At 40.7% G+C, this 60,948-nt stretch overlaps 3 protein-coding genes across 4 annotated transcripts in view; 1 reads left to right on the top strand and 2 right to left on the bottom strand.

The window, feature by feature from the left end:
* Positions 1 to 11,140: 11,140 nt before the first annotated feature.
* On the top strand, positions 11,141 to 28,360 carry TSPAN13 (tetraspanin 13). The gene is made up of 6 exons (XM_048511589.1): positions 11,141 to 11,374; positions 17,276 to 17,443; positions 22,244 to 22,324; positions 25,037 to 25,150; positions 25,481 to 25,594; positions 27,179 to 28,360. The coding sequence occupies exons 1-6, from the start codon at positions 11,312 to 11,314 to the stop codon at positions 27,251 to 27,253; spliced, it is 615 nt and encodes a 204-aa protein (XP_048367546.1). The 5' UTR covers positions 11,141 to 11,311; the 3' UTR covers positions 27,254 to 28,360.
* Positions 28,361 to 31,643: 3,283 nt separating this feature from the next.
* AGR2 (anterior gradient 2, protein disulphide isomerase family member) lies at positions 31,644 to 40,771 on the bottom strand. The gene is made up of 8 exons (XM_048510414.1): positions 40,633 to 40,771; positions 37,355 to 37,507; positions 36,284 to 36,347; positions 36,017 to 36,069; positions 35,291 to 35,364; positions 34,720 to 34,783; positions 33,454 to 33,537; positions 31,644 to 31,950 (listed from the first exon to the last, which is right to left on the bottom strand). Exons 2-8 carry the CDS (start codon positions 37,497 to 37,499, stop codon positions 31,901 to 31,903), a joined length of 534 nt encoding a protein of 177 aa, XP_048366371.1. The 5' UTR covers positions 37,500 to 37,507; positions 40,633 to 40,771; the 3' UTR covers positions 31,644 to 31,900.
* Positions 40,772 to 59,590: 18,819 nt separating this feature from the next.
* AGR3 (anterior gradient 3, protein disulphide isomerase family member) overlaps positions 59,591 to 60,948 on the bottom strand; it is a 12,181-nt gene continuing 10,823 nt past the window's right edge. For both annotated transcript variants that reach the window (XM_048510289.1, XM_048510288.1), the window contains one exon: positions 59,591 to 60,841. In XM_048510289.1, the coding sequence (XP_048366246.1) occupies positions 60,792 to 60,841 (50 nt within the window). In that variant the 3' untranslated portion in view covers positions 59,591 to 60,791. The remainder of the gene's footprint in view (positions 60,842 to 60,948) is intronic.

The following is a 60,948-nucleotide window of genomic DNA, read 5'->3' as shown; positions in this document are numbered from 1 at the left end:
GCTGCCTACCGAAGCGGCCTTTTCTGTTGCTTTTAAAAGAAATTAGTTCTTGTTGTTTGCCATTTTTTGAAGGTGGTGAGATGCTGTGTGTCCAAATTGCTGGTATTGATGTTAATGGTGCTTTAGTTAAGTTGTATTATCATTTTCATTATGTTATTTTTTTTTCTATGCTGTCTCGAGAGCCATTCTACATGGAGCTGTGACAAAGAAATAAAGCAGCAGTGGATGTGCATGGAATGAACAGTCTTGTCAAAGGCCAGGTTCCTCATGCAATACAACAAGATCCTTTCCATGTTTATTTGGATTTTATTTGTTTTTAATCTAATACAAATTTGCCAAAATTTGCCAAAGTTTTTAATCTAATACAAATTTGCCCAAAAGCAGCTATTTAAACCTTGGATGAAACTAAGGGGGAAAATGAGTTTTAGTTTGGCTTTAATATTCACCTAGCCGGAGGAGTTAGTGTGTAGAAATGCATCCCAAAATGGAAACTTTATCCCTACAATAAAGCTACTTTTGTAACAGTCCTTGAAGGTGCCCTTTGTTGTGATATAGGCATACTGCGCCCCCTGGTGAGTCTAACTGGTTGTAACATTTCTATTTACTGGGCTTGAAAAGGAACTGAAACTAATACTGCTTTTCAGTGTTGGGCTTCTGATGTCAAGTTAAATCAAAGTGAATTATTTTTTGCTTTTCAACATATGTTTGACTCTGGCAGTGTATGGCTGATCTGCCTGCCTTGTTAAGTTGTGTATACCTTTATCTTTCTTTGTGTAGGCATTTATCACTATTGCTATCTCTGATCAAGTCTGTAACATCTGCCAATTGCAACTGGTCATTCCCAAAAACAGAGTGATACAGACAGCAGATATAAAGCCTCACTAAGGGCTCCAGGTCTGGGTCCTGAAGAACACACAGCTGCCTGCTGTTTCCATTCTGGTTTTCTCATTCTGCTCTCTTCTATGTCAGTATGCTTCACAATCCCATAGATCTATCAGTTTATGGGTATACTCCACTGGTACAATCTTTGTCAGGGACAGAGTGGTAGTGCACTTCACCCTGGATAGCTGTGTGCAAATTTGCCACTTTGGAAGGTGAATACTGAATCTTTGTGCTGTGAATGCTCAAAGACTGTACATGAAGTCATCTCTAAAGGCTGAAGAACCAGGTCTGCCATAATGCTTTCAGATTTCTAGTTTGCTAAGGCAGCTCTGGCTAAATATAGAAAAAGGCTGAAATGATGTCTCCCAGAGTAGAATGGCGGCTCCTGGGAGTAGCAGAAGTGTTCTGGGCTTGGAAGAACTCCTCTTAGGCCCATTCAGCAAGTGCCAATAAGTACAGGTGTAGGACAGTAAAAAACTTCACACAGATCCCACCCCTACAACAAGTCTGCCCTGCGTTATTGCACCCAAACCATTTTTTTTTTTTTAGAATCGAACTATTAGCGATCCCTGCAATCCCAGGTTGCATCCACTTGCAAGAGAACAGCTGGACAGGAGGCACTTTATTTACCTCCGTTTTCCTTTTTAAAAATTTTGTGACTTACATCTGCGTAGCTATGCAGGTATAGATGGTTGTATTGTGAGACATCAGCATGGCTGTGTGGTTTCACTTGTGCATGCCTGCATAACTACGCATGGATGAGAAATATTTTTTAAAAAAAGAGAAATGTCTCCTTGTGAAGGTGCAACAGTGTTTTCTGCAATTGCTGCCTGCACGGATGCATGTGAACACAAAAACAGGAAAATGAGTTACTTTATCCCAACTGCAACCTGTTATAGATTTGCTAGGTGGAAGGGGCCTTAGAGTGGAATGATTGTCTCTGGAACCAAATAAACCTGTCTGGGTCTGGAATGATGGTCTCTGGAATCAAACAACCCGCTCTGGGACTGGAAAAATGCCCCGTCCGGAGTGGAGTAGCAGAACAGTTCTAGGACGGGAATGGCAGCCCCTATGACAGCATGCTGCAACAACCATTGGTCAAATGCCTCCCATGGAAATAGAACGAACAAGGCCAACAAAGCCAATATAGAACCAGGGAATCCCAGCAGAATCACAAGCCAATATGGCAAGTCCAATTGAATTAATGTCAAACCAGAGAATCCTGGAAGAATGTAAACAAGTTGAAGCACTCTTGCAAGCTCAACAGAACCAGTACCAATCCACCGAAACCCAGAAGAACCAGGGACAACCAGGCTGACCTGTAAAACACTAACATAGAAACGTGCACTAATAGCAGTTCTCCCTGACATGCAATCTCATTTGCCTGTGCAATAGTCCCCCTAATAGTTCCCCACCACTGTGTAGAAACTCCCAAACAGTGAGGAGGAACTGAGCTGCCTGGGAGAATTCCCCCTGCCAGGCAGCCCCTTATCTGCACAGAACCAATATGGTAGTCGTGTGGCCACACAGCATATAGGGAACATTGCCTGTGACATCAGCCTTATTCCCCCCTCCCTCCTATTGCCTGGGAAATGTTCAAAAGCTTTAAAAAACTGCCTTGGTCAGTTTAAATTACTGCCTCTAGATATACCTGAATATATCCAAATATATTGGATAGATTCAAGACTGGATTTACAAGGTTTGCCTGAGATTTGCCAATGTGTATTTGAATGTGTAGATGCTAAAAAAACAAACCCCAATACCCTGGAGGCTGGAGGCATGGCCAGTGGTGAAGTCGACAGTGGTGAAGCTTCCAAACAGGCTTTGCCTTCTGGAACGCTGGCACCTGGGGCTTGGGCTTGTGCCACCCTTTTGGATGGCATAAGCCCATGGAGTCCAATGGAGGGCTTATTGGTGATAGGGAGGCTATTTCTGTTTTTTTGCCTCCCCAAGAGGGGCGCTGGGGGCTCTGGATTGGGCCACCGGTGAATTATCCAAAAGAAATGGGAAGAGATCTATGAGAATGAATCAGTCCTAAGAGACATGGAGTATAAAGAGCAGCTTGAGGGATCTGAAAGATGAAAAAACAGGGTGGGCAGTAGTAGAAAAACTAGCTTTCTTAAGCCCCTGGGAGCTTATCAGTTCCTGGAGGAAGAGGTTTGGGGAATAAGATTTCCCAAATGCTTCCCCCTCCCATGATCCCTTGCAGCTTGTTGTCCTTTATTTGATCACTATTAAGATGTTCATGCAGATGAAAGTACCTCCATTCAAGACGCTTACAAGGAAGGAGAATCCTTTCAGATCACAGTTACTCTGCCACATCCTGACCAAATTAAAAAAAACCTCAATTATTTGTCAGTGCAAATGACTGAAGTGCAATCATAGAATTGCAAGTGAAAGGCTCCTCCACTTTCCTGTGGAAGACATGGTTCACTCTGTTTAGCCGTTGTCCTATTGCCTGTGACGCTATTGAAAGACAAAGAGGCATAGCAGAAACAATGGTAATACGTGAGACCGACCAAGGTGAAAGGCAACTCTAACGCTCATTCCGCACATGCAGAATAATGCACTTTCAAACTGCTTTCAGTGCTCTTTGAAGCAGTGCGGAATAGCAAAATCCACTTGCAAACAGTTGTGAAAGTGGCTTGAAAACACATTATTTTGCCTGTGCGGAAGGGGCCTAACAAAGCAAGGCAAGAGAGGACAAGGACATAGGCAGTGTAGAATCAGCTCTTAGTCTATCAGAGCCATGCCAAACATAAAATAGTTTACTCCAAATAAAAGTTGATCAGTGGCAAATCAGGGTGCTATCTGAATGGGAGATTTAGCACATTTTAAAAATGTTCATAGCTGTTAAAGATACTCCCAGTTGTAACAGCCTGAAGTTTAGGTGAGTGCTATGTAAGCATAGTGATATTCCATGTGATTTGAATTAGGCAGGTCCATCCTTCTCTGTTGTCAGCCTGTTGCTTATCATCTATCAAGATGTGCTGTTTGCAAATAAAAACCTGGGGTCTTTTAAAAAGGTCATGCATTTAATTGAATTGGGGAGGGGCATTTTTCCACCCATAGCAACCTGTGGTTTTAGAGCTGGGAAATGTGATTCCACTGTAATGGAAACAAGAAAGATCTGTCTGAACATCCTGTAACTTGCATTCTCAGAACAATCAATTGGGAAGGAGACTGCATGGTTTAGAGGTTAATTTTTGGCACTGTTGTGGCATTTATAGAGGGCTGGACTAGGAGATCCAGCTTCAAATCCCTACTCTGCCGTGGAAGCTCACTGGATGACTTGGGCCAATCACACAGCCTAATCTTCCTCACAGAATAAAATTGAGATAATAGCATGATGAAAGCTACTTGGAGTCCCCAGTGAGAAAAAAACAGGGTATAAATGAAAATAATATATAAGTAAAATCACCTTCATTTGCTCCCTCAGTACTGCATCCTTCAAGTCCACAGCCAAGCTCAAGCTGTGACTGAAGGAATACAGTGGAACCTCGGTTTTCATTGCCTTCGGTTTTCATCAATTTCGGTTTTCATCAATTTTTTTAGTGAAAAATGTGTCTCAGTTTTCATTGATTCACCTTGGGTTTCATCGATTTGCAGTAAGGTGCAGGGGTTTGTGGAGAAAAATCACCCAGACAAAGCTGTTGCAGGCCGTGTCTGCAACTTGTTTAATGACAATGTCTTGCCCCATTACAGACAAATCTTAAAGAGGCGTCAGAAACAGACCTCTTTGGACAGCTTTCTGGTGCGACATTGGTCCACTGGCTCTGAAGCTGGTCCTAGTGTTATTGTTTGTTACTGTTTTCAGCATTAAACTCTATGTTTATTCACCAAAAAATGTGTTTTTGGTATGTTCCTTGGAGTGCCTAGAACAGATTAATTGAATTTACATTGATTCCTATGGAAAAGTTTGCCTCGGTTTTCATCGGTTTCGGTTTTCATCGATTCTTTTCAGACGGATTACCAACGAAAACCGAAGTTCTACTGTAAGTTCTTACAAAAACCTTTATTTATCCCAGTATAAATGTTCTCCTTTGTTACTGACTCCAGCGCAAATAGATGCTTTTTTTTTGTTTCCTGGACTCCCAACCAGCTTGGTTCATAGGAAATTTAAACAAAAAAGTGCAGAAAATCCATAAGTAAAACTATAAGTACAATAAAAACAATGAACAAAACCTGAGAAACATAAATGTAATGGTATTTAATGAATTTAGAATGTAGGCATTGCTTGCCCCACTTAAAAGGATGAGAAAAATAGTGTCCATTGATGGAAAACTGCAGCACTTCTTAATAATTAACTGCTGATGAAAAGCAAAAGGATAATGGACAATAGTACTGAAAATGGTAACACTATGACAAAGTCAGCATGCTGCAGTATTTGTTATTTGACAGCTCTACTTTTGTGCTGGCACAACTGGAATGTGATTATGTAAAATACCAGGCTACAAGCAAGGTTTCAAAATTAGCCCAATTACTATTTCTAGCCTGCTATTGCCTGCCTGGGTGACATGTTACTTTCATTGGGTAGATAAAATTCAAGTAACGCTGAGAAGAAAAATAGGACTAAATTATTATTGTAGATGGAAAAATATATACTAAGAATACAATATTTTGTTATAGAAAAGTGATGAAAAATTGTAAAACTAGCAAAAACTGCAGAAGGAATGGACCCCAGCAAAGTAATAAACTTCTTTTCAGGGGGCTAACAGCCACTTCATCTTCTGTTTTTATTAGCAAGGATAATATTAATTTTTTTCGGCACTATTTTGGCATTTATTTTAAAGATAATCTTAATCATATTTATTCAGAATGCAACAGGACAAGTCTCTGTAATGCTATAATGCTTCTTTTTATCTGTTTAGTCATGTCCGACTCTTGGATACTCTGTAAACCAGTCCCCTCCTTGCTTCCCTGTTTGCATTCCATGTTTCGATGATATAACGATCTTTGCAGGTCAGGTAACCTTTTTTGTCACGGACCACATCAGTAATTGGGGTCCCGTAAGGGTTTCCCCCATTCATGTCATCGTTGTCCTGAATACTTTGGGTCCTCCTTCACTCTTCCCAAGGTCCTTTCTTCACGGGCAAGCAAGCGGGGGTGCACCAACATTGTTGCAGTGGGGGTGCACCGACATTAGTGCACCTCCCGGGGCTGTTCACATGCCATTCTGTGAACAGCCCTGGTGACCCAGCAGCCCACAGGGCCACCTTCGCACAGGGCCTGCCACTTTTTTCCTGCTCTTACCTGCCCTCAGTTGCCGTCACTGTAGGCAACACCTCCAGGGACGAAGGCCAGGAGGCATGTCCCCTGGCCTCTCTACAGTGACAGCAGCCGAGAGGAGGTAAGAGCAGGAAAAAAGTGGCGTGGGGAAAACACCGCCTTCTACCCACTACCGTTTGCACAGCAGCAGGTGGAAGACGCTGCTTTAAAAAAACTCGCTCATTTGAAAGCAGCATTTTCACGCTGCTTGAGGGGGCTGAGCATGTGTTGCCACCCACCTGGCACTTTGAGCCAACTATGGGGAGGGTGGGAATGCTATAACACCATACAAAATTAGGCATGCATAATTATGCATAAAATCAGATTTTTGATATTTTTAGTGTTTTTATTTGTTGGCCAGCAGGGGGCACAGTTTTTAGGATAGCAGCACCAAAATTTAAGGTTATTGTCCGGTGACACTCCTGCTGATACCAGCCAAGTTTGCTGAAGTTTGGTTTAGGGGGTCCAAAGTTATGGACCTCCAAAGAAGGTGCCCTGTCCCTCATTGTTTCCAATGGGAGCTAACAGAAGATGGGGCTACCTTTTGAGGGTCCATAACTTTGGACCTCCTGAACCAAACTTCCCTAAAGTTAGATGGTATCATCAGGATAGTCTCCTGCTGATACTAGCCAGGTTTGGTGACGTTTGGTTTAGGGGGTCCAAAGTTATGGATCCCCAAAGAGGGTGCCCCATCTCCCATTGTTTCCAATGGAAGATAATAGTAGATGGGGCTATCCTTTTGAGGGTCCATAACTTTGGACCCCCTGAACCAAACTTCACCAAACCTGGGAGGTACCATCAGGAGAGTCTTCTAAAGATACCCTGAAATTTTGATGCTGCTATTCTAAAATATGCACCCCCTGCAGTCCAAAGACTGAAAAAACACCAAAAATACAAAAAACACCAACGAACATGGGGCGGGAAAGCTCTGATTTTGCACCGGGCTCCATTTCCCGTAGCTACGCCTTTGAGGTCTACTCAGAATCCCACTAAAGTCTACTTACTCTCAGGAAAGAACCCATACAATAGCACTATAAATATTGGTAAGTATAAAAACAATATGGTTAACACAAACATTAAATTAGTATTAGTTTAAAAAGTAACACGATGTAGAAGAAAAATCTTCAAAAATAAAAGTACAGCAATTGTGTTCTTTGTATCCAGTTCCCTTATTGCCACCTTTCTCTCTACAATATCTTTCAGCCTGTTTGTTTTAAACTGTCTGTACTAAACATGACTTCTACATGATGCCCGTCAAGTTAGGTGCCAGTTCGCTCTTCAAAAACAAATATTGCTACGTGTTATTTACCATTTAACCTAAGCAAACTGGCACATCATTGTACCTCGAGCTACTGAAGTTATATTGAGTGTTTGCAGGACTCAGCCCAGAGATCATAAATAAAGTTAAGCACTTTGTAAAACTGGAGCCTGAAGAATGTATTGTTGCAAATATGATCTGGACAGGACTAGATTTTCCTTTGCCTACTTTTACTGGTGGGACTGAATAGTACTTCTACAACTCTGAGTTATATTGTAGCTAATGGTGACCCAGCAACAGATTACACTTGGGGTTCAGGTTACTATGGGAACAACATCCCAGCTATGTAGCATTTTCAATTTCAAGTACGTAAAACAGAGTACACTCTGTCCAACTATATACAAATGTACACCAATCAAGCATCAGTTTCTTATCAGTTCATCAATGCACATGGGGCTGAGTCAGCCTTTTTCAAGATTTTGCCCATCAGGCTTTGACAGCTCCTGACAGAGTAGTGTGTTCAGTTCTGGTCGCCACATCTCAAAAAGGATATTGAAGAAACAGAAAAAGTGCAGAGAAGGGCAATGAGGATGATTGAGGGATTGGAGCACCTTCCTTATGAGGAGAGGCTGCAGCATTTGGGACTCTTTAGTTTGGAGAGAAGACGTCTGAGGGGGGATATGATTGAAGTCTATAAAATTATGCATGGGGTAGAAAATGTTGACAGAGAGAAATTTTTCTCTCTTTCTCACAATACTAAAACCAAGGGGCATACATTGAAAATGCTGGGGGGAAGAATTAGGACTAATAAAAGGAAACATTTCTTTACGTAACACATGATTGGTATTTGGAATATGCTGCCACAGGAGGTGGTGATGGTCACTAACCTGGATAGATTGAAAAGGGACTTGGACAGATTTATGGAGGAAAAGTCGATCTATGGCTACCAATCTTGATCCTCCTTGATCTGAGATTGCAAATGTCTTAGCAGAGCAGGTGCTCGGGAGCAGCAGCAGCAGCAGGCCATTGCTTTCACATCCTGCATGTGAGCTCCCAAAGGCATCTGGTGGGCCACTGCGAGTAGCAGAGTGCTGGACTAGATGGACTCTGGTCTGATCCAGCAGGCTCTTTGTTATGCTCTTAACAATTTGAAAAAAATTAAGACATGGCAAGAAATGAAAAACGAAGGAAAGAAAATACAATGGATTACTTGTTTTCAGATAGTATCAAGACTCAGAAGAGAACTAAAATACAATGGATTACTTATTTTCACATTGCATCAAGAAAACACAGAAGAGAATTGATAACCAGGAATACTAAGAAATGACAGAATTTGAAATAGAAATAACAACAAAAACAACATATGTTGGGAAGAATATATAAGATATTACTTAAATATGATACTGAAATGGAACAGGTGAAAGAATATATGATAAAACAGATGCACAAATTTAAGGAAAAACTATATTTTCAACAATGAGAACTCCTATGGACAAAATATAGAATTAATAGTTTATCAAACTCTCAGAGAAAATTGGTATAAAATGTTTTACAGATGATATATTACCCCAAGGATATCAGAACTATAAATAAAAACTATAAAGGAATTTGTTGGAAATGTGAAGAAGTAGTAGTTACATTTTATCACAAGTGGTGGTCATGTAAAAAAGTAAAAATGTTTGGAAGAAAATAAATGCAGAAATGCAAAGGATACTCATAATAAAATTTCAAATGGATGCAAAGACTATGCTACTAGGTATCTTTCCAAATAACTTACCAGGGAAATTACAAGAACTATTTCTGTATTTGTTAACTGCAGCTAGAGTAACACTCGCAACCAGATGGAAAACAGAAAATTGCGCTGAATGACAAAGTTGGGGGGAAAAAATGAGAGAATATGCTACAATGGCCAAGTTAACAAATTTGAAAGTAGAAGGGAGAAACAGGAGTTTGTTAAGAAATAGAGCCTATATTTCATGTATTGTGTTGAAATGGTTAAAAAATAAAGTTTAACTTGGATAAATTTTGCTTAAATAGAAGATTTATATTTTTGATGTTTTATAAAAAATTTTTAAAAAATTGATTTTTAAAAGAACGCTTTCTTCCAGCTCAGCTTAGTGTGAGAAATGATCCCTTACCCTGAGAAGACTGATGTGGACACCTGGACACACACCACAGTCTAGAGTACTACAGTGCATGCGTATATTGTTCTCCCTCAAAATCAATTCAGAAATTCCAGCGGGTGCTCAATACCACAGCTGGGCTATTATCAAGAGCAAGATGGAGCATGCATATTATTCCCATTGATTCTACAGTCACATTTTTGCCACCTTGGTGGGGTTTTCAAAGCAAGAGAGGTTCAGTGGTAGTTTGCTATTGCCTGCCTCCATGTCGCAACCCTCCAAATCCTTGCCAGGGTCAGCCCTGGTTAGCTTCTGAGATGTGATCAGGCTAGTAGCCTGAGCTATCCAGTTTGAGGTTACTGGCTGCCTTCTGGGTTCAATTTAAAGAACTGGCTATCAGTTGTAAAGTTCTTCATGGCCTTGGACCTTCATATTTGTGAGACTGTCTCTCCACTTGTGCTCTGCCACAATAACTTTACTCATCCAAGCAGGGTCTTCTGCAGGTGCCACAGTGCAAATGGGCAAAATCAACAATTGCCCACACACACGTCTTCTCTGTTCTGGCACCCACCTTGTGGAATGGCCTGTCTGCAAATGATGAAAACTGAATTATTCAAGAGGGCTCTTCTGTACAGGGCAACTCTGTACAAAAGTTATTTGAATAAATGATTGGAGCTCTAGCCTTTACTACTGTGTATAGTTTGTTGTGAGTTGGATTCTACTGTGTAATTTTGCGTCATTTAACATGCCATGTTAACATTTATGCTTTGATCCAGTTTTGTTTTTAGAGTTATGGTTGGTTCAACAACCCAAATCCTGTTTCACTGTTTAGTGAATGCCCCATGATGTTGACTGTATTGACTTACTGCATAATCTACCTGGAATCAAAGTGAGAAAGGCAGATAGTAAAGGACGTAAATAACTAAACGATGTCACCAAGTGAGGTCCCCTCATATCACCCAGGGGCACAGCTACTTAAACTGTTCCTGGGCGCAGTCCCCCACCCTACCAGGACAGGGGTGTAGTTGAAGCCTGACAAGTAGGGCTGCCCCCATTCGCAATCTCCACGTGGTGATTGTGGGTGGGGCAAGTACTACTCCCCAGTCTTCAACTGCGCCCCTGTCCCGTACTTCTCAGGAAATTCTGGAGCGGGTGTAGTTACCAGGCTGGGGGTTAGGGTGGCGCACCCCAAGGAAGTGGCGTCTTGGGCTTCAGCTTCTCGTGCACCCCCCCCCCCTCTTCTGCATATATGGGAGGGAGCCAAGGTTTGCCGAGTAACGGATCCATTTCAGGGAAGGCAGCCTCTAGTCTAGTTCCATAGAAGAAGACCTCAATGTGGTTACCAGATGCGGTTGGGGAGGCTAGGAGACCGCTTTCCTCGCTCCTCTGCAACCTCAGCTCCTCTAGCTTGAGAAAGGGTTGGTCCTGCGGGCCTCCAGACTGGCCTGCGCCTCGCCTTTCCCTTTCAAGGCAGAGTCCAGGCGACAACGTGGAGGCGCCAGACGCCCCTTCCGCCTGTTCAGCACCACTGGCCCCGCTCGGCCTATTTGCATATTTTTACCTTTGTCTCTCTAGAGCAGCCAATGAGCGGCCGCAGCTGAGCCTGGGCGGGTCTGCGTGAGATCCCTCGAGCCTGTGCACCAGATTGCCGGAGAAAAAGCGCGCCTGTCTCCACTGCGCCCCTTTCACCTGCTCTTGGCCGCCAGAGGCGCGGGGAGCCGAAGCCCGAGGGCGACTGGCTGTGCGGGCAGGAGGCGCTGCTGGAAACGAGCGGGACGCGATGGTGTGCGGCGGCTTCTCCTGCTCCAAGAATTGCCTGTGCGCCCTCAATCTGTTGTATACGGTGAGTAACCAACGCCCGGATGTCGGAGCGGGATTGTGCATCCTGGTCCCCCTCTCCCTTTACAAAAGCCGGCTTGGCTTTTGCCTCCCGTTGGTGGTATTTGGAGCGCGTAAAGGCAGGGCCGAGGCCTGGGGGCGTGCATTGTGGCTGGACTCCTGGACTGGCGGAGTGATCGGGTGGGCTGCGTCATCCCTCTCCTCCACCTGCTGTGCGGGGAAGGGGCTGAGTTGGTGCACCTGCAGGCTTCAGCGGGGAAGCAGGACGGGGTGGGGCAGGAAGCCTGAGAACCTGCTAGAAGGATCGGTGGGGTCCATGTTTCTGGCCGAACAGGCTGCGGGAGGGCAAGCGAGGTGCGCTTGGAGAGCTCCTGGAAAGACTTCGCCTTGGGAAGCGTTGGTCTCTTATGCTGGCCACCCTTTTTTCCTTCTCAACATGGCTGCTTGGGCCGTTACCATCCACGCGGCAGGTAGAAAGGCAGACAGGCTGGCTTTCCTGGGAGGCGCAACGATGAGGAAAGTTTCCCGTGTTGACTTTCTGCCTGTTGTAGGCACCCGCCTTTATTCCGAAAGGAAATATGACCAAACGTCCAGGTTGAAAATATTTACCTGAGAAAACTTCCTTAATCTTAATTATAAGTAAGGTTCTTTATCATGTGGCTGCTTTATCATGTCATGAAGCATGTGTTGAGTACCCTCAAGCCGTTTCCAACTTATAGGGATCCTATAAATTAATGTCTTCCAAAATGCCCCATCATCAAATCATGATAGGGTTTCTTAATTAAAAAAAAAATCAGAAGGATTAAATGAGCTGGTTCACCTTTGTTTTATCTTTTGCCTTTGCTCCAGGAGAAGAGTTATAATGGGGAAAGATAACAGATTGCATTCCATCCCTCAAAGAGGATTGTTAAGGAAGCTTCCCTGCTCTCATGCACACAAAACAGTTTGCTTGTTTGTTTTTACTGGTCAGGTGTAAATCTGTTAAGATACCTGTATTTCCCATTTAGACTGCATAGTGGCCAAAGGATTTGAAAAGTAATGGATATCCAAAGTTCAAGCAAGAAAGCTTGTATGCTGTCTACAGCATTTTTATTTTTAAATATTTGCTTGAAAGGTGAGAAAAAAATGAAATTGGCTGAGTCAGACATTAGCCTGTTGAGGTCAATAGCAGTGATTCTCAAGGGTCTCTCTCCTCAGGTTGTGAGGCCTTTTGCATCACCTGATACTTTTAAATGGCGATGCAAGGACTTGAACCTGGGACTTTCTGTATGCAAAGCAGATACTGCTACTGAGCCACACCTACAAGTGACGCCTTCTTGTATATTTCAAGTTCTGCTCTAGGGATGCTGTAATTTCCATATATATCTTTTGAGTCTGAAATGCTCTACAGATCCCATTCATGCATTCCCTTTGGTCACAGCTTTCTCCTGTTTCACAGGCTATCCTTGTTTATGCCTGGGATGTATATGCCTGGGATATACCTAATGGTGACTTCTTATATGATAGGGAACTTAAAAAAACACTATTTGCATTTGGTTCTGGTGGGTTTTTCGGGCTGGATGGCCGTGGTCTGGTGGATCTTGTTCCTAATATTTTGCCTGCATCTGTGGCTGGCATCTTCAGAGATGTATCACAGAGGGAAGTCACAGACTTCCTGTGATAATTTATCACAGACAGACTGTGATACATCTCTGAAGATGCCAGCCATAGATGCAGGCAAAACGTTAGGAACAAGATCCACCAGACCACAGCCACACAGCCCGGAAAACCCACCAGAACTAGTTGAATCCATCCGTGAAAGCCTTCGACAATACACTAATTGCATTATGCAACACTATAACTTCACCTGTTAACAGATATCCTATGTCAGTGATGGCGAACCTATGGCACGGGTGCCAGAGGTGGCACTCAGAGCCCTCTCTGTGGCCACGCACAAAGTTCATCAGGTGGGGGGGAAATTGGCCACCACCACCCCACATCTAGGCTGGCCTGGGCCGCTGGGCTCGATTATTAGCATTAAACCTAAGACCTGGTTTTGGGGAAGCAGCATAGGTAACCCTGTTAAGCGCTGTTAAACCCCACTGATTTTCATGCAAAGAACTAAAACACGATCCTTTACCTGGGAGTAAGCTCAGTTGCTGGCAATAGGCTTTCTTCTGAGCAAACCCTCCTAGGGTCACCCGTTCGAAGAGTTGCTTCAAAGCAAAGCCAACAACTACCACCAAGCTTACTCCCGAGTAACGCACGCCTCAGAGCCAACCATTTTTCCAAAACTAAAACCTCAGTATTCAGGTTAAATTGCCGTGTTGGCACTTTGCGATAAATAAGTGGGTTTTGGGTTGCAGTTTGGTCTCAAAAAGGTTCGCCATCACTGTCCTAGGTAGTTAAGCTTAACTTGGTTATGCTGTTTGAAAGGAAAATCTGATCAAGTTATCCTGTAATGTATGTTGTGATGCCTGAAGATAATATTACGTGTTTGGTCACAGGTATATGATTTTAACAGTCCTGTTATGTGACACCTTTACATGAGCTAGGAAGTTGCAGTGGAAAACATGTATTTATTCTCATCTGTAGAGTAATTATGCAAGGTATATGCTACACATGTCAGTTTGATCATGTGTCCTTGTTTTCTTGGGCTAGGGACACTGTAGTCACTGTCAATGAGATCAAATAAACTAATAACAAAGAGGTCTGAATAGTGCTGAAAACTGAAAAGCCTTCTAGGCATTTAGAGGTTCTTATTGAAGACCTTGGCCCCTTCCACACATGCAGAATAATGCACTTTCAATCCACGTTCACAATTGTTTTCAAGTGGATTTTACTATTCTGCACAGCTGAAAATGGATTGAAAGTTCATTATTCTGCATGTGCGGAAGGGGCCCTTGGCAGTTAAAATTTGACATTAACATTCTAAACAGTATTTTGATTTACTTACCTAATTTTTATTTCCTTCTTCTAAGGAGTGGCAATTAGTCATCAATCACAAGTAGAAACTTAGGCCTGAGATAACCCACTGACCAGTTTGTATAGGACACAATAGTTTGTTCTCCTTCAAGTAATTTCAGAGAGCAACTTTCAGATCATGTACTATGTCACTGTCACCTTTTAAAAAAGGCTGCTCTAAATATCTGCTTGGTTTGGGTTCCTGAGTTTTCAGCCTTATGTTGCCCAAACAGTGTGAGGGGTAGTCCTTATAGTACGGTGATAGTTCATCAAGGAGTGGGGGGTCTCTGAATTTCATCATCTTCTCCCAGTGAACTTATGCAGTACTGTAACATAATCGTGCAGGCTGCTGCTGTGCGCAGGTAGGTAAAACATGGACATCAATAATGGATAGAGCCAGTAGCTGAAACATAACTGGTTAGTACCTTTGTGTCTTTCTATAGCAAGCAACCTGCTTATCTGGATATTTAGAGAGTAGCAAACTGCAGAACTTGAAGCATACTACAGTAAAGGTATAAGCAACTCTGTTGCATATTAATTTTAACACTCCTCTTGTTGGGCTGCTCAATAAAATCAATTGAATAAATACACCTCAGGAAGGTCAGGTAGTCAGATGGGCTACACTACTTTATACTGAAGGTTGAGGAGCGTGTTTTGGTACATTCCCCCATGGTGAGGACTCCTGGCAGCTAAAAAGCTAGTACAAGAAGCCAAGGTGAGCTAGTACATGTTGTGTGAGTTTTTTTCTTGGTCTGAAGTGTTTTCTCTTTACTGAAGAATAGTCAAACGTAGAATCTACCTCCCTCAGAATCTACCATCTCATTTTTCTTTAGTTCTTCTGCATTTGAGATCCAGGTCTAAGTATATACCTTGACTCCTGTCAAACTGATACTATGATGTAATTAGAGGAATTGATTGCTTATACAAGGAAATTCTTTGCTTTATTTGACCATGTAATATAACCAATGACCAGTTGACAATATTTAACCAGTTAATACATCGGCAGTTCAATCACATTTAAGAATCTTGTAGGACTTGTGATTTACATTAGTGGCCTTCGCAATTTCCATGCACTGAAATTTGTTGTGGACTGGGATGGTCTCACCTCAGAATATTTTCAGAAGACACAGCCGAAGACTATGGCCAAAGAAGCCTATGACCATGCAGGCCCTGTCTGCAAGGATAAGGAGACCTGCTTTATCACTGTGACAGAAGATTTCCCAGCCTTTGAGCAGAGAATTTTCCTTGAGGTGATATTCCATGTTACCTGCATAGAAAGAGAAGCTCCTGTATAAAGGAGCCAATCCAGGCTTTCCTCGCTGCATTTTGTCCAATGTGTCATTATAATCCCTTAGGGCTTTGGGTTCCATTTAATTCACATTTGGTCTGACCTGGCTTATAATTTCTGAGTGGACAAATTGGTCTGCTCATTCACTAAATCTCAACTGCCCCTGACAGGCTCAGCTGGGCTGCCTAAAATCATAATGTCAACATATGGAATCTAGATGAAGATCTCTTCATAGACAGCTTGTTGCCTAAGGAAAGTTGAAACTGTAGATCTAGATTCCATATGCTTTTAAAGTGAGCCCACAGTAGTGGTATTTCTGTGTGGAATTAATTATTAATTTTACATTGCACCTTTCATCTTGGAAATTCAAGGTAATATATATATATAAGGTTCCTTGGAAGATTTTCTATCGAGTTATCAGCCAGTCCCAGACGTCCTTCTTATCAGTAGGGTTGCTGCCTCTGTATCTTCTGGTCCCATTTAAGTATGAACTAGAAGCATTAGGAAAATATTTCTGCTTTTGATAAACTTTTAAGAACAAAAAACTCTTCTACATGAGCTAATTACACTGATATTTACTGTAGATAACTTTGATTGCAGCACAATTTAGTGCAGCAACCAGGCCAGAGAGCTTCCACAAACTAAGGGGTTTTTCTTTTGTTTCTCACATCATTGTTGACCTGATATTTTCCCTTTCATTTGTAGTACAGATGTAGGTGATTTATTGTGCCTGGGAATCTGTCCTGGCTTTTAGATAAACACAGGAAAGTCCTGCCTTTCCTGAACTTTAAACATGATTTCCTAGCATCTTGCTGAGTCATATCTGCCCAGTCCAAAAACCATCTTAGAAAGCAAAGACTAAGTCAGTGTTTTCATACTTGTATTGAAGATCAAATTCATATGATAGGTGCATGGTGATAGTAAAGACTGCCTTCAAATCAGCAGTGTTTGACAAGCAGTTCTTATAAATGGGACATCTTTCTTGACGGGTTGCGTCTGTTCCATCATCAGACGAAGACAGTATATTGGAATGTCAGCAGCCATATGCTTCTGCTGGGTGAGAATTCTCAGGCTGTTTATGCCACTAAAGTTTCCTGCACAGATTTGTGGCTGTGAATTGAAAACACTAATTTACAGTCGCTCATGAGTGCCAGAACTACTAATCTTGACTTGCTAGCTCCTTCTTACTTAAATAAACCCAGATTATTCATGCATCCAGGCTACATGTAAGCCTTGAAAATAATTTGCACATACAGATAGTTACTGAGTTATTTGTAGCAAAAGGGGTGACCCAAAAAAGAACTATAACCCTTTTTCAGCTAACTGTTTACAGTTGCAGTTTTTAATTGCCCCTGCAGCCTGTTGAATAGTTATTTACTTGGAGTAGAAATTTCTAGTGCAAACCCATGTTAAATGAGAAAAACAATTACATAAGAGATTCTACTTTTTCATTTTTATTTATTTATTGATTTGGAACTTATATAAGTAGGATATATTTTCATGCAAATTTCCAAAAAGAAAGAATTGTTGCCCTGTGCATACTTAGAAGTAAATTTCATTGAGTTCTATGAAACTATTCTCAAACAAGAGTGTACAAAATCATAAGTATATACTTGTATTTTTTTAAAAAAATCCTGGTTTTGTCACTGACTTTCTTTTTTGTTTTCCTTCTAGCTAGTCAGCTTGTTGCTGATTGGAATTGCAGCATGGGGCATAGGTTTTGGCCTCATATCCAGTTTCCGGGTTGTCGGAGTAGCAATTGCAGTGGGGATATTTCTGTTCCTGATTGCTCTGGTGGGATTGATTGGAGCTGTGAAGCACCATCAGGTGTTGCTGTTCTTTGTATCCTTTCACTTGGGAATTTTGTCACCCACAACCCCCTGCCCTTATGTTGGGAACTACTTTAAATCCTCGTCTTATCTGTTCCCCTTCACCTGTCTCAGATGCTGTTGGTATTTGTTGAAACAAGCAAAGCTTGTTCCGGTGAGCTCATCTAAAGTACAAGGAACACATTAACCAGCTGGCCCTTGACCCAATTATGACATTGTGTGGTACAGCAAACATTTTTCCGTCTGTTACAGTCACAAGACTCTGGTGGTATAACTGGTTCCCTTGACATTGTATTCCGTTCAAGACGGACCTGCATGATTCTCAAGAAATCTAAGACTGGATTTATAAGGCTTCTAAACACATTGTTTCTTTAAGAACGACTTGAGATGTTCATATTGTTACCTTAAGAAGGACTTGCAATATTGATATTCTTTTGAACCTTTATAGTAATAGAATTGTTGTATAATTGCACTTCAATATATCACGGTAGTTTGTTTCACATGATATATTATAAATAGCGGTTGGTGCAACGTGATTCTTTGTGGTGATTATAGACAGATGTTGCATCGGTTGAATTTCTTCTCCCTTGAAATTGTAACAAATCATGGATATGGAGTGCAGGGGAGTGACTTTATTCTTTAGCTTCTCAGAAATCGTCTGCATAGTTTTTTAATTGGTATTAATATTGAATTTTTAAATCTGATTTAGTTTCAACAAAGTTCTTACATCTCAATCCAGTCTGAAACCTCATCTGGAGACGGCGCCAGTGGATTTTCTCTCCCTGAGGCACTTAGCTCATCAGAGGGGCAAACCAACTGGCGCCCAGCTGCTGTGGTGCCCTGGGACACCCAGCTGTGATGCCTAGCTCCATGTTGGCACTCCCGGACTGCATTGGCATGGCGGGGGCATTCCTGGTGGTGGGGCCGACCTTAATTGGCTTCCGGGTTGTGTAGAGCTGAATATAGGTCAGTGCCAGATGGGAAATGTAGGCCCCATTTCATACTGAACTTTTGTAATTTTGTAATTCTACATACATATGATTTATATATGGATATATGTGGTGTATGCTATACTCACAAGTAATAGAATAAAAGAAATAGAACTGTAGCTGCTACGGAGCTGCTTGAAAATCATGACCTAGGAGGCTCTGGTATAACAACATCAAACATCATGTCAATTTTGTTTGTACCTTCTTGTTTTCCATGAATTGTCACTTAAATTTAGCTAAAGGATGCCCCTTAACTCTCTTGGAGTAGGCCTCCTCAGAATCACAGACCCATGCCAACTGGCCCCACTGATACCCCCCACCTCCCATTCTCGCCTGTTCAGTTTGCACTGCCCCTTTAGATTCCTTGTGCTGGCAGATGTGCCATGAAAATATCAGATATGCCATGAAAATTGGAGATACATCACGAAATCTCTGCTTTCCACCATTGGAGGATTCTTAAGGTTTCGGGCAGTGCTGTCTTCATTTGCCCAACAGCTCTGGATTGAGCAGTTAGTCCAGCCTTTTTTTTTTTTGCGACTTCATATGTGGGAGAGATTTTACTGTGAAGTAACTAATGAACAGTGCAATCCAATGCACAGCTATTTCAGCATAAATTCATAGAAATTAGGGGTTGCAGTGCTAGGCTAGCAGATGTCATCTCTTAGAACTGACTCTATGGAAATAGTTAGGTCAGAGTGTGCGCAAAGGATGTCTTTACAGGCTGCATTTATGAAGACTCATGAAAATTTAATTTTAAGGAGTATTTAGTGGCAGCTAAACTGTTTCAGCAGATGGTGGTGCTTTTAACCTGTATGCTGTTGCTGTGTTAGCTACTTTGAGTCTAAGGAGATGAGGAGAGACACCAATATGTTAGACAAATATGATGGAAATATGTATTGTTGAAGACTTTCATGGCCAGAATCACTGGGGTGTTGTATGGTTTCCGGGCTGTTCTAATAGCATTGATGTTTTGCCTGCATCTGTGGCTGGCAACTTCAGAGGATCATAATGGAAATATTTAGTGAACTAAATGTTATCCAATTGGGCAATGGAGCATTTTATTTATTCTCTTAATTTAGGTGATTTGCATCCTACCTTAATGTTGTTAGAGCACACAAGTTTTAAAAGCCAGGATAACTAAATATAATAAATGCAAACATGCACATTGGAATCTAATGTTTCCTCATTGTGAATGATGTTGTTCACACCTCCTTTGATGTTCTGCTGAATGATCCATTCTGCTGGCATTTTCAGCAGGTATCAACTGCCTGGAAACCCAAATGGCTGCTTCAGTCTCAAATACATGTGCCGTTTGGGGTGGAGTTTTGCTACAGACATTTTAGCTGGGTGAAGCCAGGAAGAAAATGGTTGCAAGAAATTGTAAAACAGAGTAATCTGGCATTTTCTTCCAGGTCAATGGAGAACAATGTGGGCCATTGCTAGGGCAGCTCAACATTATTTCCCCTGTTCCACCACTCCCCAATAACTCTGGGCAACTTTTCAAGAAAATGTTTTCTTGGGGGGGGGGAGGGTTAGTTTTAGCTAGCTCTGAGTAAAAGTTAGCTGTGCTATTATAAGAAACTAAATAGACTTCAGCTTGAGAAGGGGTAGTGGTAGTTATGCCCCTCTCTGTTTTTTTTCACCCATAGGCATTACCCTTGATATAACTGTAAAACTAATCTGAAGTGTTGTTATTCTAAAAATGAAACCTTCATCTGATTGTAAATATTACAATAATACCAGCCAGAACAAGTCTTTATGTAGAAAACCATAGTTTAAGTCTAGTCTTACTAATTATCAATGTAAATTGATTTAAATCAAATCCACCCTGAACTGAAGAGTTAGGCATATATTTATTAACTCTTTAAAATATTTTAAAAATAAGTTGTAAGGATTTGGGATTGAACTAATACAGTGAACATTCTGGAACAGTGAAAATGAAGATTTAATCCTTCCCCACCACAATCTTAGATTTGCTCAGATTACCTTCTCTATTAAGTCACTGAAAGCAGGTAATGTTTATACAGCAAATGCTGGAAGCTTATTAATATTGTCTGGCAAGGCTCTGCTTGATCATGTTTCTCATGGCTCCCATCCTTTAGATCTTGGTATTTTCCTGTATTGAAATAGGAGCTCTCTGAAGCAGGTAAGTTGTTCTCTGAAGTGTAGAACTCAACTAGAACTTGAATGAGGTCTCCTGATGTGCTAACCGCCTCAGACATGACTTCCAAATGATGGTGCTTTACTGTGATTTCATAAATAGACTCTCCAGGGACCTTAAATAGGTTCCCTGTGTGCTGCAGAAGAGAAGCAAAAAAGCAGCCCAGAACACTGTTTCTTCTGCAGCCTGTATTGTATATGGAATGTTTTCTGTGAGACTGTACCTGTACCATTCAGCCAGAAACAAGACCCTTCTGCTGAAGTAAAGATGTTGGCAACAAATATCTCCCTATTTTTGAAAGCTAGTTCCATTTTGTTGGGGGCTATGAGAAGCGCGTCCAGGAATGGAAGCTTAAGAATCTCACGTCAACTTCAGTAATATGAGAAAACAGTCAGGCAAAGGATTCTAACTGAGAAATAAGCATGAAAAGAACTAAAGCATTGAGCTCTAAATAAGGGTAAGTTGGCAGACTTGATCATGCTGCTTAGCATTAAAATTTGCATAACCCCTGATCACCACTAAGGACTGAACATTAAGAAATGGTGTTCAACAATGTATTTGAGGTCAGTGAAAGAGTTTCAGCTGAAGACACAATTAATTTTGCTTTTGCAGTTACAAGCTTAGACTACACCTTTTGTCTATCTGAAAAATCTATCTGAAAAATCTATCACAATGTCATACATACGAAATTCTACAAGCAAACCAGAGCAATTATATTGCCATCATTTAAACTAGGTGTTTGTGAAGTCATCTGAGGAGTGAGGCAGAGGCGTAGCTGGGCCAAACTGTGCTCGGTGCACAGTCTATATTTTCCGCCCACCCACAAAAATTCACCCCAGGCATTTTTTAGCCTGTACTGTGAACAGGCCCTCCCCCTTCCCCCACGGCACCCCCACTTCCCATGCTTACCTTAGTTCCTTTCCTTTTCCTAGAACTTTTTCAGGCTGAAAAAAAGGCCTATTCGCAGTTCAGGCTTAAAAACGGCCTGATGGGAACTATGCTTCCCAAGAGACTTGTGAGCCCCAAGGTCTCCTGGGAACTGTAGTTCCTCAGGCTGTTTTTAGCCTGCACTGTGAACAGGTTTTTTTTTCAGCTTGAAAAAGTTTTAGGAAAAGGAAAGGAACTAAGGTAAGTGTGGGAAGTGGGGGTGCCGGATGAAGGGGGGATTCTGGCTCTATTCACAGTACAGCTAAAAAAAATGCCTGGGGTGAATCAGCCCTTTTGCGCCCAAGCAGGCGTCTTGCTTTGCCCTGTGCAAAGCCGTCCTGGGTCCGTCCCCTTGTAGCTCTGCCACGAGTGAATTGCAACATCCAAATGACATCTCAATCTATTAATGAAATGGGGCACAGCCTGTCAGAGAGCACTTTTGTGTAATGTGAATATTGAGCAAGAATATTGAGATAGGAACACTTCCCTGTGGGTAATAGTCCACAGATTTCTTCCTCTGCCTGCTACCATTAAAGGCATTTTAAAATTGTGCATTTTAAAATAGCTACCTCACCTGGACCTATTCAGTAGATACATGTCTAATTGGAACGAAATCCAAACCAGGATTTGTGGCAAGAATTCTAATTTTTTCCTGTGAATTGGTTTACTTTGGTTTTGTGATATGCATCTTGCTTGTGAAAGTGCAATGTTGATTTCCTTAACAGAGTGATTTCAGTACATGATTATTCTCTTGTTAGTGTTTATTATACAGTTCTCTGTCTCCTGTGCTTGTTTAACATTGAACAAAGACCAGCAGGTAAGAAATGTCTTATAACTTTTTGTCTAAAAGCACCAGTGGTCTCCTTATGGTTAATGTGTCCAGTGCAGGGACATGGATATGTTTGCATAAGTCAGCAAAAAGTGAATTTCATTGGCGCTGGCCAAACCATAGCTCAGAAGCTGTGCGCTGTTCTTCTACACTTAAATTGTTACTGGCAAGCTTACACACCCTACAGCTTATGTGCAACATACCCTTATCACAATACAACAACCTTTATTAGGCATATTTCATACCCTTATCCTAAGACCAGGCTTGGCCGTATCTGATACAGCCATTGCACCCCACCTACTACTGGACATTTGAGTGGAGACAGCCTTCAAGGCTAGGGAATACTTTGTGGTTTCTTCTTCATTCCCCCTTGTTCAGAAGGATAGGGTAACTTAGGAAGGGGCAGGGTTCTTTCTCTTCCAGGTTCGATAGAATCCTGATTAAACTCACGAGAACAAGCTGAGAAGGAGAGAGGAGAGCCCTAAGCAAACAGCGAGGGGTTGTACAGCTTCGTTGGGGATTCACCTCCTTTCATGGCAAATCTGGATTTAATTTTTAATTCTTGACATCCAAGTTAAAAACAGAGCAGCAATTCCTTCAAACGTTTGGCTTTATATTTGAAAAGTGCTTTGTTTACCTTTAATTTAATTGAATGAGCATTCCCACTTAACGCTGTGAAGAGTTAGACTTTCAAACAAGTAATTATGAAACTGGTGTGTTCATTTCTGGCATATATAAATGACCTCAGTAGCCCCAAAGTGGAGTAACTTACTGGCAGCCCCTGAAAAGCTCTTGGTGTTCAAGTACCTCTGCTGCTTTCTCAAGTACTAGCTGCATCAAACTGAGCAAACACTTTTTTAGTTGTAGCTATTCATAAGACAGCAGCAAGAAGAGTATTTTCACCTCTTCTGAATAGACAGTCTAACAGCAGTCATAAATTTATAATGTTGACATCAAACACAGAACATCGACTGCAGCAGAGTTCCCCAACGTGACACCCATAGATACTGTATAACAGGGCTGCCAGGCACCCCCTGTCAACCAGTGGAGGGTGGGAAGAAATTACTGGGAGCAAAGAGAGACCTAAACTGGCATTGCTGGTGAAGCTGCAACACAACCTCTGGTGTAAACTGAAAGTGATGCTGTAATATCAAAAGCCGGGGGGGGGGGGGGGGCCACTGGTAAAATTCTATTGTAGAAGTCATTTTTCCATAGATTATTTGCCCAATTACCAGAGCATCCTTTTGTTGCCAATGATGTAATGACATCACGTTCGGTTCACACTGAAAGTGACATCACTATGTTGCCAGCAACCCAGTCTCAGGTCTTCTTTTGCCACTGGTAAGTCTCTTGCCAGCCAACTTATCAATGCCAGGGGGAGCAGAGGATCCCCTACTCTCGGTGGGGGCCTGGCAACCCTTTTGTGGAACTTACCAGCAATTGTCCTGGCACCTGCTGAGCTTTTTGGAAAGTAGGAGGGGCCATTACAAGGCAGGGCTTGTTATTGGTTGCTCTTATCCAAATGAAAGGGTTTTCTTTGTCTGCAACAGCAGCTGCAGTTACTGAAGAATCATTGGGGTTTGAAAGCAGCCAGGCTTGTAGTCTCTTCTTTAGGCATTCCTGCTATTTATTTCCCATTCGCTTTCTCTGTTCCTTCCCAAGAGCTTCCTTTGTTAAATTTGATTTCCTTTCTGCTATTCTTTTGCAAAATGAGAAAGGGGGGGGGGTATTGTTCTTTGCTCCGCAGTTTGGTGGAGGAGCTCACCACCTCTCTTCAAAATTGCAATGGTTCCCACAGGCTTAAAAAGGTCAGGGACCCCTGAACTAAATCAACTTGCAGCTAATTCTCAAGAATGTTTAATGACTTAGCATATCCTTGCCTTAATATTTTAGATTTCTTTCCTTCTAGTTTCCCATCCGAGCATAGTTTGTCAATATGTAAATGGTAAGCCGCCCAAGGACTGACTGTGAAGATATGAGAATTCTCTAGCCTAATACTTTTACAGTACTTTTATGTGGTGTTGCTTCATATAAACTTACTTCACTGGCAGTAGAAAGCTCTCTGAAAATATCAACCTGTGTATGTCGCAGCAGCAACAAAGAAAAAACACAATGCAGGGAATCATTTGATGGATTGGGAATTAAGTTTAGGTTTCACAATGGTGTTAACATACATTCATGATATGTTTGAAGTAGAAAAGTTTTCTCATTCCACTTGAAAAATAAATGATGAAAAAACAGGAAGATATACAAGGCCCTGTAGAAGGCAATCGTCTTCCTTATGAAAAAGTCTCTTGATGACGGGTTTGTACAGCTAAGTGAAGGGAATTGAGCAGTTCTGCCATTCATTAAGCTACCAGAAATCTTTGTGTTTCTTTTGCATGGGCAGTTCAGAGTAAATAACCCAGGCTTTGCAAATATGTGCATACAAGTCAGGGTGCAAGCGTACCAAGGCATGTGTATCATCACCTCAAGTGATGTAGCCAATTTACCTTAAATGAGCATTAGAGGTTTTTTCCCACACGTGCTATCAAGAAAAAAAAAGCAGGGGATATCTTCACACAAAGTTACAATTCTGTTATAATAAGAACTCCTTTGAGTGCCACCCTTTTAAAATGGGAATCATCTTGCATTCAAGATCCTTTTTCTTTTGGGCAAATGGAAACATTACTAAATCAAGCAATTTTCTTGGTCTTCTAGAGCCAGCTTCTGGAAGTTGGGTGGAACAACACAAACAGTGCAAAGCAGGATATTGAGAGGAATCTAAATTGTTGTGGGTTCCGAAATGTCAATAAAGACGAAGTTTGCTCTGCTGTAAGTAGATACTTTTTTATGCTCCAGATCCTGGTTTAAAAGAACTAGGCAGTGAACTGGTATATCTTTGTAATTACATATTCCTGAATAATAAAAAAAGAAATCACAAAATACTTTGTGTGTTGGATTGCTCTGCATGCATGGAGTTGGCTTTATACTTTTATAACGCAACATAGATGCAACTGTGACTGAATTTTTGGAGTAGGCCTCAGTTTACAGTGGCACCCCGGTATATGGAGAATGAATCATGGAACGCTAAGGTCAGATTTATAGACTTTCTACTTAAACACATTGGAAGCAGATCATGAGTTGAACTTTGCTTTATTGTAGGCTTGTTCTGATGACATATCACATTGTTCACTTTGTGCACCGATAATAGAAGAGTATTCTGGGATGGTCCTGAGATTTGTAGGAGGTATTGGGCTCTTCTTTAGTTTCACTGAGGTAAGTGGGAAAATGTCTTCAAGGTTGAACAAATTGCTTCTCCCAAAAAAGTCCTCAATGCACAATGCCTGCCATAAGCAGAGGAGTATCTAGGTAAAATGGAGCCTGGGGCAAAATCTGGGGAAAATGGAAAATGGGGCAAAAAAAGGCAGCGACCTCCAGAAATTCTCTGGCTGCCTGAAAGCCCTCCATAGGGCTAATTGGACCACCATTTTAAAGTATGTCTAAGGTCTGCACTGGGGGAATTCTCAGCTCCAAAGCCATTGGCAACTGACTAAAGTCAGCCCCTCCCTTGAGAACCCCAGCTCACCCCCTACTCCTTGGATCTATAACTTTAGCTGACCCAGCTCTGCAGGGTGCAGGCTCTTCTGGTTTAGGCACTGCAGAGCTCAGTGACATTTGCCCACCTCTCAGTTTGCCCTCCTCACTGGTGTAGAAGTTTGCCTTCGCCAGTTCCAAGAGTCCATTCACACACACACCCCCCACCCACCCTGGGTTGGGCTGCCCAAAATAGAATAACTTCTTTGGATTTCTAATTAGGTAGTAGGAAAATTCTTTGAACAGAATATTTAGGCATTGAGACTGCTGGGTGACCTTGGCCAGTCAAACATTCTCAGCCTTGATCCTGGCTAGCATTTGAATGCGAGACCTCCAAGGAATAGCAGAATTGTTAGGTGGAGGCAGGCAATTGCAAATCACCTCTGAGTCTCTTTGCTTTGAAGACTCTACAGGGTCTCCATAAGTCAGCTATGACTTGACGGCAAAAAGAGAGAGAGAGAGCAAAATAAGACTCCTTCCAGATTAGACCTGTGATTCAGTATGCAGTTTCATGTATTAGCCAACCAGTTGCCCTGAAGACCAGGAAACTGCATTAGAGATCAAGGCCCAGAGACCTGATGTTGCCTCATATTAATGATAGAGGTTTACTGCCTCTAAATTAGACACTGATCAACCTGTCTTCCATTAGTCACTGATCGACCTGTCTTCCATGATAGGACATATAATGAGCAAGATGTGTTGTATCTTCTAAAGGCTGTTCTATTCTGGTGATGTATTACATGGCAAAAGAAGAACATTTTAAAAAACATTTGACCGAATAGTGGGTAGAAGACAACTATGTATGGACTTATTTTCTAATATTTGGACATAATTTTTAGAATCTATTCTTAGAATTATTAAAATAGTTATCACCATTCATTATATATTTACTATTCTACCACCATTTGTTTTTTATTTTTATAACATTACTGTTACTATCATTTATTGTTACCAATTTTTTATATATTGGTATATATTGGTAACAATATATTAGTATATATTGTTAACAATAAATGATAGTAACAGTAATGTTATAAATGTTATATATATATATATATATATATATATATATATATATATATATATATATATATATATATATATATATATATATATATATATATATATATATTCTTTTATGTGATGAAATTGAGTTATTTTTCAATTTTCAGTGATTTCTTTTAATTAAAATGTTTTTAAAGGTACAATGTTTTTTTATGTATTTTACTGTATGGTTTTCTCTTTTTTTTTCCTTCCCCATTTCAGATCTTGGGGGTCTGGCTGACCTACAGATATAGGAATCAAAAGGATCCTCGTGCAAATCCTAGTGCATTTCTTTGACTTCAGAACCTTCTGGCAGGACTAAATGTCTCTTTTCCTGCATTTTTAAAAAATGAATTATCGAGTGGCTGCTGTTCACATTTCAAGTGCTTTGTGCACTTGAAATAATGACTGTTCACCTAGAAATGCCTCCTATTTTAGTTCTGGTTTTTGATGTTTTCTTCCCCTTAGATTGGCTGGTTTGAAATTCTTGTGCCAGTCATATAACTAAACAGAATTTGGTACTCTAAGAAAATGGAAGAGAGTTGAATAGAACTATTGCAGTCTTATTGTAGTACTTGCGCTGTTTTGACTGTTGGGTGCTGTTGCTCTTGGTGATAAAAGATAAAAAAATCCATTTGATGTATTTCATCCATCAGAAAGATTCCCATCCACACTGTTGCTTTGAATGCGTGGTATTTTGTGATTCAGTTGAAATCTATGGTGAAAGTTATGTTGCTTTTGCTTTCTGCTTCAGGGAAAACCATTGTGTAAATCATTTCACTTACAGAAATTTAACTTCCAGCTGTTTTTATGTGGACACAAGTATGTGGAAATATATTTAAGCAGAGGTTGGTCAGAATTTCCATGTAATCCTAGTAATTTCATTTCACAATTCTGTTGGTAATTCCATTCATGAACTTCTGTTCACAAGCATATTTGTTCACTGTAGTGTTGGAGTTAGCGCTGTATACACATGGACCCAGTGGACTACAGAGAATGCACAGTAGATTTGATATTGAATTAACCTGGATGGTATGTTTAACTGAACAATGGAGATAAACAGAAATAAGAATTTTCATTGTATGCCCAATGTTTTTGTTTGAATGAACTATGTAATTAGAATGTTATAAGGGAGAATGATTTTCAGCTTACTTGTTACTGTAAGAAACTGGTCGTGGTGCCCAGAGGGGTCTTGTATCTATTTTTGCAGTTTGATTTAATTTATTAGTGTAGTGTAGTGAACTATGATACTGACGTTTGTCTTAAGATTTAAACAAATTGTATTAATTCAAGGGTATCTTAATATTTTGGTTATATCTGTGGATTATAATATTGTAAAGTGATCTTTGTAGTGCTTTGATAGTATACTTCAAACACAAAAATAAAAACTTTTGATGAAATGTGTTTAATACTTTGACAGAAATCTTTATGTGGCAGTACATGGATGGATATCTGGACAAGAAGGCCTTTCAAAGCCTTTTCAAGAAGGTGGTCTGAAACTGTTTTTCAGGGTTGTCTAAAGAATTTGAATGAATGATTATTCCTTTATAAAAGAGAATTGCATGTATTAGCATCATAACTACCAAGCAGGAGAAAAATATAAACAAAAATAAAGTGCAGGTTGACAGGCAGGAACAGCTGTGACATTCTTACAGGGACAAGACCCCTGGAAATTTTCATGACAAGATCTTGCACAATATATAGCAAGAGTTAAATGAGCTGGATTACCCACAGGCCAGTGGTGGTCATGGGTAGGGACTCACATCTACAGTCAATGAGAGAGTAACTTTCCTGCTGGTGAGCAAAGAATACAAGGGATCATGGGACCTTCATGCCCAAAAGCTATCTGTGGTGTAGTAAGGTGTAACAGTGGGTGAAACTGAGCAGAAAAGCTGGCTGGATCCAACACACAGTTCTTTTCTTATGACATATCCTAGTTTAAAATGCAGCTCACTATAGATCTGGGAATATTATTGGAAGAAAAGAAGCAATGGAACAATACATTGCCAGGACACAAAAGCAACACAACAGTTCATTATCAAGATAAAAATGAAGCACAGATTAAGAACAAACCAAATCTGTCAAAACATTTCACTCTCATCCAAATGCCCTCTGAAATAAACCATTTTTAACGACTCAAGCGTTCACTAAGGAAAGATGCCTTCCTGTAAGGGTCTGTTACTCCAGTCATCAACAAGACTCAGAAAGGTTTTGAGAGCTTTATTGGAACTGTGTCATCCCAGGGTCAGGTAGCCGAAACTGGGGGGTTTGGTTCCCTGACCCCTGGGAGTTTAGTTCAACCCCTGCTGTTCAACCACCCTCGCATTCCCCTAGTTCAACCACCCTCGCATTCCCCTAGTTCAACCACCCTCGCATTCCCATCATCAGCAAGCAAAAGGACAGTGAGAATAACAGCATTGTTTGGTACAGACAGTTTACTCCTCCAAGAATGCAGGTAAGGAGAAACAGTTAAACTCTATTGAACTAGATACGGCAAGCAAATGAGGGAGGCCCCTGTAGCCTTGAGGGATGATAATGGATGGGCCATCTGCAGCTGGGCTGTGAATGTGCAAACTGCCAGGCCCAGAATGGCGCAGGCCTGACACTTCCACATGTGCTCTGGTCTTACCACAGAAATAGCCCATGGCCTAAATTTTGCCCTAATGGGACAGAGGGTACCACTTGGCGAAGGATGTCTGAAGAACACAGTTGGTAAATTGGAGATTCAAGTTGATCAGAATAGGATATGGATGCCACTTCAGACTTGGGAGTAAGTTTTCAACAAGTAATGAAAATGTTTTTCAAGTATCACAGATATGAAGTAAACCTAGAGAAACCTCAGTTGTTGAACTTAGTGCTGCTGATAATATTAATGGCCACTAGCATACACAACATTAAGAGGGTTTTAGATTCATGGAGGCTTAAAACTAAGAGTGTATGCTTACCTTGAAAGATTCCACTTAAATTGTATACAGCATTAATACTTAAATAGCTGTGGTGCTAATATTTAATAGATGACAGTGCTTTGGTTACTGGTTCTTGGTTTACATGTTCTTATGTAGAATAAAAAGCAGACAACCCAAATATTAAATATTCAACAGATGTGTGTAAATTAAGATTTCCTGTGAGGTAATGGAGACTTTGCTAGGTCTGTAGTTCATGGAAAGCAGGATTGTACTTCATGCAGTTGTTCCAATGTATGCTCCTGCTTGCAATAAAAGCAGCAGGGACCGGAGCGGATGCAGCTACAATAAGGGTGGTTGGAAAAACTGAGAACTCTAGTCTTGTTATTGTTTTAATGAGCTATATTTTCCTGTGGTTTTCACAGTAACTTTTTATGAATTATTGTATTACTGGTTGTTAATATTCATATTCATTCACAGTAATTGTTCTTCAAGCAACCATTTTATCTTAAACCATGAGAAACAGTCACTGAAATAAGACGTTTCCTTGGGATCATCAGCGGGCCTACAGAAAAATGTCTTGTCTCCAATCTTTGTAGTTAGAGGCAGATTGTAGTTAGAGGCAGATTGCTTGTCCCCTCTGATGCCCCCATGCCCTCTATTGTGCCATCACTGCCAATGTAAGATCTTATCTGGCACTGCCGGGTCCCTTCCTGTCCTTGGGATCGGGCACCATCAATAAATTGTTCTCAACCAATGGTGGTTGTGTTAATGCTGCTGTGTTTTTTAAAGGTTTTAATATCACGTGTATATTTTGTTTTATTTATTTATGTATTGTAGCTATGCACTCCTTTTGTTGTATACTGGCTGTTCTCATTCTTGGTTTTCTAGTTTCATTGAAGGAAATCAAATAGAAGAGGAGACCATGGAGTGAGTGTCTCAGGAGATGTACAATTTAGAATGTTTTCCAATAATCAGAGTGACATACATGTCTTGCTACCCAAAAGGACTGAGTTCAATCTTTTCAATGCATTTTTTAAAATATTTTTACTTTCTTTAAAAAGAAACATAAAGAACCAGGGGTTTATTGTGATTTTAAATTTTGTATATGTATGTTAGAAACCCTCAGCCCAGTTGCTGGGATACCGTGTCCTTTGGTTGTGAAAAGCTTTGGGATGCTTTTGTGAGAAAAGTGGGAAAATATGTAGGTAAGTAAGAATGTTCTTTTAAAATAGATCCCTGGTCTCTGCTTCAGATATGACTGATAGACTTACACATAAAGAATGTACTATTGTTTGGTGATTGAGTAAGGATAGGAAAGACCTATGCTCAAATTACCGCTTAGCCATGAAGCTTGATGTGTGGCCTTGGGCCAATCAATCTCTCTTAGTCTACTGTCTATGGTAAGAAAATATCAAAATGCTGCAGACAGGAGAGATTTGTAATTTAACTGTTCAGATCAGCATCTTTAGCTTGTTCTGATCTGGACTGTCAATTTCAGTCTGCCTGTGATGTACAAAAATAGATAGCAAACATCTGTGTTTCCCAGATACTGCTTTTCACTGCTTAGCAATTGCAGATCTGCAATCTTTACATTATTCCCTCCCATCCTTGACTTCTTGGTGCAATTTAGTTTTCTGAAGTTGATTTTCTCTGTTTCTACATGTCATCACCTCATTAACTTATAGCAGCTTTTCCCCCAGGATCTTTTTCTCTGTGCTACTTTTCCCTGGGAAACTCTAGATGTGGTACTGTCCAAAATCACAATACAAGACAGGCTGTGCTTCTGTAAACATCATGAAGTAGATTTATTTTTTAAAATCCTGATTTGCAGAAAAAAGCATACAGTAACCTTCTAAGCTTAGTTTATAAAAGAAATCAATACTTAAAATGCCACATTGTACAAAACCAGTTTTTACAACACCATTGAGCTGTTAGTTATGCATTGCATATCTAAGACCAATGTATATTCTTTAGTCAGAATAAGTTTTATAGGCTGAATTAGAACAGGAAGATGTGCTGGCTGGTCCATTTCCTTCCTTCACAATTCAGTCTTCAGCAGCTTCAGTGCTTTCTGCATGTTTGAGTATACTAGAAATATATATCCAAGAGTTATTTTTTATGCACAGAATTATTAAGAAATAAGTTTTATGAAATTGTTTTGCCTGCCTATATTTTTAATTACGGAAGCTGTATCTCCTTGCATTACTTTTAATCGCAAGTACGCCGACAGAAATAATGCACTCTTCTAATAGTTTGTCATAAAAGCCCAATTCTCATTCAGATTTCTTAGATCTAAGCTGGTATAAGAATACTTTTCTTATTGCTCATTCCAAATTGAAGCTATTTGAACTTGCCCCCCCCCCCCATGAGACATTTTTGGGAATTGGTAATTATGACAATTGGATGCACCCCCACACCAGTTTGGGTTTAATACAAAAATTGCCACAGGAATGTCTGGCAGTGGCTTGGAGACAAGCTACTGATAAATTTCCGCAGGGAAACAATTTTCAAGTGGCAGCCATGTTATGAGAGGCAGATCTAAACCCCAAAGGGGAACTGGTGGGATGCAGTAAGAATGGAGAAAGTCAAGAGATTGTTCCATACAATCATGTATTTCATGGCTTGCTGAAACCCTTACAACAAAAACTTACTAAGCTAAATAGTTACAAGAAAACTGGGGTTCAAATCCCCACTCAGTTGTAATTTCAGCCTGCCTCACAGGGTCAGGATAAAATAGAAACAGTAGAACCAGGTATTCTTGGATGAAGGGTGTGATCAAATGTAACTGATAATAAAGTTGGTCACTATTATTCTCTTTGCATACAAAATAGTGTTGAAGCTCAGGAATTCCTTCTTTAATGCTACTTGGTGATTTTGTAGGGCCCTTTCCGCACGGGCCTCTGGGCGCCCTCACACCGGCAGGAATTCTGCTGGTGGAAGGGTGGGGGCCGTTCACACGCGAGCGGCCCCCGCAGAGGCCGGCACAGGAGAGGCGGCTCCGCACGGAGCCGCCTCTTCCCCGTCCCTCTCCCACTTACCTCGTTGCCGTCGTCGCCCTGCTGGCCTCCTAAGCCCCGCCCACACTGCTCTCCGACCTCCAGGGGTCGGAGGACAGCGAGGGAGGGTCTTAGGAGGCCAGCACAACGACGGCATGCTCATCAGGAGAAGAACGGTATAAACTGCGTGTTCCAGGCGGTGCCATTCGCACCGCGCTGCTACGCTGTTACTCAAAACTTCAGATTCTAAAGAGGGGTGTTTTTGAGGGCAGCCTGACGCCGCCCTGGGGGAAAGAAAGGGGAGCCCGGTTGCCTGTGAGAACGGCTCCCTGGGGACGGCGTTTTTGCCGTCCCCAGGCCGCCGTTTTTGGCCCGTGTGGAAAGGGCCCAAGTGAAGTGAGATGTATACATTGAACAACACACAAATAGGAACTGCATCCAAATTATTTTATGAGATTGTATGATATACCCAAACTGGAGAAGAGAACAATGCACTATTCTGTAAGTAAGAATGGAACTCCTGTTGTAGTATGGTGGACACTTATCCATTCCCAAAGTATGCTGGATGTGCCAATATGAAGTAGAAAATACTTACACAGTTGGATATCTGTTGGTTCATAAGCATAGAGGCGATTGGAATATCTTCCAGTAATATCTGCTCTAACTGTCAGTGAAGGATCTGGAGAAGAGAAGGGGTTAAAAATCATTTGCTTCCTGTCCAAGTTAGTGAAATTGTTTTTAGTGTTTCAATTTTGTGCCTACTTTGCATAATCAAGATTTGTGTTTCCACATGGCTAATCTTACAGTATTCTGGACAGATTGCAAATTGTGTGTATCTGGGGACAGAATAAACAGGGCTTAAGGCTACCACTTAGGAATGTTCTTAAAATCATGTGAGAAAGATGGGCAAAAATGCTTTCCTAAACAATTACATCAGTTGTAGGTAGTGGACTTTGAAAGATGTAACTATTTAGGACCACACTGTTAATGGCTTTTTTTAAGGAAGAAAAGGGAACCTAGGGGTGAACGCAACATATTTGAAGAGCATTAAATTCGTCAAAATATTGCTGTGGAATAGGGGAAGTAGCTTCCCAACTAATTTTAACAGATTAGATTTTTTTCTCCTCCCTTGCCTTACTACTCCCCCCCTCCCACACACACACACAGAACACCATTCTGAGCTACAAAACCTTTGTGGGTATGGAAGGAAGGGGAAGGTGTGGAAAATAATGTTGTGTGAAATATCCCATAGGTGTCATGATAGTCATGCAACAAGATGTCCTGCATTTGTGTTTGACTTGATGAGCGTTGGTGGGGCTAAAAGATGGGAGAATCAGGGTTTGTCTTATTTCCTCACAATGAAAATACTACCAACATGAGCTAGATCCTAATCCAGTAGTAACTTAGAGACCAACAAGATTTTGGGAGTATAAGCTTTTGCTAGTCAAAACTCCCTTCGTCAGATGACAAAGCTGGTACCACAGGGAACAATTTAAAATCTCCACCAAATAGTGATTGGCTATGTATATTTTGGCCACAGAGTTCCAATATTAATGTACTTTGGACTTGTAAAGCAGGAGTACTAGTTGTTGACTGGCAGAAACAAATTGTCCTGCATTTTTTTCTTGATGAAGAAATGTTTTTTCCACAATAAGTGATTATGTAAATTGGTTCATATCTACTGGTAAGTTGAGTTTACTGTTTTGTTTTTTCCCCATATGCTGAATAATATGAGGAAATTTTATTCTACAAAAAGTACCACTATTGGATATCATGTGCCTGAAATGTGTATACATAACCACACACTGGAACCAGTTTTTGAAACAGGTATATCTTTTGAAACAGGTATCTTAATACTTACCTACAAACAGGATTCTGGGAACATACTGGCCATCAGGGGAGAGATGTTTGTCTGTGGTTTCATACTAAAATACAAAAGAAAATTAAAATTTCTTTAAGGTTTACTCTGTAAGCCATACAATTAATTATTTTACCGCACAATCCTAAACAGAGTTACTGCAGTCTAAACCCACTGAAATGAATGGGGTTAGACTGGGAAAACTCTCCTTAGGATTGCACTGTTGATCTTGCCAATTTTTTTTTATCATAGTCAAAGGCTGGACATGTACATTCAATAAACCATGGTGCAGGGTTGGTTATGGTTAGTGTTGGCTTTTCACAATTTTTCCCTAAATGGAGATAATCTTTATGGAAGAAAATTCTGTATCAAACATGTCCACTCATTCACAAAAGATACATACCTATTTCGTTAAGCACATGTGTTTGGATGTTGGTGAGAGCACAATACCAACTCAGTACTTGTGTGTCTTTATAGATTTTGGCAGATACATTTCTCAACTTCCCATGCATAAAAAATAATTATCCATGAGTACTAAAAGTAAGGCAGTTAAAGAAAAATCACTTAAACTTACAATAAGGTTAAGGAGAACAAATTTCTCAGCCAACTTCTGTATTTCTTTGCTCTCAGAAAAAACTTTCTTCAGTGCTAAGAAGGAAAAACAATTAAAATTATTCTTTAAGTGAAAAAAAGGAATTGAGAGCAAGAAAAGTGATATAGACCTATTGTTACAAATCCCCACAACTGTCATGAACTCTCCATATGTCATATTGGATACAGGTAACCATGTAAAATGAGCTATAAATGAGTCTACACAGGTCTTCAAGCGAATGTTCAAGGTTATCAAGGTTAATTCAAGGTTATCATAATCAATGTGTATGATTTTGAAAAGTCAGATGTCTTAGCCTAGCAAATAAAATTACCATACCCACAATTAAAAGTTGGAACAGCAGTCTCTACCCAGTAGGCTACTTGTGAACTGTCTGTCTACTTATTCCTTCTAGAACTGGACCTCTGCAGCCTACTTTGAACAATACAGCCAATGTTCTGATATAGAAACCTTCCTCCAAATTCCAAGTGAGTGGGGGCAGAATGTATCGTCTCAGGCACCCATATCATCTGTGACAATGCACAACAAGAACTCTTACATGTGGAAATCTCCAGTCCTCTCTGCCTCAAAGTGATTAGCTTTCAACTATGCAATAAGAGCAGGGGCTATTTTGTTTTACAGGATATTTAAGTAACAGCTATATTTTGAACATTTTATTTAAGTGCATAACAAAAATAGCAAGAAGCATACCATGACTATGAGGACAATCCTCCAAGTGGTGGATGATCATTATAGGTTTGTTGCTGAAATGAAAAGAGATTCTAGTTTACAATTTCACAGTAGTTTAAATTAAGAAAAATTAAGGCCTTGGAAAAGATGATGTTGGTGTTTTTATTAAATCTGAAGAGACTTTTCAAACGTTTCTCATGGCCTATGGTTAAAAGTGAAAAGAGGAAAAACTGAAGTGTTGCACAAGGTGGTGCTATTTTAACATCTCTTGCAAATACAAGAACTTACTTTGTCTTGGCTTTGTGGAGAGCTTCTTCATAAGTCTGAGTCCAGATAAGATAATCACCCCAGCCTGAAGCAAATTGACAAAAGGGATTAAATTTTCAAATGTGTTGTGATTAAAAGTGTTAATTATATGTCAAGGCAGAAACAAGCTAAGTTCTTGAAGAAAAGCAAACCTGATTTTTTTAAAAATGAATTGTTGATTCTGGTTTCTATCAGCCTGCCACTTTATTTTGAGAAAGTATTTTAAAAATGATTTTAACAGTGCAATCATGAGGGGGGGGGGGGTCCAAAACTGCTCAGGAGGTGGCTTGACCCTAGATCCAGTGAAAATGCCACTTGTGCCAGCATAAGCGGCATTTACGCTGGCTCAAAACCCCTCCACACACAATTGTACTATAAATGTAAATTGTTCTTGAAATGAATCGAAATGAGTTAACTTTGTCTCTCTACTTAGTGTGAGTTTAAGATAATTAATTCCTAATACGGCTCAGCCTTTAAAGGGCTCACCCACTTCCCAGCATTCGCATATAGTTGCTAGTGAGTTATTAGATAAAGTTTCCAGAGTTAGATTTGATAAGAACCCTCAACAAAAGCCAATTTTACTCCTGTTTTATACAAAGGCTGCATCCCCAAGGTGAAGATTCTCTATTTAGTGTTCACTGCTACCATAAATGCAGAGCCATGTCCTGTGGCAAGAGTTTTATGCACACTTTCCTTCATCAGCCCCCATTTCCTCTGCATTTTTCCTCTGTGCCATTTGAGGGCTCTTTTTTATTAAAAAAAAGTAAAGGGTGAAGCATTATAATGCTATAGCAATTACTATTTTGTTTTGTTTTAGTGGCAGGGCAAATGGCAGCCATGTTAGCTGATGGAAGGGAACTGGTGTTGAGATGTTGGACAGAACTTCTGAAAATTAGTGCTTTCACAAAAAGGTGGTAACAAAGCATTTTTGGGAACTGGTGCTCTGAACATGAAGAAAATATCCTTGGAGCATAAATAGAACAAAACATTATGTGGTACTAGACAGGTAATGTATGTGGTGAATTAAAAGAAGCTTTAATGTGTATTTTTTACCTCTGGAGAGAGTCTGGGGCAGCTTTATTTTGGTGTTTGTGGCTTCATTTGTGTCCTTTTTCCCATCTTTCGTTGTAGTGTCTTTTGCCAAGGTATGAGTGACAGCAACGATCAAAACTAACACAGATACTAAGCTCTTCTCCATGGCTAAAGCTAGGGGGAGGAAAAGCACTAAGATTATTCAGCTTTCAGAACAAGACAATGTACAGGAGGAACAATAATGGCATACAACAAATTTGAAGCTGGCTAAATAATAGCATAATTGTGGAGTTGTTCACATTAAAAAGGAGAAACTGACTGGTAAGAGTTGCTTACCACACTTTGGTACTTAAAGCTCTGAATATCTCTTTCACTATTTGTGTGAAAGTTTGATCATTAAGTTGAGTGGAGGAACATTCAACATAAGAACCAGTGCAGTGTGGTAATTAGAGTATTGCACTAGGATCTTGGAGATCCAGACTCATACCTCCATTTCTGCCCTGGAGGTTCACTGGGTAACTTTTGGCCAGTCATACACTCTCAGACTAACTCATCTCACAGGGCTGTTGAGAGGATAAAATGGAGGAAAGGAAAATGATGTGAGCTGCTTTGGGTCCCCATTAAGGAGAAAGGAGGGATATTAAATAAAGTAGATGATAAAAATAATTATTAAAATATGAGAACACCTTAGTAGAATTATTCAACAACAATCAATATATCTATGGTTACATCAATCTGGAGACTAAACCCATGGACAGAACAAATAGATCTTTTTACAAACCTGAAAAAAGCCCCAGGTTTGCAGAAAAAACTGAAATTTAAAACCCCAACAATTGAGGGGTTAAAACCCCATAAAATAATAACATCTTAAAGCTTCCACTTTAAGAAATGAATGTCATCCTTGGCAGTTGTTAGGCAACAACAACAATATTGCCAGTCTTGGTTTCTGTCAGTAAAAGCAGGGCCCTTTCCAGGACATTTTTAACCTTTAGGAGAGGAAAGATTGGCCCTAGGTCCAGTGGCAACCATGAGACAACTTGCTACCATCTGATTTGCATGACTCATCCAGGGCTGGCTGCTTGCTACTGTGCAACAGCACCTATCCCTTGAGAGCAAGTGTTGTGTATGAGTTAGCATTTTAGATAAGGATTTCGAAGATCAGATTTGAATTCCCACTCTGCCATAATAGCTTGCTGCATGACCCTGCGCTAGTCACTGTCCCTGCACCTAACCTTACATGATTGCTATGAACATATAATGGAAAAGAATGATATAAGCTACTTGGTTTTCATTGTGGAGAAAGATAGAGTATAAATCAAGTAAATAAATGATAAACATAGCAGGTGGAAGCAGATACAAGGTTGGTGAATTGGTTGGTGGAGAGAAAAAAACCAAGGAAAGGGGAGAGGGTATAGGGACTGACAGGAGGAGGGAAAAGATAAATAGTGTGGGAAGAGAGATTCAGGGGAAAATTAGGGTCCCTCTGAAATCCTTGCTATTATCTCATACTGCAACTAGGACAAAGCCTGATGCCAAGCACCACAAAACTGCACCTGGATGTTGTTACTGCACAATTCAACCAGGTTTTTCACAGTTGCTGAAGGGAAGGAAGGAGGGAAAGCTGAAGACCAGTGGGCAGAAATAGGCAGGTTGGTGGGAAGGAGAGGAGTCATAAAAAAGGGAGAGGCTTGTAATCATATTCCTGTTCCTTCTGAGGTGAATCCCACTGATTTCAGTGAGAATTAATCCAAAGGTGTTTATCAGTGCAATCTTATACAGAGTCACACCCTTCTAAACCCAAATGCATTTAGAAGGGTATAACTCAGTTTAGGATTACATTATAAAATGCAATCCTAACACTTTCTTGGGAACAAGACTTACGCACTTAATAGGATTCACATAGACCTACTCATTTAATTTCTTCAAAACTAGAGCTTGACTATATTATGCAAATATGCAACCTTGTCTGAGCTAAAATTAAAATGTTATTTTAGCATCACATATTTAATGGGTACTTTTTGTTCTTGTTTTTTGGCTATACCTTCTTTAAATGTTGATTTGGTTATACCTTTTTAATGCTGAAATCTTTGCCACCATGAGGACCCTGAATTGGGTGGAAAGGTGACAAAGAAATGTTTTGAATAAATAAGTATTCTTGAGGAGGATACTTGCTTGAGAATAAAGACGGTTAGAAATAAATGATTAAAGTCCATACATTATGAATGCTTAAAGACTAGCGAGCACTATGAGTTATATAAAAAGCCTATGATTATGTAGGAATGAGCATATTTCAGTTCTACCAGCAGGTTTATTCTGTGATCACCTTTCAGGCGTGAGAGGGAACACAGTTCTAAATAACTCTGGTTAACCTATATTTTATTCCAATGTTAAAGAGACTTGAATAGGATCCATCACTGAGAGATATGAGCCTTTGATGCCTTGCTCACAATGTGTGACAGATAGATGTGTGAAAAATGAAATTTTTTTTTTAGCAACCTTAGGAACAAATCTCGCTAAACCATTTTCCAGCACAGTATATGACAAATGCCACTTCCAGCAGCATCCTAAACAAAGAAGCAAGAATTGGACTGGGTCCCAGTGACCCTGGAGGTCAAACCACCCTTCACACTAAAGTTTGCCGTGAGTTTGTGGTAGTCACTTTCCTCAACTTTTCTCAATTTCTCAGCTTGACCTACTCACAGAATTGTTGTGATAATAAAATGAAGTAGATGATTATATGTCACCCTGATGCCTTTGGAGGAAAAGCAAGGTAAAAACATATAATACAGATAGACAGTTAATACACAGAAACAGGAAATAAGGTGCATAGGATAATACCTTTGTCCCTTTAAAGTTTAAACCATGTGAAAAACCAAGAAAGATCAGGACTAGCTCTGATGCTATTCTAATACAGATGTCGAACTGGTAGAGAAGTAAAAAAGAACTAAAAAAACAAACAGGAATCACCGGTATTTGCTGAACAGGAAATCAGAAGGTAGAAAATCTGAGGCTATTGCTGAATGAAGAATGGAAAGAAATAACTCATCAGGTTTTATGCCTCTTTCTTAAAGCACTTTACATATTCATAAAGCTAAAAAAACCCTCATCCTTTATCAGGTTAGCAGAACAGAAAAAAGAGGTATTATCCAGCGACTGTTTTCTTTAGTAGCTGTGCTGCTTTGCCCTTTCCTTGCTGGATGCTTTTCAGCTCTTTCTTTCTGTGCTTTAATCAGTAACCTGACTCCAGACCTCAGATGATTCTAACAGGTGCATTGCTAAGCAATCCCTGCTAGTCTTACCTTCTCTGCCCTCCTCCTCCTGTGAAGAACAGGTACAGTGCTCCAAGTTTCAGTGTGAACAAAGAAGGTGTGGAATGCCTATTTATGCTCCTGGTGGCACCTCATCTCCACCCACTAAGCCATGCATTTGAATGCTTTTGTTGTAGGGTTAAACTTCTCATTTTTCATCCAAGAATAAAATGTTTGAGAAGTAATTCTTAAGACAAAGAATGTTATCTTCTTATCAGCCTTGTTAAAGTTAGAAAGTAGAATTTATGGCTATAAAGGAGAGTTTAGGTATGTATATCTTAAAGTTTGGGCAAAGAGCCAAATCCAGGTAAGCATAAATTGAGGCTTCTGATTTGCCCCAAAGCTGATCTGTCTGTCTTTGATTGGGTAGAAGCTTTAGCTTGAGACAAAGTTCTATAATTCCTTTGAGCGTGTGAAAATCAATACCAGGATCTCTGTTTCAGGGCTAATTGAATGGTAGTTGGTGTGTGGCTGCCACATATAAAATGACCATGGGGGTAACTTTCAAATCAAAAACTTGGCAGGTTCCTAAAATGCCTGTTGGGATCACTGGAACTTTTTTGCAACTATGTTTAAAAATAAGAATTCCATAAACAATTTTTAAATTCCATGTCTTGTTTTCATATACAAGTTAAATGAACGCAATGCTTGGAATAAATACTGTTTTGTGGCGATATAAATAAAGAGATACTGAATTCTAAATGAAGTTCCATATCCAGAGTGGTGTATCCTCTAAAATACCAGGAATGCCAAGGGCTGCATTGTGAATGTGATCACCGGTCAAATGTTATCTAACTCTACATATACGTGCAAGTCAAGATGTCTTTCTGGATCATCTTGATGAAGCTTAAATGCCAAGCAATTTTGCATCTCCACAATAGCCTTTCATGCTGCAGGGCCATGGCTGGGTCAAGTTTTAGTAAATAAACTACATGTGTTACTCATATTTTACAATTTGTGGCCATTTCTAATCCTGTGCAGTCAGTCTAGAGAACCTTCTCCAATGCCAGTGAAGGCACATATTCCACAGACTCAGAGTAAGAGTGCCCTAGTTGTTGTTCAAGGTCCATCTCCTCTTTGTTTTTGCACAGTCAGTTGCATCACTAAAGTGACTTATACTGGATACCTTGTGTGCAAAAATGCACATGTGTGAAATTATCTTCATCAAGACAGTATAGCAGTCTTTCCTTTCATTTTCAGCCTCCTCTGTTGGTTGCTGCAGGCTCTGCTGTCCCAGAAGCCATCTTGGGTTTCTGAGGTGCCATTGCGGGGGGGGGCTGCCTCTGGGGATCATGTCTGCCCACCCCTATGCTTATAAAAGCAAAGGAGATGAGGACGGAGCCCCAGAGGGGAGGGCAGAAAGGACTGCCAGTTGGGAGCCAGAAGCCAGCGGGGTGTGTGTGTGTGTGTGTGTGTGTGTGTGTGTGGAGGCTTAGGGGGGTGTCCTCGGGTTTCCTTGGCCTTGCCCATGTCGATGGCCAACACCTAAGTGTGTTGGTCAGGGTGCCCGAAGATGATGAGGCAGCAGGAAGTCCTTGCCATCTTCCTGGTCATGTGGAGGGATGATTTTGTCCGCCCCCCCCACGTGACCAGATTAGTGGCACCTGGGGACAGAGAGTACCCCCTATCCCTAGGGCCATGCTCCTTTGCATCAAATGAAGATATTAGACAATGGATTATAATAGCCTTGAAGGTTACCAAGGAAGATATGGAGATGGAAGTTGATAAGATCTATAGTACAAATCTAGATTTTCTGCAACAAGAAAGGTTCAAAGAGATGCTTTGGTTCATTTTGTAAGGAAGAAGATCAGAGGTGAAATTCTGCAACAACATTTTGATACAAGATTGAAAATAAGCAAATAAATAATATGGATCTCATTATTTTGAAGAAAATCCCAATTAGAATTTTAGAGCAGTGCTGGGCTGTGCCCTTTCTGCTGGTATAAGAAGTACCCCCATCAGCAGAGAGGGCAAAGCCATGTGTTGCATAGTTCTGTGGTGGTGAAATCTGGAAGAGGGCACTACCACAGAGCAACCCTGGCATCTGATTGGATGCCAATGCAGTATGGGGCTGGCTAGGGTGTTCCTGGACGTCGAGCCAACATTTATGCTTTAGGGCTGGGGAATGCCTTGGCCAGACCTTCAGACTTATGTCACTTGAAAGGATGACATAACTCCATTAAGCCCATGGAAGGCTGTTTTTCTTTTTTTTTTGCTGAAGCCTCACACTGTCTGAAAGTCCTCTGGAGGCAGCACAGCGATGATGACATGGCACCCGTACCACCTCAGGCTGTGGATTGGGCTATATGTTTCATTGGAAGACTGTGTATCTTTTTCTTTAAACAATACTGATTCAGACTGAATACTGACAAATACAGAAGATCAATGTGGATTTTTAACCTATAAGATAATTAAAGGACAATGTGAGAATTATATTGGATATTTTGGAATACTTGGAGAAACCTAATGAAAAGAAAGCTGATTTGATTTGGTTTGGGGTTTTTTTAGATGCAGAGAAAGGTTTGACAATTTGAACTGGTATTTTTTGTTTAATAGAAAATATGGCTTTTGGAGGGAATTTTAAAAAGTGGGTGAAATTGATTTATACTTCACAGTCAGCACAAACAATTGTTAATGAAGATTTAACTGAACTATGTGAGATATAAAAAAGAACAAGACCAGGTTGCCATCATCTCTTTTTAATTCTAGTTCTTGAGGTATTGAATAAAGATATAAGATTCAATGAGAGGATTGAGAGTATAAAAATTAAGAAAGATACATAAAGAGCTTTTGCAGCTGACTTGGTATTGGTTTTCAAAAACCCTTTACAGGGACTTGAAATTTTAATGTTGAAACTGAAATATTTTTGTACATTAGGTTTTTAAATTAATATACAGAAAATAAAAACTTTAACAAAAATGTGGAATTACAAAATCAAAAAGAGCTTATAGACAGAATAGGATTTAAGATTGACAAATTATTACATTGACAAATATGAACAGTATGTTATTCCAAAATAATTATGTCAGGGTGAAATAAACTTCAACTATCCTTTCTGGGAGAATTTCTGTGAATAAGATGAGTGTTTTACCCAAAATGTTATTTTTGTTTCAAACAAAATTTTTAGCAACAGATGCTCCATTTTTAGCAACAGATGCTCCATTTTAACAATGACAGAAAAATATATAAATTTTGTTTGGCAAGGTGAAAAAAAACCCCTTTGGATTAAATCAAAGCCGTAGTGAAGGGAATCTGCGCCCAGGGCACGTGTGTGCCCTGTGCCCCTGCCACACCCTTGTCCTCTCCCGCCACACCCCAGAATTCCCTGGAACACCCCCACCACACCCCCACACCAGCACAAGCCCGGTGCAAGACGCCTCCCTGTCCCTTGGGTGCTGCACCACTGGATAAAATATATAAGTTTACAAGATCCAAAGGAAACAGAAAGGCTAGGTTCACCTGATCTGAAATTATATTTTGTTATCTGTTGTTTGGATTGGTTGAAAGAATAGGTTCCGTTGAGAAATAGAATACTGTTGGAATTAAAGGGACATGTTATGATAATTGTATGGCATACTTATTTATGGTATGACAAAATTAAAGCCAATAAGGATTTAAAAAATATTAGATGTCCTTTTTTAAGAATATGGGAAAAATATAAACCTAGGTTGTATCAGAAAACACCAATACGGTTTTTATCACAAGAAGTTCTATAAAAGGAATGTTATTTGAAAATAGAAGGTTAGCATATAATGATATACTAGATTTTTTTCAAGGGGAATGCAAAATGAAATCAAGAGAAAATTTAGTAGTGGGACATTCCTGTCATTTGTGGGGTTTTTTAATGCATATTCATTAGAAAGATTCAAAGCAGATAAAAGATCTCATGGTTTTGAATATTCTAAGATTGAATTCAGAATAGAACTACATATGAATGAAGACTATGCTATTGCCAAAATATATAAGGTTCTGTTGCAATTTGAAACAGAGGAAAAGCAAGTGAAAGACTGTGTGATAAAATGGGCCAATAACTTTGCCTGTAATATACAAATGGATCAATGGGATAATATGTGGTTAAAGGATATGTGGTTAAAGGAAATTTACATTAAGTTCCAGTCTCAAAGAGAATTTCTATGAAATGATGTATTGTCACTGGAGAAATTAGCAAAAATGTATTAAAATGTTCCAAATGTGTGCTGGAAATGTGAACTTGGTGACCTTGTAAAAAACTAATTTTTTTCCCCCAGATACAAATACATTCAATAATACAGAAGATTTTAAATACTAATATACAAATGAAACCAGTCTTTGGTCTTATTTAAAAAGATATGGAATTGTGCTTTAATTTATGACATCGGCAGCAAAAAAAAATCCAGCCACTGCTTGCAGAGTTGCCGCAGCCTAATGTGGAGGCTGATGCAGCTGGGGGTATTCTGGGGGGCATTCCCAGAGACAGAGCTGACATTAGTTGGCCCTGGGAATGCTGGTGGTAGGGAAGATGGACTTATGCCAGCTTTTTAGCTGGTATAACTCTGGTATAACTCTGTTTTCCCCTATGGAGGACTTTCAGGTAGCTGGGGATTCTCTGGCTTTTACTGCCTCCCTGCACCACCTGGAAGTTCTCTGGAGGTGGCGGGGCAGTGTGGCAGCAGTGCCATCCCAGGCTGCCTCCAGGAACTGGATTGAACTGTTAGGCCAACAACTGGGTCTATGACAGTTCTGTGCTCTCTTTGTAATCATTATTTGCCTTGTTTAGTTTCATTTGTCCCATATTATTATTAATGAATTACAGGGCTTATCTGATCTAGTTTTGATGAAATAGTACAGTAATGCTTTCTTATTCATATAGTAGAAATTTCTTATTTGTTTTCTGACTGCTACATTTTAGTGGTCTTTATTGTCTTGGTGCATTGCTGCAGAAGCAGTAAAGACTACATGAACTGTGCATGTTACACAGAAACCTTTAACGACACGTGTACCTAAAAGCTCAGTTGTAATCCCTTCCCTTGTCAATAGCAAATAGACTTCCTAAGGTGTGCCACAGTCATTTTTATTCAGGTGTTTACCTTAGTGCCCTGGCTAGAAACCAACTTCACCGCATACGTCTCACCACCTGTGACACAATATAGAGGCATCATCACATATTTCCGTCCTTTGTTAAAATAGGCTGGCCTATATCATGTGAAGTGTTCTGTGCTGTTGTCTAGAGAGAATGGAAGATTCCAAGCAACACTTCCTTGCTTCCAAAGCCGAGAATAAGAAATCATTAGGACTAGAATTGGATGCCATGTCAGTCATCAGCCACCCCAGTACAATTTGTTCTACAGAAGCAATCGCCCAAAACAGTCTTATACCACCACTTTCTAGAAATGTGTTTCAAATGAACATCCCCCTAAACAGAAACTTCATCAGAGGATTTCCCTGTGTGTGATTTCCGTGACAAGTCCTTCTGTGCTTAACTATGATGATGCAACTGACTTGCTCCTGCTAATATTGTATCTCCCAGCCCTGAAAACAAACAGTGACTGTAAACTGTTAACTCTTAAGGCCTAGTCATCATTCCAAAGCTTGTGAGATAGTTCTGTTGGCCTAGTCAGGCTGCAGAGACTTGCATCTTAAGGCTAGCATATATTCTTTTTGCTATCCTTTAGAAGTGGGTGTTTTACAAATGCAATTAGACCATTTTTTCAATTAAAGAACCTTTTCTTAGTGCAAGAAACCAGTCACATATTGATTTTTCCTATTTAGAGCAAAGGTTGCTATCTGCAAAATGACTCTGAGCTTAACATCTTTGAGTTTTGATATAGAATTCCAGTAAGATTTTTGATTTCTGTATCTGAAATTAGTAAGGGACCATTATGAATTTCAGTGGATCATGAAGAAGCAGATAAACACATGGGTACACGTAGAATTCACCGCAACCCTTACCACTTCTCATTCTCTCATTGAATTCACGTTCTCGTGTGGATTTTTATAGAATGTGACAGTAAGGAATGGCTTAGTTTCAATTAAGTGCCAAGTGGATTTTGTGTGATAGTGGAGAAATGGGGGTGTGACAGGTAAAATCTTAATAAATCCAAGGCTATTTTCATAAACTGTTAAATTGGCCTAGTCCGGTCCTTGTTTTTACAAAAAGCATTTTTGTCATTACATCAAGCTATGTAAAACCTTAGTCATTCTCTAACAACTGGATTAATGTAAGGAAATATTTTTGGTTCCTTGCTACACAGTCTTACCTCAGTACTGTACCTTGTGTACAGTTTTGTAGTTTTAATGTGTTTTTATGTTTGTCATAGAATTCTGACAAGTAAAATGTTCTCTCTAACTTTTCTAAGAGGAGGTAGCTAGGGCCAATATGGTTACGACGTTGTTCTGTCAGATTCCTCAATTAGATCATTGGTCCATCAAGACCTACCACTTCACCTACCACCTGATCATTTCAATTGGAGATGCCAGAGATTGAACCTGGGACCATTTGACTATCTATCAAACAGATGCTCTACAATTGAGCCATGAATCTCTCCACAACAGTCTTTCAGTTATGCTTGAAATGACTAGTCATGGATCTTCTAGCATCACATCTGTTTTGGGCCTTCTCTAGCACATTTTTGCTATTACCTATGATTTGTTATACCGGCAGATAGGAAGTAAAGTCTGTGAATACTAAATATTGAGTAAGGTCACAGACCAAGTAATTTACACCATCATTCCCACAAATTCAACCGTGGGTACAGATAGGATTAGGGTTGTTAGTTCAGCACTGGCAGCTAACAGGAGGTTATGGGAGTAGGGACATACAAATAAGCATCATACCGATGCTGCAATGTCACTTTTGGCATAACACTGGAAGTGACAGCATCATATTTACATGATCTTTTAGGTTTCCACCTAAGCTTTATAGTTTTACCATAGATTTTTTGGAGAGTCCTAGAGTGTCACTCCACTGCAATGATGTCATTTCTGGAATTAAATCACTGAAAGTGTATATAGTCCTGCCCCCAGTCATGTCTGTGCACCTGAGTAAAAGCAAGCAACCCAGGCTGCTGGCAGGAGGTTTCCCACTAGATCTGACATACTTGTATAGGGTTGCCAGCCTCCAAATAGGAGCTGGAGATCTCCTGGAATTACAACTGAACTGCAGATGACAGAGCTTTGTTCCCCTGAAAAAATGGTTGCTTTGGAGAGTGGACACCGCTGCATTATGTCCAGCCAAGACCTCTCTCCTCTCCAAATCCTGCCTTCCTCAGACTCCAGGATATAATCTCCAGAAATTTTCCAACCAGTAGCTGGCAACACAACAAGCAGAATCTTTGGGGACCTCCTTCAAGTCGGCTGGGAAGGGAGTCTTATTTCTGTATCTCCACGGTAGTATTCTGACTAGACCTGATCTTTTGACTGGTTAAGAAATAACTGGTTTTAGCAGGAATATTGCAAGTTGCTACAATATAGTGCTAACTGCCAAGCACCCTGAGTCATCAGGTGTGTGTATATGTGGGGGGGGGGGTGTTGTTTCATAGCTAGTCCAAAATTGGTGACAGAGGCCTGGTAGGCTGGGGAGGGAGTATCCTTGGGGTGGAGCGGTATAATCTCAGCCCTTAGTTTCTGGAACAGCATGTAGGGATGGCAGGTAACACCTTTCAGCATTGTTTTACATGCCGGTGACCATAAATGATGTCACTGGTAGTGTTTGGCACCAGGTGGTTTGCCCAAAATCTTGATAGTTACAGCAGGCTGTTTGTTAGCAAAAACTTGCACTCATTCAGCGATGTTTAATTGATGCAGATCTGTGACTGATAAACCTCCAAAGATGTATTCCAAAGATGCTGGTGTCTTTGGAATACAGTGGGAAACTATTTAATTATTTTTAATCTCGGCCTCACTAAAAAGAGGTCAGGAAGGGGTGCCAATTCTGGGCTGGGAAATTCCAGGATATTCAGCCTGAAGATGGCAGAATTTGGGGAGGGGAAGGACCTAAGCAGTGATGTGATACCAGAAATGTGACATCACCCTTGAAATATAGTCTTCAGGGCAGGATAAAGATTAAGCTTTGTCATTAGCAGCCTAGAAAAGTTCAGACAAGGAAATGAGACTAAGACATTGTGTGAAATTTATTAGATTTACATTGCTGAGTAACAGAGTGGTTTGTATGAAAGAGAATTTCCTAGTAGTTCAGCATTATTTTTATCACATTCTGATCTTTGGCTTTCTTTCCTCCCATTCATAAGACAATATAAATTATTAACTTTAAAGAAAAACTCCTGATGTGTACCCATTAGTTGTCTGTGCAGTGAAAGGTTCATGTACAAGATGCTGGCACAAGTTTCCAGGAACTTCATTTCAGTCATTTCCTGCTTATTGCTTACCCACTGAGTTGATTGGCTGAAACTTCATTCTTTCCACATCTTGGCCAGGTGCTTCAGCTTGGCTGAAATGAATTTGTTATCTCTGCAATCTCTATGTATAGTATTGTAACATGAATAAGGGAACTGGATAACACAGTTGCTGAGAATTTTGGTTCACCTGGTAACACATTTCACTGATAACCAAGTGGGCCAGCTCAGAATTCTTGAACTGATGAATTGAATACATTTGCCAATGTAGCTTTAAAGGGACATGATTAGTCTAACGTGTAAAAGCTGGGAATGTCAATTTATTGCTGTTTTATCTGTCTGGAAAGTGTGTTCTTAACATGTGGTTAGGAGCAACTTGGAGTGCCTCCAGACCACATGAAATTATTCCTTTCTGATTGGCTCCTGGTCCTTTTCACTGATAGATAATGACAAATTAAATGGGCCTATGTAATAGGTAGGCACATCTAAGGTACAGACCCCTTTGTTTTTAAAAGGCTGCCTGTTTGACACATCTTGATTAAAGGTAAAGTGTTCTGTCGAGTCACAACTGAGTTAAGGCGGCTTCAAGAAATTCTGCCTCATGAGATTTTCAAGGCAATAGATGAGCAGAGGTTGTTTGCCATTGCCTTCCTCTGCATAGCAGCCCCAGCCTTCTTCTGTGGTGCCCCAGCCTGCTTACCTTCCAAGCTCTAATAAGGTTAAGGGTGCTCTGGGTTACTAGGACTGTTACATGTCTTGGGCTGATTTTCATGGTCAGAATGCCCTGTGATAGATCCAGGAGCTTACTTGCTGTGGAGCTTTTTGCCCTGCTTCTGACTCTTCACTGCTCCCTGGTTCTTCCCAGGATTCAAAGCAGGTCATCGCATTATACCCCAGCTGTTTCTTCATGAACCCAGTGCTTTTCCATTTGCACTTCGAGCTCTTCCACAATGTCTTCCATGCATGCATGGACAATCTCCGTTTCCCATGTTCTGATTGGCTGAATCTCCCCCCGTTCCCTCCACTCACTTTCACTATTTTAGTTCTAAATGACTCTGAACACAAAACAGGCACGGAGAATTGGCGTCCTCGCCTCCTCCCCATCTAAAATCCTTGCATGTGCGAGAAAATTGGCTTCCTCCACCCACCTACCCCCATCTAAAATCCTTGTGTGTGCAAGAGAATCACCACCTTCCTGTTCATGGCACCTGCATATGCCACTTTTCTGTCTAAAAACCAAGATTTCTCCTTCCGTGTTTTTTTCTCCACTGCAGAGGGGGGAGGGTGCTGATTCTCAGTGCCTGTTTATTGGTGGGGCGGGCCAGAGCGGCGAGGTGGGGAAAATGGCCCCGGTTCTACTGTCATTGAGATTTTCACAGCAGCGGAAGCTACTGGAGCAACAAAGGGACATTTCAAAAGAACCTCAAGTTTGGCAATTTTTGAAATTCGCAAAGCAAAGTCAATGCTGCGGAGCAGCGTGGCAGACATGCTGCAACACCGGGAGCCATGAAGAACTCCCGGCTGCACCAGAGTATTCTCCGTGCTAACAATGGGGCATTTTGACCATGAAAAATCAGCCTTGATTAACCTTATTTTATATATATTGGCACAAGCAGTAAGAGGCATCCATACTTTCCATCTTTGAACCCCTGGCCACCATTACTTGATCAATTAGTTTGCACATAAATGCCTGGACATATCCCAGCATCTTGTGCTTGAGGGAAGGAAAAGTGCAGGACTTCCACTTTTGGGCCGCACAGGAGTTTAGCAGCAGTTAGATGAAGACGTATAGCTTTGTGGAGGATAAGAAAAACACTCATAGCCACAATTTGAAAGGAAAAATTTGGGGATCAAGAGGCAGTTTGTGACCTGTGATTTAATTTTCTCTCTGACTTGTTTCTAGAAGCCATGCACAGTAACACAGCACCTCCACATAACATGAAAAAGATGTTATGCATATCTAAAGCAGGACAAAGAGCATACTATAGAATGGGGGGAAATGTTAAATGTCAGTCATAAAGAATAGTTTTGCAATGTTGGTTAAAAGTGCTGGAAAACAAGTTATGGATACGTCAAACCTGTCATGGGCAGGGTACTGTACATTCTTCACAACCCTATTTGTAATTTAAATTTGAAAGGTAAAGAAGGCTGCTACTTTCTTTAATCATGATTCTTGTTCAGTCTTAAACGGTTCTGTTTTCCTTTCCACTGCAATCTGTTCAGCAATCCTGAGACCTGGACAATTAGGTGGACTTTCCAGGAGCTGCCCCTGGATCTATCAAAGAGACACAGGATGTTCACTTGGGAATCCACTGTGCCAGCAAGAAGGAAGCCTGCCAGGACCCCGTTCAAACACAACCAGCAGCTGCCGAGCCTCCCAAGGCAACAGCAACCAGGAGGAGGAATGGTGCAACATCAATAATTGAGCCTTAACTTCAATCACTGTCAACAGCTGCTGGCAGTTTAGCCACGCCAGGGCAATGGGAAGGGGGGAAAGGCTGTATGTGCAGTCTCCCTTGAAGTCCCATGAGACTATGACACTTCAGAGGCATGACTGAGCATGTGCAGCTTGCTTAGGGTTTCTAGAACTAGGTTGGGAAATTCCTGGAGATTTTGGAGCCTTGGAGAGGGCACCATTTGGAGAGAGGAAGGACCTTAGCAGCATTTAATGCCATCAAGCCCAAAGCAACCATTTTATAGAGGAACTGATCTCTGTTGTCTGGAGATTAGTTGTCATTCTGGAGGTTGGCAACCCTAGGCTTTGCTAAACTGGCCTCATAAAGGGCTTAGACATAGATGGATGGTGAGGTGGCTAAGTCATTTCTTCAGGCTGGGCAGGAGACACCTAGTGGAGAGAAGGAAGAACCAAGTGCTGTAAATCCCCTTCCTCTCCCGTTCTGGGGCTCTGCAAGCCCAAGCTGGACTAAAAGGGACATGATGGATAAGGTTGCTGCTGAGGGCAGGTACATGAATGCTTCTGAACCCCAGTTGGAAAGTAGTTAGAAATGCCAGCCTCCAGGTGGGATCTGGGGATTTCCCAGGATTATAGCTCATCTGCAGACTACAAAGATCAGTTGCTCTGGATAAAATGGATGCTTTGGAGGATGCACTTTATGGCATAGTATGCCACTGAGGCTCCTGTCCACCCTAGGCTCCATCCCCAAAACTCAAAGAGTTTCCCAGCATGGATCTGGCAACTCTATCCCCCTTCTCATCTCCCAACAGTGGCTAGGGAGGACCTGGCAACCCTATTAGCATTAGTGAATATTGTGTCTTGACTGTTCACCTGACTAACAGTGCAATCCATGGGGGTTGGTGGGGGAAATATACAGGCAACCGGGCACTGTGCAGGTCCACGGCACCTGAACAAAGAAGCTGCCACAGAGCTGGCACTCCTCCAATGCAGGAGCCCATGCCAGCATGGGTGAGGGCATTCTGGAGACAAACCCTGGGGTAGAGCCAACTTTAGCCAGGTTTCTCAGGGTTTTCAGGTGGGAATGCCCTCTGGACCTGGCAGCAACTTACACCACCAGAAAGTGTGGTGCAGTCCATTGGGCTGCACGGGTATTTTTGAGTGGCTGCGGATTTCTGTTGTCTTCACCAATTAGGAATATGGTACTTTGCATAACTACACTTTTTCTCTTCCACCAGACTGTGATCAACAGTTCTTGTGGAAGCTTTCAGTGCTATACTCATTCTTTAAACATATTTTGACAGTGTTCCTAGCCTGAGTGAGGGTGTTCTGGACGTGGACCTTGGGGTGGAACCTACTTTAGCCAGGTTGCACAGGGTGTGACACCTTCTGCACCTGGTCGAGACTTACACCACCAGAAAGTGTGGGGCAGCTTATTTGAATGAATGGGGTTTTTTGAGCAGCTGGTAATGTCTGTTGTCTTCACTAATGGGAATATAGGCCTTCACATAACTACACTCTTTCTCTTCCACCAGACTGTGCTCAACAATTCTTATGAAAGCTTTCAGTCACTTGCACTATCCTCACTCTTTAAACATATTTTTGGCAATGTTCCCAATTGCTCATTATTACTTCACAAAGAAAGCTAACAATTGTCTTATTCATACATTATAATTTGAATTATGCAATTGGTTACGGAACAGCAGTTCTTTAGTTTTGCTGTTCACATCTTTAGACATGCATTTTTTATCAACCTTATTTGGGGGGAGGGGGAGCCATTGACAAACAAATTCAAGTTCCTGCTTCATCCACACACTTCTATTTCCAGGTCTTAAAAAATGCCTGGACGTGTGCCTAGTACTCTTTAGAATGAGATGTTAAGCAGAAACTGCTTTGCACACTCACAATAGGGTCTCTCTTAACCTCCAACCCTGGAAAGAAACTATAGTCGGCTCATTCCACACAAGCAGAATAATGCACTTTCAAACTGCTTTCAGTGCTCTTTGAAGCTGTGCGGAATGGAAAAATCCACTTGCAAACAGTTGTGAAAGTGGTTTGAAAATGCATTATTTTGCGTGTGCAGAAGGGGCTACTTTCAAGCTTTAAGCTAAGGACCATTATATGTCTCTTAGCACTTTTCCAAAGACTTCTGCAAGAGGAAATTATCATCAGGTTACCACATATAGTTTGTGAATTCTTCCTTCCACAGTGATATTGTTAATGTCTTTGTAGTTTCATGGTTCAGTAGAGCATGTTGTGAGACCAACTGTGGGTTCTCCCCTCCCTTTCTGGTGAGTCAGTCTTCAGATGAACACGTACCCCGCAGATTTCTTGCCTTTTACTTAACTCATGTAATTAATCTACAGCACAGAGATGTGAAATAATGTGCAATAGCTGCTGCTTTTACAAATACTATCTTAAAACAAATTGAAGATAGGTGCCTGCTGTTGCTATCAAAGGGAAACTGTGTAGAAGTTGGCAGAGGAAAGATTCATGTGGAAATGGGCCCAGTTGACTGTTAGAAATGCCAAATTATTAAAAGTCTTATGTCTCATTTATTTACTGTCTTTGTCCAGAACATTTACATTACAATTTAAAATAAACCAACTTAGAACCTTCTTAACTAATATAAAATACAATTTAAATAATACTCCTGCACATTTCAACAGCCAAGATGACCAAAACTTATAATGGTATTTCTCAGTTTCTATTTTTAAAAAAGTAACTTTACCCTATTTTTCATTGTTCTTCAAAATTCTTAAATTTATACAAGTAAACACAAAATCTTGCCACTGATGATATAATATTAGAATTATTAAAAGTGTTTTTCAAAAATTAGATTTTCCCACTGTACAGGTGCAAAAGGGGATACTGATTTATCACCTTACTTGAAAAGACTGTGACAACTATTGCATTTACACAATAAATTAGGCAAAGAGTTATATCCCATTGAAATTTCAAGGAGAATACTGGGACTTGGAAATTTCAGAATAACTTTCTAAAGAATAAACTCTCCAAAGATCTTGAGTTTATTGCTGAATTCTGTAGGTATTTATGGAAAGTAATCCCATCCAACAAATAAGTCTTCTGTTCTAGTAAATGTGGGTGAGGTTGGGCTACAAAGATTTTAATGTCTTCCATACTGTTGCTCTACTCAGATAAAGGAAAGCTATGTGTCTTACTCTGACTGGTTGCTCAGTTAAGACACATCAGCATTTGGAGTTTTCCTCTTAGAAAAGGTGTAGCACTTAAAACAATCCAAAGTAAATCAAAATCAGATCTCATTCATCTACTTCATGTTATTTCAGTTGCTTAACCACTGAGGTGTTCCAAAGCCTTTGGTCACCATGGCAAACGTGTATCTTTTGTTATAACTCACAGCAAATATTTGAACAGTGTGAAAAGTTCAGCCCCATGTATTTATGCACCTTCCAGCTGCTTAGGGGAGCCACCGCCCTCCTAGTAGGAGACGGATATGGGCCAAGGACTTGTTCCGTCAGTTTTCTTGTTTCTAGACCTCTGTCCCCTGCAGGGAGCTGGAGTCTTTGCTTCCTGTTCAGATTGCTGCTGATAAATTCAAGGAGGAATGTGGGGTGTGTGCATTTACTTGAGAATGCTGTAAGAGCTTTTTCTTCATTATGTCCAAATTATTAGCAGTTTTGGAAACAATAAAGATCTGACCAGCTTGAGAATGTGCTCTTTTGTAGACATTTATGGTAGGTTTCAGACTCATCCAATGAACACTGAACATTTAAAAGGGGCTTGGACAAATTTATGGAGGAGAAGTCGATCTATGGCTACCAATCTTGATCCTCCTTGATCTGAGATTGCAAATGCCTTAGCAGACCAGGTGCTCGGGAGCAGCAGCAGCAGCAGAAGGCCATTGCTTTCACATCCTGCATGTGAGCTCCCAAGGGCATCTGGTGGGCCACTGCGAGTAGCAGAGTGCTGGACTAGATGGACTCTGGTATGATCCAGCAGGCTCTTTCTTATGTTCTTATGTTCTTAACATGTCACATACTCAAGATAAGGAATGAAAGGATTCAGTTCTCTGGGAAACAGATGTTAGTGCAATCAATATATTTCTGTCCAGTGTTGTGAGAATTACTATTGAAGCCCTTTATCATGATGATTATTTGAGAAATCAAAAAGCCAGGCTGAAATGGCTGAGAGAGAGGAATGAAAATGGGCACTCAATATTACTGAATTCAATGGAGCAGAAAGGCAAGTGATTGTGTAATGCTTCAAGTGTCAGACTACAATCTGGGAGAACCAGATTCCAATCCCAGTACTGCTATGAAATTCACTGGGTGACTTTGGACTGCCGTTCTCAGCCTAATGTACCTCACAGGGGTGTTCTGAGAGTACAGTGGAGGAGTACAGTACCAAATATTCCACTCTGAGCTCCTTAGAGGAAGGAGTGGGATAAAAATGTACAAGTTAAGGGAAGCCAATGGATTACTTTTTTCTTACGCTTGATAATATGTATGCCGTTTATTGAATGGCATGATAGTTGTTGTGACAAGTTTGTCTCTTCCAAAGTTAAGTACAATGAGGGGAAAGGAATGTTTTAAGGATGAGAATATCATTTTTTTAAAAAATCAGATCCTTGCATCAATATCCTGCTTCATCTGAGTTGATTTACATACGTACCCATTCTACATGAATTTGAAAATGGCTTCATCTGCATTAGCACTGTGATGCTTCCAGCATCTCCTGGCAACTCTGTGTGCTGCAGACACTGTTGCTCATCATCGTTTTGACTTTCTTGAGGTAAAGATCATGATTACAATATTGCATCTCAGCAAAGGGGTCCTGTTACAAAGGACCACTTCTTGTCTTGCTCTTGTCATAATTGTCCTGATTGCACCTTATCGGTCGAACACCTCACATGGTTCAGATGTACCAAAGATCCAGAGTCATTGCCCTGGTGCAACAACCTGCCCCCTCTCCTGCTTCTAGTATGACTGCACTGTTGAAAAAATGCTCTTAAAACCAACATGTGCAGTTTGTGGTTTGTACAGCAAATAGGGTGAGCTATCTAGCAGTCAGGAGCCCCATGGCACCAAGTGGTAAACTGCAGTACTGTAGTCAAAGCTGTGCTCATGATCTGAGTTCAGTCCTGATGAAAGCCAATTTCAGGCAGCTGGCTCAAGGTTGGCTTAGCTTTCCATCCTTTCAGGTTGGTAAAATGAGGCTCCCAGATTGCTGGGGGTAAAGTGTAGGTAGCTAGGGAAGGCAATGGCAAACCACTCTGTAAATATAGTCTGCCTAGTAAACATCATGATGTGACATCACTCCATGGGTCAGTAATGACCTGGTGCTTGCACAGGGGACTACCTTTACCATTTTAACTATTAATCACAAACTTAATTTCGAGTTGCCCCATTCCAATCCCATTGACTTCAATGGGTTTTGGCCAGAATAAATCTGCATAGAATTGCTCTGTCAGTCAATCACAGTTAGCTGTTGAACACAAATGGAAAAAAGACAGAGATAAGCTTATAATGCAGCCCTTATGGTAGGGATCCAAGGTGCTTCATCCATGGGTTGGAGTGAAATTAGAAAGACCAAGGAAGTTTACTTGGGGGTCTGAGTCTTTCACTGCATAGAACTTGAGCTCTTTGAACTTCTGCTCAGGAACCTTTAGCTCTCCCTCCTCTTCTCTCACCATAATCTTGCTTGACTAGCAGCCACAACCTTACCAAGGGCTGGAACTCCCTTCTCAGCCCCTGAATCTCCTTCTCTCTTCCCCCATGGGCAGGCTGCAGAACAAACTATATCTTCTGGGCAATTGTGCCTCTCCCCATCTCCTACCACCACCCCCTCTTTGCCCACCACCTAGAGTGCCTACCCCCTTGCCCCCAAGGTTTGTCCCTGGCATTCCTTGGAAGTCGCCCATCCAAACACTAAACAGGACTGGCCAGGGGCATGGAGGGAATGGTGCCCAGAGCAAAGTGGTGCCTAGGCCCCACCCCCTTGGGCCCTTGTGGAGTCCCACATGGAGTACTGCCCCATATAGCCCCACCCCCACCCACTTACTGTATTTCAATCAGCAGCCAGCTGAAAAAACAGCCAGCTCCAGCTGCTGGTACCTGTTTGGTGGGATGGGGCAGGGGAAGGGGGATGGTGTGGGGGCACCCCCCATGGAGCCCCCTGTGGATCCCCGCCTCCCACCCAATTGCTTTATTTCAATCAGTATCCAGCTGAAAAAACAGCCTGCTATGGCCTCTGGGGCTTGGCTGGTGGGGCGGGGTGGGGTTAGGGGGGAAGGGTGAGGGGCATGGGGGGCGATTTCTGCCCCCAATGGCATGCTCCTGAGGTTGGGCGCCCTACCCTGCCCCATTATCACTACACCACTGGGACTGACCCTGTTTAGCTTCTGAAATCTGATGAGATCAGGTTAGCCTGAGTTAATTCAACATTGTAAACTCTGTACCCCACAATCTGGCATCTTACCTGAGTCAGCAACTTTTCCTTCTCCAGATATCCATAAGTGGTTTAACAAATAGAATTGGTGTATTCAAGTTGTCTGGGATGCAAATATATAACTACAGCCTCTTTCAATGGTGTTATACTGATTTCCACCTGAGAAATCCTTGGCATTAGTACAGTGCCCCTTTGTGGCTGATAGGAAACTGCACACCCTCTACCAGCTTTAGCCAATATTATACTATATTTCTCTTTCCTTTAATTCTGTAGTTCATTCCACATCCATATTGGAAGTTTGAAAAGAATCATTACAATTGAAAATAATGAGAGGTCTCTTGTAAACTTCATTAGCAGGTTTCTAGAAACTCTCAAAACTTCCAAATTCTTACAGCTTTAGTAAAATGTTTAACCCAGCACTTCTCAATAGCAGCAATTCTTTGTGATTATGTCAAGGCCAGATTAAGACACAGTAAGGCCCTAAGCAAGAGTGCCCATAAAATAACCCCCCTCAAATTTTGTAATTTTTAGGGAAGCTATTTTGAGGCCTCTCATAATCTGTGGTCCTTGTGTGGATAAAACCAGGACTGGACTGTGTGGTTTGTACCAATAATAGTTTGGTCAGTGAAGTTTAGGGTTGCCAACACACCCAGACAAAAATGTCATGTCCCTTTAAAATAGGTATGGAAATGGGCAGCAACATTTCATGTCATGCGGGTAAATAACATCCCATTAAGCCATGAAAGGACAAGGCATTTTTTCCCCTCCAGGCAGCTGGCAAACCTTGGGTTTGGAGCCTTCCTCTATAATAGAAGCAGCTTTTTAGTCAGATGGTGGCTTTTATCATTCAGGCCACAAATTCTTACTCAAATTCTAACATGCTGCAAATGTTTGTTCTTGTAGTAAACGTCAGAATCTACTACCCAAGTATGTTACGTACAAATATTGGAAAACTCATATACTTCTTTGGTGACATTGTAATGGATTTCTATAGTACATTGTAAACATGCTGAAACATACATGGTATGTCGCCTGTGAACTGCAATACATGCAAGAATATTAGAAGCATTCCTGAAAAAGAAAAAAAAAGTCCCTGGCATACATCTGAACATTAGTCAGCAGGGAAGAGTGCAGATTTCCCACTGCACAATGAACCCCTGTTAATCCAGCATGAACTGATGCATACTTTGTGTGTGTGATTCAGGCTACCCTGAAACAGAGCTGCTTCTCCGCTACAGAAAAAGTCTTACCGTGGCTGAATGGCCAAGCATCTGCTTGGCATGCAGGCAATCCCAGATTCAGCGTTGTGTCTCCAGTTAAAAGGATCAGGTTGGGTGTGATAGAAAAGACCTCTATCTGATATTATGAAGGGCTTCTCCCAGTCTTGTAGACAATACTAGCCTTGATGGTCCCATGGTTTGATTGAGTGTACTGGGCTCTAAAGCCTAGGTTCTTAAACTAAGGAGTGAGCTCTACTAGTGTCAGCACGAAATACCAGGAATGGTTTGTGTGAAATTCTAGAGGAGAAAGTTCTGAGGTAGATTAAACTTTTCCTCCCATTGTTTGAGGTTTGATTGTTACCTCCTATGCAAGGTAGCTCTAGAGTAAGACACATAGTACTTGGGGACCAAAATTCTAAATAGAAAGAATTAGGTGGCAAAACACCCTTGTCAGAAGATTTTAAAAGAGTTGAGTTGATTTCTTATGAATAACTTGTATTCTCAAAGCTCCAACTCAGACTCATTAGAAAAGAAGGAAACACATGGAGAGCTGGAACTTCGTTCAAATATTTTTGGGTAGGTACTATCCTTTTTATTTTTTTTTACTAAAGTCAGTTTTGGATTAATATCCTATAAAAACACACGTATAGTAGTGGAGCACATAATTAAATCATACACACACGGAAAACTCACTGATGTGGAAGCTAAATTCAGTATAGAAATGGGGACATTTTGAAAAATTGGTCCAAGGCCCAATTTCCACATTTACTTCTAATATGATAAAATATAAAAAACATTAGTTCTGTTCCCATGGTACAGGGAATGCATGTATAGGTTGCATGTGCACCTGTTTGTAAGAAAGAGTCAAAGGGTGTTTGCTTTAGGAAGGAAACTGGAGAACAGTAATGAGGATAAATAGCATGTTGATCTATACATACACGGAATGTAAGATGAGAATACTCTATTGCCACTGTTAAATATATGTTCCCATTATAAAGCATAGATTTGTCATGGAAAAGTAGATAGTTGCCTCCCAAACTTTTCACTTGAGTGTTGTGGTTAAGTTCATGCAATAATACATAGAGGACAAATGGCAGAAAAGACAGAAGAAGAAACAGACTACAATCTTTATGAAGTTGATGCTGGCATGTGCCTCTGGAAGCTAAGCTAGTGTACAGCAGTGGTATTCAATACTACTGAAGTCATAGAACCCTATCAGCACTTACTATTTGGTTAGAAACCCTTGTACACACATCTTAAGTGAATCCTTAGCACATTCCAGAAAATACTGAGATGTGTCCTTTAGTGCACACTCAGTTCACAGAAGGAATTTTGTCAGGGGTTTTGGGCTTTGCTGTGAAGCAGTATGAACTAGAACACATTCAACAGTCTCCTCAAGGCAAGATTGTTAGTGACTGGCAAAGTGACTTCCAGGAATGGTTAGTAGCCATTTCTGATTTTCTAGTTAATGAAAAAGATTACCTGTAGTACAGTTCATAGACAAATTATAGGAACAAATACAACAGACTTCTGGATGTACAAAGAAAGAACTTCTATTTTGAGGAACATATCTGAGCCAGTGTTTCAAAACTGTGTTAGATCATCTTCTTCTTGACTATTCCTTTGTACAATGAACAATATTCCTTTGTACAATGGACAATATCTCACAGTTGAGAAAACACTTAAGAACATATTCTGAAAAAAATCTGAGGATTTCATTGTAGTGTTTCAAGTTGATGATGATCTCTCAGTTACCGCTTACAGTTCAGTCTGAATGAGACGCAATGCTTTCTTCATGTTTTCTATTACTGAAATAATATAATAAAGTGAATGTTGATTAAGTGGTATTTGGACTGCAGCAACATCATAGGAAAGTGAATGAAGATATAATTTAAATGTTTTAAGGTCAGCCACA

This window comes from Sphaerodactylus townsendi, linkage group LG11 (genome assembly GCF_021028975.2).
Source record: "Sphaerodactylus townsendi isolate TG3544 linkage group LG11, MPM_Stown_v2.3, whole genome shotgun sequence".
NCBI lineage: Eukaryota > Metazoa > Chordata > Lepidosauria > Squamata > Sphaerodactylidae > Sphaerodactylus > Sphaerodactylus townsendi.
This window is presented reverse-complemented; position numbering and strand designations above follow the sequence as displayed.

Coding starts and splice junctions, on each gene's coding strand:
- TSPAN13 (XM_048511589.1), top strand. CDS start 11,312: ATGGTGTGCGGCGGCTTCTCCTGCTCCAAGAATTGCCTGTGCGCCCTC. Junction 11,375..17,275: donor CCCTCAATCTGTTGTATACG/GTGAGTAACCAA, acceptor TTTTCCTTCTAG/CTAGTCAGCTTGTTGCTGAT. Junction 22,325..25,036: donor CATTGAACAAAGACCAGCAG/GTAAGAAATGTC, acceptor TTGGTCTTCTAG/AGCCAGCTTCTGGAAGTTGG.
- AGR2 (XM_048510414.1), bottom strand. CDS start 37,499: ATGGAGAAGAGCTTAGTATCTGTGTTAGTTTTGATCGTTGCTGTCACT. Junction 36,348..37,354: donor GCCCCAGACTCTCTCCAGAG/GTAAAAAATACA, acceptor AATTTGCTTCAG/GCTGGGGTGATTATCTTATC. Junction 34,784..35,290: donor TTGTTCTCCTTAACCTTATT/GTAAGTTTAAGT, acceptor TTTGTATTTTAG/TATGAAACCACAGACAAACA.